This window comes from Hyaena hyaena, unplaced genomic scaffold (assembly GCF_003009895.1).
Source record: "Hyaena hyaena isolate Hyena2069 unplaced genomic scaffold, ASM300989v1 scaffold_137, whole genome shotgun sequence".
Taxonomy (NCBI): Eukaryota; Metazoa; Chordata; class Mammalia; order Carnivora; family Hyaenidae; genus Hyaena; species Hyaena hyaena.
The window spans coordinates 2,590,229-2,651,207 of record NW_024080769.1 but is presented as its reverse complement, the minus strand read 5'-3'; the positions used below and the strand labels follow the sequence as shown (position 1 = coordinate 2,651,207).

The following is a 60,979-nucleotide window of genomic DNA, read 5'->3' as shown; positions in this document are numbered from 1 at the left end:
TCCGGTTCCCGGGTGCTGTGGCCAGTGCAGGAGCTACACAGCCGGAGGGAGGCTCATCTCATTCACTGGGACAGGCAGCTGGGGCTCTGACCCCGTCCCTGCCAGCAGGACCGGAAAGCCAGGGAGTTCTGACTGTAGTGTGTCTCGTGTCTGCCCCCAGGCCAGGGCGGGAGCCTCCTCACCCCCCTACCCGTTCCCTCCGCACATTGAGAAGCTCGTTTTTCTAAGACCGGACCGTTCTCCCATGACATCCGAATACCTGCTTTGTGCCAAGACTGGGGTGCAGCAGTGAGCAAAACAGACCTTGTAGAGTTTCCAGATGGGAAGACAATCAGACAACTACAAACTGATAATATGCTATGGGAAAAGCATGTATAACACAGGAGTCAGATCTTGTCTGTAGGTCATAGAGGGCTTCCCGAAAGAGGCAGCATGTAAGCTGAGATCAGAAGGATGATCAGGAGTGGGGGGTGGGCAGCAGCATTCCAGGAAGAGATGCCCGGACAGGAGGTAGGACAGCTTGTTCCGAGCTCTCTGGAAAGATGGTGAAGATGGGCGGTGAGCCTTGAGGTGGAGAGGGACGCAGGAGCGAGGGTTTGGCTTTTATCGCACCGAGAGCCACGGGGAGCCTGTGACAGCTCTGAGCTACTGGTGAAGTTCCGGGGAGCACAGTGAGGACTGATCAACGTAGGAGAGGATGGTGGGAGTGGAAGGCCTCCAGAGGGATGTGAGGTAAAGCTGAGTGAACTTGCCAATGGATTCATAATGTAGGTGAAGGAGGGAGCGGGGCCACTGCGACCCCTGGTCAGCAGGATGGCTGGGGGTGCACCAGGAGACTCCCGTTCTGAAGGAAACATCGTGAGTTCTGTGAAGGACACGCTGTTTCAGGTGTGCCTTTGAACTGCCAAGAGGCCATGAGCAGGTTGTTGGAACCCAGAGGCTGGAGCGGGGAGTCAGAGTTACCAGCGTGGGGCTTGGATCTAAAGCCATGGACAAGGAGGAGGTCACTTTGGGAGGATGTGCAGAAGAGGAGATGTCCCAGGACCATGTCTGGGGGTGCTCTGAACATTCAAAGGCCTAGGAGAGGAGGCTGACGAGGCAAGATAGAGAGAGGGAGGCAGCAGAGTGCCCTGTGACAGGCGAGGGACAAGCCAGCAGGTCCCCTCTTCCCAGAAGACCACACGGAGCCTGCTGCTGGTGTTGGCCACGAGGAGGTCGCTGGTGGCTTTAGCAAAACCTGGGTTTGCAGGGGTGCAGATTCGAGGCCTGGCTAGAGGAGGGTGCGAGCCAAGTGGGAAGGTCGCCAGTCTTGGGAGATCCAGCCGTAAGAAGAGGAAAGTGGATGAGGTAGAAGATTGGAAGGAGGCAGAGGCGTGGGCCGGTCTGATGCCAGAGGGAATGACACTTGCCTTCTGGCCGTGCCTACTTGCTGAGCGAACAGAAAAGAAAGGTGCAGGAATGGTAGTGACCGAAGGGGGAGCCTTCCTGAGAGCACAAGGGCGTGGCCTGTGACGGGAGCCCACGTCCTGATGAAGGGCAGAGGGAGCCATGGGCGATGCCCCGGTGGCGGGGCAGGGAGCACTGGTTTAGAGTTTGCTGATGCCCATGGTATGCTCTCGCCACAGCCCATGTCAAGCTCCCAACCTGACCTCACTGAAGGCACATCTGACCATTGGCTCACGTTCAGAAATCTGCATTGGGTCAGGAGCAGGATGCAGGAAGGGGCAGGAAAGGGCAGTGTCCAGCGAATAACGGGCTGCGGGAATGCAGGCCCAGGTAGCCCGGTGCTCCCAGGCTTTCCGCCTGGTGCTGTGTGAGTCCTCCCCATCCCTTCCTGACTTCCTTTCTCTCACTTGGTTTGTGGCTCTCTTGTTCCCTCCTTTCTTTTCTCCCATCCTTGTCTTCTGCTCTATGCTGGCTGCTGGCGTATCACAGAGGGCAAAATGGAGTTCTTCCCCTCAAGGAGCTGGTGACTAATAGGGATCCCACTCAGGCTCAACTTGGTGCCCAGAAATCTGGTGAGGTGGAAGAGGCAGGAGGCGCGAGGTGGCTTCTCCGACACGTGGACATCAGGCAGGGACAGAGAATGAGGTGTTTCCGGCAAAGGAAGGGCACTGCCTGGGCGCAGTGCTGAGGTGCCCTGGCTGGATGACGTGCTGAAGCGCAGCTGGGCCCAAGGAGCCAATCAGGGTCTTTTGGGAGGAAGTAAGGCTGGAGAGAACGCAGGGCCCAGACCCCGCTGGCTTTGCAGGCCCTGTGAATTTAACTTCATACAAAGATGGCCAGGAGCGCCTGTGTTGAGGCACAAGCAAGGAGTGGTGTGGTCCGATCTGCATTTTAGAAAAATAATTCTGGTTATAATCTGGCCCTGGGGGGTGGGAGTGTCCAGAGTGGGGTCAGCGAGACAGAGAGGAGGCTATGGTCACCCAGGCAGGAGGTGACTGGTGGTGGCCCGGACTGGGGAACCCATAGGAGGCAGAGAGGAAGGTGAACACAGCTGACGTTGTACTGAGCTGAGGGCTCACTGCCTGCCAGGCCTTACTGTCTATGCACACTGCATGTGTCATCTCATGTCCCCCTCCTATCAACTTCTGGGGATATATGCCATTATTACCCCATTGTAAAGATAAAGAAAAGGCTTGGGGATCAGAGGATCAGGTAAGGTAACATAAGAGTAGCAAGAACAACTTGAAGAGCTCGCTCCGGCTTGACAAAGTGGGGGTTGCCATCCATGAGACCCTAGCCCTGGACCAGGAGGGGCCGGAGCCTGGAGACCGTGAGTCTCTTTTGGACACGTTGTCTGGGGGCCTTTGTGACATCCAAGCAGAGATGTCCCCTTAAGAGTTAGACACTCATCCAGGCCCGCAGCTCTGGGACAAGCCAGGTTGACTATAAGAGGTTTGGGGTTCATGAGCATAGCAAGAGCGCTAAAAGCCACGGACGTGGGCGAACTTGGCCAGGAACCAAGCGGAAAGTGAAGAGAGGCACAAACACGGGAGCCCCAGTGTGAGGGGCCAGGAAGGAAGGGCAGCAGCAAAGGGGCAGCTAAGGGGGGCTGTCAGGGGCAGGGGAGTCCTGCGGGGAGCGAGGAAGCTTCTCAGAGCATAGGGGAGGGGAGACGAGGAAGTGGCTGTTCACACCATTCCACACTACAGAGACAAGTTGAGTGTCCATTAGAAGCACAGAACAGGGGTCACCGTCAGGCCTGGGCTGGAGCAAGAAGGACGGAGTGGCAGGCGAGGGAGCAGGGCCAGACCCGGGCCCTCCTTTCCACCGCATGGCCGTGGAGGTGAGGGGCCAGCCAGTGGAGGCGGCTGAGGGCTTACTTACTGTTGAGAAATGAAAGTTTTATTTTCGCATGTCCTAAAATTTTCCATGTACCTCCTTGATTTTAATTAATTCGTAGAGCTTCAGGCACAGAACCCTACCGGGAACTTGCAAAGCACAGTAAAACTTCAGCCAGCCGGAATCCTGAGTGAACGAGCCACTCTGGAAAATGAACATTTATCGGAGTGAAAATACGTGGAAGAGAGGCTTTCTTTTTAAAAACATTTTCAGTATGGAAATAATCATACAAAATATGCAGTAGGGAGAAGACTATAATGAACCCCCACAGCCTCCCAATCCCACATGAACAGCCGCTCCAGGCCAGTCCTGTGCCCTCCACACCCCGCCTCCCCCAAACTCTGAGACGCTTGGAAGCAAATCCTAGACATGTTATCAGTTCACTTGTACAGCTTTGGTACGCTTCTCTAAAAGGCAAAATGCTTTTTTAAAAAAATGTAACCACAATACCATTATTACTCCTAAAACCTTTAAACAATAATTCCTTAATTTAATCAAGCATTCATTGTTCAGATTTCCCTAACAGTCTCATTCCACCCTCCCCTCCAAGTTGGTGGGTTAAAATTAGGCTCCAAACAAGTTTGCACAATTGCACGTATTTGCTCTGTCAAAACCCCCCTTTCTTTCCCGTTTCTTTTTTTTTTTTTTAATTTTAATGTTCATTTATTTTCAAGAGAGAGAGACAAAGTGCAAGCAGGGGAGGGACAGAGAGAGAGGGAAACACAATCCGAAGCAGGCTCCAGGCTCTGAGCTGCCGGCAGGGTCCGATGTGGGGCTCAGAGTCACGAACCACAAGATCATGACCTGAGCCGAAGTGGGACGCCCAACCGACTGAGCCACCCAGGTGCTCCTCCCTTTTTTTTTTTCTTCATGTAATTTATGTGTCAAGGAAACCAGGCTGCCTGGAGGTATGTGGGTTTGGGTACGTGGGGCAGAGCTGGGCACCACAGCGGCGCGAGCAGGACAGGAAGTCCGGGGTCGGCAGGACGATGGCCAAACGGTCGGGACTTCCATCTGCGGGCAGGAGGCAGGATGTGGAGGCCCATCCTGAGCAAGGGGAGAGGCCAGGGCTGCTGAGGGCTGGGGCCCGTCCTCATGATCCCTGAGGCCATTCGGCTGCCGGAGCTGAGAAAGGGTAGAAAGACGGCCAGGGCCCAGGAATGGGGCAGAGCCAGGTGGGCGACAGGTCAGGGGTCAGGCTGGAGATGACGAAGGGGCTGGGCTTGAGGTCAGGCCTAGAAGGAACAGGGTGTCTGTGTCGGGGATGAAGGGAGAGGAGAGTGCCAGAAACCAGCTCCTCCCCACCGGGCCCAGTCCCCGGGGCCCCTCCCCTGGCCTCCCAGCTGCAGCTCCACCCTGGGGCCCAGACACCAGTTCCCTCCACAATGCTGGTGGTCAGTGGCCCTGACGCCTTGTTCTGCCTTCTCCTCCTGCTGCTCCTGGGCTCCCACAATCCTGTGGGGGCCAGTCCTCCCCAGAGAAGGTTTGAGTACAAGCTCAGCTTCAAAGGACCAAGACTGGCGTTGCCTGGGGCTGGAATACCCTTCTGGAGTCACCATGGAGGTGAGGGGCGGGGTAGGGACCAGCCATGCCCAGGTCCCCGCATAGGGCTGGAGGGGCTGACCAGCTCTGGGCGGCTGTGCCTGCCGGTACCAGCCTCTGCCCAAGACAGGACCCCAGGACCCCTCCCAGGCTTGTTTCCTGTTCCACCCACCACAATCCCACCCCGTCCGCTAGTCTCCATTTCTCCTCTCCGCCTCTCTCCTCTGCCCTAGGATTTTCCTCTTTTCCTTTTGCTTCTCCTCGGACCCCCTCTTCTTCCTCTGCCTCTTGGGCCCCTAAACACACGCATGCTCACGTCCTGAGTCCCAGACACACAGACACAGGGCAGCCGGGACCAGCACCAACCTCCCTTCTCTCTGCTCCTTGCTGCCGAGCCTGTGGCTGTCCGTGAGGATGGGGGGACTGCCCGAAGGGAGGCACCCTCGTGGCCAGCTGCTTTGCCAGAGAGGACGCCAGGTCTGCCCTGTGTGTGTGTTGGTTGGAAGCAGGCATGAGAGCATCTTAACTTCAGGAACTTCCAAACCCAGACCCTACAAAGAGTCTGTCTTCTCGATCTTGTTCATAGAGGATTTGTGGGGACTTACAAGGACCTACGCAGTAGCAGGAGCTTAAGTCAGGAAGGAGCAAGAAGAATGAGACTTGGTTAGGGCCAAGGCATGAAATGAATCCAGGGACATGGCTGGTTGCCAAAATACGCTGTGAGGTCTGCCCACCCTTCAGAGTTGGGCCATAGATCTGGTTCAGAGGCACCTAGCAGGCAAAGCGAAAAGAGAAAGCAGATCCATTATGTATGTCTGTGTCTATGAGATGTAAGTTCTGAGAAATGGCATGATTCCTGATGGAGAACAGAACAGGGGGACGACAGGCCCTTTCAGGAGAGTCTTGGCCCAATCTTCCCTCACAGAGGCATGGGAGGTAAACAAAGGAAAGGGCTGATTCCCACAGCAACAAGCCAGGCCCTGCCTCAAGCCTGGGATGGCAGGGCCTGTAGGGCACTCACTGCCTGCCAGGCGCCTTGTCAAGTCAGGAGTGTCACAGACGGCAGCGGGGAGCAGAGGCGCATCCTCCAAGATCACGCAGTGATATGCTCACTGTCCATTCATTCATTCCCTCACTCACTCATCCTTATTGTTAGTCTTCCGCCACCATGCCCCTCTGTGCCCAGGCCAGAGACACAGGGCAGAGTCAGACTCGGGGAGCCCACACTTTGGGCAGTCCTTGCCTCCTACAAGTCACTTCAGGGGAGGCGGTGGCTTCGAAGGCCCCCGGGACTTCTGGCCTTGCAGCCTCCCAGCATCCCTGCCCCCAGCCCTGGCCTTTGCTGAGCAAACAGCCTGGATTAGCAGCCTCCGGAAAGTCCTGGCAAGGACTGGGCCTTGGGCCAGGTTCCAGGCTGGCAGGCCAGAGGGGTGGGGAGCCAGCTGGGGTGAGGCCTCTGAGCTCCCTTCCTCTGATTCTTGCCAAGCCTGCCTCAGTTTCTCTGCCCTTTCCTTCCTCTTACCAGATAGGCCTCCCCCGCCCCGGCCGCTGTGAATTCTCTCCCACACGCTCCCTTTCCTCACAGCCCTGCCAGCCACTCCTCACCCTTGCTCTCAGGCTCTCCTCACCTTGCAATGTCCCCTGGGGACCTGCACCAGGAACCTGCCCCACGCCCTGCCCCTCCCCTGCCTCAGTGGGCCACCCTGGAGTGTCTCATGTTCTCACCGCCTGGAGTCCTAAACCCCAACATGACTGTTTGCACAAACTACTCTCCTGTGTCTGGTGGCTCCGGGCATGTCCTTTCCTTCACGGGGCCTGTTTTCTCGCCTGAGAAACAGAAAGGGGTGGACGCAAATCTCTCTTGTCGGAAAAACTTGTAAAGGTGTCACTGGAACATGGCAGGGGTCAGGGGCGCCGACCCCACACACAGCGGAAAATTCGAGTATAACCTGACTCCCCCAAAGCTTAACTGCTAATAGCTTTACCAATAACATAGACAGTCGAGTAACACATATTTTGTGTGTTGTGTGCATTATATACTGTGTAAGGTAAGCCGGAGAAGAGAAGAAAATGTTATTAAGAAAATCATAAGAAAGAGAAAATACATTTACAGTATCGTGCTGCATTTATCAAAAAAACTCCACATCTAAGTGGACCGTGCAGTTCAAAGCTATGGACTCAGGGGGAGCGGGGTTCCAATCCATTTAGTTCCTTAACTTCTCTGAGCCTCATGTGTCAAGTGGGTTTTATAAAAGCAGGCGGCATAGATGTGTGGTGAGGCTTACGTGGCAAGGGCCCACCCGCTCTGCTGGGCTCCTTGCCCCACTTCTTCAATGGGCTCCCGTGTCCGACAGCCGGCCTGTCATTTAATGGCAGGCCTTGACGTTACTCCCTTCCTCCCTCGAAGCCCAGCCCAGGCCAGTGAGGGAGCGTGATGGGGGAGTAGGGGACGGCGGGGACCCCGCCCTGAGCTGCCCTGGTCACACAGACGCCATCCCGGGCCTGGAAGCGGTGCGGCTGGCCCCATCCATGCAGAACCGCAGTGGCGCCGTGTGGAGCAGGGACCCTGTCCTCTTCTCCGCCTGGGAGGTGGACATGCAGATGAGGGTGACTGGGCCAGGGCGGCGGGGAGCCAAGGGCATGGTGAGTGGCCCCAACCGAGGCCCGGAGGAGGGGGTGAGTCAGGGAGGGGGGTGGTGAGCCCAAGCTTCCAGTGTCCCGCAGGGTCCCCTGGGCTGAGCAGCTGGGGCCCCGCAGGCCATGTGGTACACCCGGGGCAGGGGCCAAGTAGGCTCTGTCCTGGAGGGGCCGGCCTCGTGGGATGGCATCGGGATCCTCTTCGACTCCTCCAGCGAGGACACCCAGGTGAGTAGTGATCTCCTGCCCCACCCCCATCCCCTTCCTCCCCCTCCCCCAACCTGGTACCCATGGCTCAGGCTGCCTGTCATCTCCCATGCAGAACAGCCCCACCATCCGTGTGCTGGCCAGTGATGGGCACATTCACTACGAGCCACGTGGGTAAGGGCCTGTCCGGACTGACCCATACCTCGTTCCTGGGCCCCGGGGGCCTCAGCGGCTACCCACACTGTGTACGCCAGGCCCTGCTCAGCTCAGCTGATGGCTGCTGCCCTGGAACTCCCTCTGCCTTGTTAGCTCATAACAATTAGAGTAATTGCTAGCATTTATGGAGCGGGCTTACCTGTCTGCAGGGCACAGCGCCAAGCACTTCACATTCATTGTCTTAGCGAACCCTCATAACAATGTTATGAGGTAGTTCCAATTATTATCCTCATTTTAAAGATGGGGGAACTCGGTTTGGAAAGATGTGGTCATTTGCCCAAGGTCACACAGCTAGAGTGCACATCACAGAGCTGGCTTCTCCCTGCTCTGGCAGGCCTCCCTCTTGGCCTGAGGCGGAAGTGCCTTCTGTGTGTCTGTCTGTGCGCCCAGAGAAACCTGGCACCTCTCAGGCCTGCAGAACTTGGCTCTTGTTGTCTGTCCTGAGTCTGTCCTGCTGCAGATCAAGCCCAGCAGAAAGGAGAGGAAAGGGGAGCCCTCCCCAGAGGCGCAGGGGGACTTGGAGTCTAGGGGAGAGACAGTCGGTGGTGGGGTAGCGGGGAGCAGGGGGGGGAGGGGGGTAGAGCTCCACTGTTGCTCCAGGCTCTGTCCCCGAGGGAAGAGTCACAGGAAGGCCTTGGCGTCTCCTGCCACTCCCGCTAAAGAAGCAAGGAAGACTCACGCTGGACAGCAGGGACACGTTCCATCCCGGGTGACCCGTGAGGGGGGGGGTGGTGCTGTAGGCCTGGGCAGAATGGCCCCCGGGACCACCCCCACTGGCCAGGCCTTGGGTCCCGTGCGGCCCAGCTAGACTCCAAGTGCCCACAGGGATGGAGCCAGCAGGGTGCTGGGCTCCTGCCACCGAGACTTCCGCAACCTGCCGACCCCCCTCAGAGTGCGGATCACCTACTGGGGTCAGAGGCTGCGCGTGAGTAGCCCTCCCTGCTTTTGCAGACTCTCCGGGTAGGGAGTGCAGACTAGAGGACTCGGAGCTGCGGAGTTGCAATGGGAGCGCCCCGGGTCTCAACGGACTCGGGCCTGGGACACCACACAGGGGTCCTGGCACATACAGGTGGCACCCACAGGGGACCCACCTCCCCGCGCAGACTCCTAACTCCCAGAGCACATACTTCCGAGGGCTGGCGTGGGACCCCGCAAGCATGCCCCTGCACGCCACGCCGACACCAAGCTGGGCGGCTGCCCGCCCAACCTTAGAACCAGGGAACCCGATGAATCAGAGGTGGGGGGTGATAACCCGCTGCTGGGGTCAGGGGAGGGGCGGGGGTTCCATCCGCCAGGGGCTCACTCCTCTGCGCCCCGCAGGTGTCCTTGAACCGTGGCCTCACTCCCGACAACTTAGATGAGGTCTGTGTCGACGTGGGTCCCCTGCTTTTGGCTCCTGGAGGTTTCTTTGGGGTCTCGGCAGCCACTGGCACCCTGGCAGGTGAGGGCCTTCTGGGCAGGTAAGAGCGGAGGAGTGGTACCGAATGAAACATCCCAGCACACCTTCTAAAGAGCTCTGGGTATAGGGCCAGCCCCTTCCTCTCTGCGTGGTTTGGGCAAGTCATGCGCCCTCTCTGGGCCTCTGTTACCATCGGGGCAAGGTCATGTCTGCCTTGCAGAGTCGCCGAAAGTCTCAAATAGGATAGAGCACAAGAAGCTCTTACTCCAGAGGCACCTGGGTGGCTCAGTTCGTTAAGTGTCTGACTTTGGCTCCGGTCATGATCTCACGGTTCTTGGGTTCGAGCCCTGCAACAGGCTCTGTGCTCAGAACCTGGAGTCTGCTTCAGATTCTGTGTCTCCCTCTCTCTCTGCCCCTCCCATGCTCACAGTCTCTCTCTGTTTCTCAAAAAAAAAAAAGAAGCAGCAGCAGCTTTTACTCCAGGGATGGCCCTCTGAGTGGCCCAAGCTGGGAACAAGTGGAAGAGGGACGCCGTGAGGACACTGAGGAAACTAAAAGGGTGTAACACAGGAAGGGTCCAGGGAGGGACCCGCAGCTGGAAAGCAGGGTGCAGTCTGAGAGTGGGCATTCTTGAAGGCCTGGACTTCAGTCTTTAGATCCTGAGCACTAGGGAGCCACGGAAGTTTCTGAGGAGGAGAGTGGCATGGTCTCAGAGCCATGCTGAGGAGGTGGCCATCGTGTGTTGCTTCTGCCACCCTGGGGCCTGAGGGTGTCACGCAGTCTGTTGCCGTGGCTCTAACCCCAGACTGTCCAGTTTTCCCACTCACTGTGGGCCCACCCAGGCTCTGCGTGTCCACCCAGCTGCTTGTCTGCCCCTCACACCTTTCCTGTGAAGAGAGCAAGACGAGGGTCAGAGCTGCCCAGAGTCACCCAGATTTCCTGCCTGCCTGGAATATAATGGAGGCTGGGGGGTGAGGGGGAGGGCTGAGTAAGTGGGCTCCTGGGTGAGGCGGGGGTCTTACCTTCCTTTCTCTACCCCCTCCCCCCCCCCCAGATGACCATGACATCCTGTCTTTCCTGACCTTCAGTCTGAATGAGCCGGATCCAAAGGTGATGCCAGCCCTGGGCCAGCCTTCAGGGATTGCTGGGGGAGAGACAGTCCAGGGGCCCCGCCCCAGATGTTTCTGCCTGTGTCATGGTGCAGCCAGCCCTGTCATTCCAGCTGATATCTCTACTGATCTCTCTCTTTCTCCCTCTCTCTCTCTCTCTCTGTGAGCTGCTCAGACCAGGCCTTGTCCAGAGTAGTGCTGGGGGCCGCATGTGACCTAGAGCTAGGCCCTGTCCCCAACCACTCCCAGGCTGGCTGAGAGCTGTGGGAACATAGAGGACAGGTCCTGACCAGCTGAGGGAGCAGGGAAGGCCACCCAGAAGGAAGGCGTGAGCTTGAAAGGGCAGAGAGAGTAGCTAAGTGGAGGAGCAGCACAGACAAAGGTCTGAGTCCTGAGAGCGTGGGGATCGGCAGCAGCGGAGCCTGAAACCGCAGGGCCTGGTGGGCGGTGTGCTTCTTCCCTGGGTGGGATGAGTGTTGGGTCTGGGGGCGGGACTGGACTGGTGGAGGCCCCGCGGGAAGGCTCCCCCCACCCGCAGCTCTCCCATGGGGCTCAGGCCTGAGTTTTGGATTCTCCTTCCAGCCTTCCCCACCGCCCTTTCTGGAGATGGAGCAGCTCCGGCTGCTGAAGCAGCTGGAAGGGCTTCGGGCAAGGCTGGCCCTAGGCACCAGGGAGGATGTGATTCCAAAGCTGAGCTCCGAGGTCCAGGAAGAGGGTAGGGACCCAGGGAGCAGGCAGGTGAAGTAGGGGCCCATTTGAGCGTCACAGGATCCTCTTCCCTTGGGATCAGGAGGGCTTTAACCAATCGGGAGATGAAGGCCCGAGGAGGCCACGTCTAGCAGACCCTGAGGCCCAGGCTCTGTCCCGTCCCCACCCCACCCCCCAGACATCTTTCCAGGGGAGAGTTGGAGGCCAAGGCATGCTTTTCTGCCCCTCCTCTCCAAGAAGCCCCCAAAGCTAGGATCTGCTACCCCAGTGCAGCGGGCTGCCTATCCCAGCTGTGCCCTAATCTCCAGGGGAAAGGATCCTTGGCCTGGAAGAGACGCTGGGCAGATACAACCAGATCCTGCAGGCTCTCCAGGGTCTCTCCAGACAGTTGACCCAGGCTGAGAAGCAATGGAGGAAGCACCTGGGGGTCCCCGGTCACACCAGACCTGAGGGAGACTGGGTGAGTGGCCCCTTGGGCACCCAAGGCCCTGCCTGCAGGCCTGGAAAAGCAAGCTCCCCAGGCACTGGGTCCCTGGTACCAGTGGGCTCCCTCAGTCCAGAAAGAGGAGCAAGCACTATACTTCAGAACTAGTCTCCCCCCAAGGTCTGGAGGGAAAGGTGGGCAGGGGTGCAGTGCTGCAGGCTGCAGGGTGGGGTGGACCTGCCAGGAGGGCGGGTGGGTAGCCCTGCATGAGCAAATGCCCATGGATCCAACCGGCCGGGGCTGCAGAGAGGCGATGCCAGGTATTTGGACACGGGTCCAGACAAGTGCCAGAAATAGACTGGGTGCTAATTTGCATGTAGTTCCGCATGTGATTTGGTTCCCATACGGCTTGCTTAATGCTCAGACGCACCAGAATCCTCGTTTTTATCTCCACTGCCATTCTGGCTTCTCCTCCAAAGAGTCATGCCCCACGGCAGGCCCAGCCTGGGGCCCGAGAGCTGAATTCAGTCAAGCTGTTGGATGCTGGGCAGAAGAGGCCAAGGGCCTCCTGTGGGCTTTGCTGGGCTCTGGCAGCTCAGGGTTTACATCTTATGTCCGCAGGCCAGAGCAGCTGAGGCTGGGCAGCTGGAGTGGGGAAGTGGGGATGGGGCCACACTCCAAGGCTAGGCCTCTGTGACCCTACTTCCAGGCCCAGAACTCCTCCTGCCAGATTCTATCCACCCCAGAGAGGGGCGGCCACTTCTCCAGTCCACTCACCAAGACAGAGGCCCAAGCACTGAGATCTGCTCCCCACCAGCCCCATCCTGAACTTGCCCTGTGGTTGGGGTGGGGTGGGAGGGGTGGGAGGTAGAAGACTGGACTGGGCCTCTGACTCCTTTAAAGACAGAACCACTTCTGGAAAGGGGAGAAAGCCCGTGACCCTCGGGGCAACGGGGAGAATTTGAGAGGAGGGGGAATCCAGAAGCCCAGATGGACAGGGATAACTCAATGTGTCAGATAATGTCCAAACTGAAGAGGGGCCAGGTGAGCTGCAAGGCCTTCCAGAAGGAAGGCGGCTACAGTGTCTTTCGGGAAGGTAGACCCTGAGAAGAGAGGGGCTGTGCCCTGGGCCCTAGAGAACAGGCTGGAACTACTGCAGGACTCTGCCAAGGTCAGCGCCCTGCTCCGTGGACAGAGGACTCTGCTCCAGGACCTGCAAGAGATGAGGTAAGGGCACCTGCAAGGAGGGGTGTGGGGGAGGGGCAGAGAAGTCCTGCTCCACCCACTTGCTCAGCCTCAAGCTCCTCCGTGGGCCCCCTAGTCCTTTCCTCACTTCCTGAGCATCCAGCACAAAGCCTGGCACATCGGGAGGGGCCGGGGCAGAGTTAGGTCTGTCCAGATGACCTGGATTTAATTGAATCAAGTTAAAATTGTTGTTTTTTTAAGAATTTTTCAACTTCTTGGGGCACCTGGGTGGCTTAGTCGGTTAAGCATCCGACTTTCCCTTAGGTCATGATCTCGCAGTTCGTGGGTTCGAGCCCCGCGTCGGGCTCTGTGCTGACTGCCAGCTCAGAGCCTGGAGCCTGTTTCAGTCTGTGACTCCCTCTCTCTCTGACCCTCCCCTGCTCACGCTGTCTCTCTCTCTCTCTCCTAAAAATAAATAAAACATTAAAAAAAAATTAAAAAAAAAAAAGAATTTTTCAACTTCTTTAAAAAAATTTTTTACTGTTTATTTTTGAGAGAGAGAGACAGAGAGACAGAGTACGAGCAGGGGAGGGGCAGAGAGAAAGGTAGGTACAGAATCTGAAGCAGGCTTCAGGCTCTGATCTGTCAGCACAGAGCCCAACATGGGGCTCAAACTCATGAACCATGAGATCATGACCTGAGTTGAAGTCGAACGCTAGCCACCCAGGTGCCCCAAGCTTAAAGTTTTGAACATCCTAATTTAAAAGTAACTCTCCCAGGGAGGGTTGGTAAATCGGAGCCTTCCCCCAATGAGGGGATGTTTTGATGGTGATCTTGGAGGAACCATGACTAAGATCATGCCCAGCTGAAGGGGGCAGTCCCCGACTTCTTTTTGTCTCCCTATAGCCTCTCAGCACCCCACTCTAGGCCAAGCCCAGGGAGCTACCCATGGAGTTCTGGGTGGTCACCTCGATGCTATGGAGCAGGGAAGCTTCAGGCTGGATGCTGGATTCTGAGTCCCTCATCCACATCTAGATGCTTGGGGATGGGAAGATGGGAAGAGGGAGAGGAACTAAATCCCCTGGGACCTGGGGATGGGAAACAAAGCCCAGGGAGCCTGGAGTTGAAACAGACAACTTTAGGGAGACCCTTCTCTGAGCTAAAGCTGTCTGAAGATATAGGAAGAAGGTTTGGATGGTACCTGTTTCCCACCAGGTGCTGCAGTTAGGGATTGTGAGAAATGGTTAGGAGGCTTGGGTGCAACCAGAAGAGATAATGAGTCATCTCCCTTGGTTTCCACCCCCCACCAGGGATGCAGCTGCCCACGTGGTCTCCAAAGCCCAGCTCTTCTATCTGCCTGTAGGCACCCAGCATCATTTCTTAGAGCTGGCCCAGATCCTCAGCCTCCTGCAGAGGGACCTTCGGGCCCCATTGGTGAGAGGGAAGGAAGGGTACCATGGGGGCCCCATCCTTGAAGTCCTGGCTCAGCCCCCTTCTTCCAGCACTTCTGCATCCCCAGACCCCTTGTGCCCTTGCGCTCCCCTCCCAGAACTGCTGGCAGGCAGCACCTGTATCTGTGCCTGTGTCTGTGATGCAGCTCTCATCTTCTCTCTGCCCTCTCTGCATTCTGGAGAGTCCCACAGACTCTCAATGGCAGCAAGGCCTTGGAGACCATTCGGTTCAACCCCCTCCTCAGTGACCAGATGGGAAACGGCAGTACTAGAGCTCAATGGTGGAACCCTCTCCTCCCTGTGTCCCTGGCCCATCTTGCTCTTACCTTTGCCCTCTCCATCACCTTGTCTTTCACTCTCTACTTCTTTCTCATCTCTAGAGCCTTCAGACCCCTGCTGATCCCTGCCCCCAAGCCTTCCCAGCTGTTCCCACAGATGAGCCACGGGAACTAGGGTTGGGGAAGTAGCTTCCTCTCCTCGGGTGAGAACCAGGGTGCCCCAAGCCTAGGGGAGGGAAATAGAGCCCATGCATGGCCCAGATTCCAGGTCCCCTTTTTCCTTCTGGGTAAGAGGCTGATCCAGGATCTTCAATGTCCCCTTTCAGAAAGCAGCAGCCAAGAACCCTCGCCCATCTGGCCAACCCCCAAGGGCCTCCTCATGCCTACGGCCCGCCATCTTCTTGTTCTTCCTCCTCATTCAGACTATAGGCTTCTTCTGTTACTTGAACTTTGGGTAGGTCTTCCCATGAGTGAGACATGCTATACCACTAGACATCTCTTGATTCTGGGTCATAGCCATTCAATTTGAGAGATGAGGCCCTGAGGCCCAAGGGGAACATGGCTGGTCTACCAGCTGGCAAGGAGCAGCACCCAGGCTAGGACCCATGTTTCAACAAGCTCTACTGACCACCTGCTCAATAGCTGGTCCCACCTAAGTCCTGCCCTCACAGATCTCACTTGCTAATGTGAGAAACTGATGAGTAACTGAAAGTCACACCCTATCTGGTCAGTGCCACGATGGCAGGGAGCTCAGGGGCTATAACACTATGGGAAAAAAAGCACTTGACCCAGCTTAGGGAGATCAAGGAATTGACCTGGAAGGGACTCTGGATATGGGTCAAGATAACTAGGAGTTTTCTAGCCTTACAAGCTAAGTAAAGGCACCAGTACAGAGGAACAGGATGAGAAAAGGCATGGAAGCATGAAAAAAAAAAAAAAAAAAAAAGCACAATATTCTGGAGGAAACATGTCAAGTTCAGTGTCAAAGCAAAGGGTAGAATTAGTTTGTGAAACTGGGCAAAGAGAATTTAAAGGGTGGAGGAGGTCACTAAGTCTGCTTGGCGGGTGTTTGTTGAATGAATGAAACATTTAGAGATGGTGAGTGTGCTAAGGTGCTCAGAAATGGGATTGGCCGTCCATACTGGTGGAATTTCAAGACAAGAAGAATCAGTGCAATCTGGGATGCTCCTGGAGGAGTGAAGTGTGCTGAGCTTTTTTTTTTTTTTTAATGTTTTATTTATTTCTAGGAGAGAGAGAGAGAGACAGCGTGAGCAGGGGAGGGTCAGAGAGAGAGGGAGACACAGAATCCGAAGCAGGCTCCAGGCTCTGAGCTGGCAGTCAGCACAGAGCCCGACGCGGGGCTCAAACCCACGAACCGTGAGATCATGACCTAAGGGAAAGTCGGACGCTTAACCAACTAAGCCACCCAGGTGCCCCAAAGTGTGCTGAGCTTTAAAAGCAGAGTAGGAGAGGGGACAGCCTCCAGGTAAAAATAGCAAAGATAAGAAGTGGAAATGATGACAAGCCTATGCATTATGTGAGAGTTCAATGGTGCCCATAAGGCTGGAGCCACCTAGACAGACCTTGAATGCCAAGGAAAAAGTGTGGTCCTGATGGGGCAGGCCAAGAGAGCCATGGAAGGTCCTAGAATAAGGGAGGCTGTGATGGAGGAATGGTAGAGAGGTGAGTGTAGAAGCTTGGTTTCAAGAGCCCTGAAGGGAGAGATCCAAGTAACCTTCTTCTCCTTTCCCTGGCAGTAGGCAGGAGCTGGGCAAGAGCCTTCAGGACTGTTTGTCCACAGGCAGCTCTCCTCTGCGTCCTGCACCACGCATTCCTGGGGCCCTGGGGATTCTGAGGAGGCAGACTCTCTCCTCCAGCATACGCGCATGACTCACCTCAAAGCCCTGAAGGAATGTCACCAGGAGGTGGATAGTGTTCAGGGGCTGAGGGTTTGGCTGGTACCTTCTCCCTCTGGGTGCCCAGCTCCTGCCCACACTTAGTTTGGAGGTAGTTCCAATCTTATTAAAGGCAATCTACATCTCCCCATGCTCTGTTTGATACGCTCATTTACCTTCTGGCTTCATCTTAATTTCTCTGAAGGCTTTCACCTTCTCTGGATAGGTAGCTGGGAGTGGGCTCCAAGCAGGCAAGGACATCAGGGACTGGCTTGATTGCCAAAAGACCAGACACAAGCCTTGAGCCCTGGACTGTGGATCGAGAGGGAGTCACAACTGTGATAATTCTGTCCCCAGAGCAAAGAGTGGAATCTCCAGGTGCCCAGCCCAGACAGCATCACCATGAACAAGTCTCTCCCTCCCCACTTCCTGCAGCCCTAGGGGTCAGCAGAGCTGGCATGTGAGGGAGAACTCTGAGGCAACCCACGCAGACATAACTGGGATTCCCCTCTTTCTGGTCTCCCTCCCTTTCCCAGCGTCCAGCTCTTTGGGCAGCTGCTGGGGCAGCGGAGTGGGGAGGATGGTGTAGGGGCCAGGACTGGATCTTTGCCCCTTGCTGCCACTTGGATCTGCCAGCTGAAATCCTGGCCATCAGCGACCTGGGAAAGGAGGAAATGGGGGGAGAGTAGGAAACAGGGTTCTGGACGCGCATCAGTGCAGCCCCTCTCCCTGGGGAGCGACCCCACCCCGCGCAAGCCCTAATCCGTTGTCAGCAATGCCCAGGCGGAGCTTGGCGTTGAAGGAGGCACGTGGGGGAGGCGGGAGTGCGGAGCGGGCACGTGGTCCAGCCTCCTCAGCCCCGTGCATGCCCCCCGCCCCCCGTGAGGAGGGGTTTGGGGAGGTGGGGGCGGGACTGGGCGGGGGCGGGCAGCGGGAGGCTCAGAGCGTGGGGCGCGGGCCGGCGGCAGGAGCCGTCCGAGAGACCCAGTGCTGAAGTAGGTGCGGACGTGCCTGGCGCCCGCCGCCCGGTGCCAGGGCCAGCGAAGACCATGGCGTTCATGGTGAAGACTATGGTAGGCGGCCAGCTGAAGAACCTCACCGGGAGCCTGGGGGGCGGCGAGGACAAGGGGGACGGGGACAAATCGGCGGCCGAAGCGCAGGGCATGAGCCGAGAGGAGTACGAGGAGTATCAGAAGCAACTGGTGGAAGAGAAGTGAGTGGGATCCCTTCCTGGCTCCAACGACCTCCCCCTCCCAACCCCCTCCAGCCACCTTGCCCACCTCTAGGGCGGTTTCAGACCCTGAGCCCTCTCACACTACTTTTCTAGATGCGGTAAGAGGCTGGGTTGTGGTTTCTAGGCTGCCCCCAGAGCCACCCCTTCTCAGACCCAGGACCCGACCCCAGCTTCCTACTCTGGGCCCAGAGGGAGTGGGGGCAGGGGCAATAAGGACCTGGGATCGGGTGGGGGCACGTGCATTCTGATGAAACAAGTAATCTCTTAATCCGATCCGGCGCTAGCCGGCTGCATCTTCCAACTGGAGCTCTTCTAAGCCTGAGGCTCTGAGAAAAGTGATGAATCTGAGGGGCGCAGAATCTTGAGATGGGGCACTCAGAGATATTGAACCTCAATGTCTTCTTGTGTGCCAGGCAGTGCTGAGACAGAGAGGCAGCTGGGGCGGGATGGAGGGCTGGACCCCAGAGGTAGGCTGCTTAGGTTCAGATCCAGGTTTTGTATCTTTTTAGCTGGATGACTTTAAGCCAGTTACTTAAACCTTTCTGTGCCTCAATTTCCTCTTCTGTAAAGTGGTGATGGTAATCATAAAGCATGCCTTATATATTTCAAAAGATTAAATTATTTAACACATGTAAACTTCATAACACAGTGCCTGGCACATAATAAATCATTAAATATTAGCTCTTATTTTGCATAATCCTGAAAACAGTTCTGTGAGTTGCAAAAGAGGAAAATAAATGACTTATCCAAAGACATACCGAAAGTGGTAGTGCAGCCAGGACGTAAGCCCAAGTCTGTCCCGAATACTTACTCTCACAGGACACAATCTGTCAGGGAGGGAAAAGATAGGTGGAGCTGGAGGCCCAAAGAGACACATATTAGGGTCTGCAGAGTGAGCCAGACTGGCTGGCTCTCCAGCCCTAATAGTCCAGTGGCCGGTTCAGAGACACAAAGGACAGCTACGATGGGGGGAGAGGCAGCAAAGACTGGCCGAGGCCGGCCAGGTCAGAGCGCCCTCCCGACACACAGGCCAGCTGGCTGGAGCAAAACAGTCCGCACTGGGACACGAGGACCCCTCCGGCCCTTTCCTCTCCGGCCCTTTCCTCGCAGACCTCGCCCATTCTCTCAGCCCTTGAGATGACTTGGCCCCGGTGCCCCCTCCCCCCCCCCCCAGGATGGAGCGGGACGCGCAGTTCACGCAGAGGAAGGCAGAGCGGGCCACGCTGCGGAGCCACTTCCGAGATAAATACCGGCTGCCTAAGGTAAGCTTAGGAGCCTGGTCTGGCAGGCACATCTGGGACCCTGAGCTTGGGGCTCCTCGCTCTTTCTCCTGACTCTGGGCACCACAACTTTCAGCTCCTAAAACTCATGGAAAACTCATGGAGTTCTTGGTTGGATCCTTCGTTCTCTGACTCAAAGGCCTGGAAGCCCAGTCTTCCCAAGACTGATAGGTTTTTGTTTCTAGAGCCAATTGAGGCCCCTTCTCCCCCCCAACCCCACCATCCTTCCAACCCCCAGTCAGGCCCAAGCAGATGAAGAAGCAGAAGTCAGTAGATTTTACCCAAGGGTTGGGTACACTCGGAGCTCCTGAACACCCATGGAGGTTAAGGTGGGGAAAAGAATGCAGCACCCTCTATGTGCCAGGCACTTGACCTTCATGCCCTTATGTAACCCTTCAATAACGCTTCCAGGTAGCTATCATGCACACTCCAAATAAGGAAACTGAGGCTCAGAGAGGTTGAAGGACTTGTCAAGGCCACACAGCCAGCTAGTGGTGGAGCTGGGGTCAGAGCTCAAGGCTGTGAATACTGGACTCCTGGCTGGCTTCCAGGGTATGAAGTCTGTCTGCAGAGAGCAAAATACCTCTTGGTTGGCCAAGTGACCAGGAAGACATCCCCCATAGGCACTGCAGCAGTAGAGGGCATGTAAGTGTTTCCCAAGGAGGGAACTGAGGCACAAGCTACTCCCAGTGCCTAGAATCTTCCTCTTGAATTGAAAAATCAATGTGAACATTACATTCACTCATTCAACAAATGTTTACTGATCCCCTGGCTGCCTCTGATGTTCCACAGGGCACCAGTCTTCTGGAAGTCTCTCAGAGGGAAAAGCAGTCCAGAAAGCCTGGAAAGCTACTGAGTTAAACCCAGCTAAGAATGAAGTCATAAAAAAAAAAAAAAAAAAAAAAAAGAACCTACCAGGAATGGAGTCATTCCTCAAATGCTTGCACGAGCCTTATTATGAGACACAACTCCTGCCACATCAGGAAACTCTGAGTCTAGTAGAGGAGGGAGGACCTGGCTGTAACTGCATAGGACACAAAGTGGAAAGCCCCAGGGTCCCCACAGGGAAAGAGAAGTGCAATGGCAGTCAGTAGGTGTTGTATAAAGAGAACACAGATGTCAGAATCCATGATGTAGATGTAAAACGAACGTCCGTGCTTCCTCGTTGTGTGACCTTGCACAAGTTACTAACTTAAATTGAGTAATTTACTTAAACTGAGCCTCAATTCCTTGCTTGTAAAATACAGATAACAATACCCATCTCAAAGGGTTATTTTGGATGTCAGCCATACAGTAGGCATTTGATAAATTGTACCCATGACTATTATCAGTAACGTCCTCCAGTGTAATTAACGATAGTCAGCATGTGACTTGGCTGATTAGAACAGTTTGACTCCTAAGCATTTTCATTCTGTTTTATTCACGATGCCAGTGTCTTCAGTATCTCAGAGTGAAGTAAGGTGGTATAAAAGTGCATGGTCTCCATGTCCAAGTTGTCAAAACTTTGATCCTCGGGTTGGGGGTTGGGGGGCACTGAACTCACATGAACATTCAGCTTGAAAAATCTAGGGGCTGTTAGCCCAGTCCAGACCTCTTCCCTCTTCCCTGTCCCTTCGACTCTGGGTCTTCACAGACCTCCAACCGCACTCCACCCTCCCCTCTTCCCTTCAGAACGAGACAGATGAGAGCCAGATTCAGATGGCAGGTGGAGACGTGGAGCTGCCCCGGGAGCTGGCCAAGATGATTGAGGAGGACACAGAGGAGGAGGAGGAGAGGGCCTCCGTCCTCGGGCAGTTGGCCAGTCTCCCTGGCCTAGACCTCGGCTCACTCAAGGACAAGGCCCAGGCCACACTGGGGGACCTCAAGCAATCAGCTGAGAAGTGCTGCATCATGTGACTACTTCCTCTGGGGCTGCCCACTGGGGTGACCAGAGGGCTGAGCCCAAATGAGGGCTAAGAGCATGTCCCAATGTCCAGGGACCCCTACCCCATCTTAGTTTTGTTTCCCCTGTCCCACGCTAGCTCAGGACCCTTCCCATCTGTGGCCCAAGTCTGCCTTCTGGTCCCTCTGTCTCCACCAGGAACAAAGTCCCCATTCCCCACCTTTCTCCTCAGGACCCACCCTGTCTACTCAGCCCTGATAGGAATAGGCCCGTCCCTCTCTGGCCATCGCCCCAAGTTCCTGCACACAGGATCACACATACAATCACAGCTGCATCCTGGCACACGTGCACACACACACATGCGCACACACACACTCACACACTCACACAGGGTCTGTGGGCAGACACCCTCAGGAGACAAGAGCCCCAAGGTTGAGCCTCCACGTTCACTCTCCCTGAGAAAGCCACTGCTCTTCTTGGGTCTCATTTCATCACCTCTCAAATGGGGATGGACTGGGGAGTTTCTAACACTTTCTGGCTTGGCCTCCCTGGCCTTTGAAGCCAACCCCACACTACTCCTTGGGCAGGACAGCAGCTGTAGCCATAGCCTCAAGTGGCTGCCATTGTACTGTGAGCTCTGGCTCTCAGGAGCTGAGCGATGCTGTGTGAGGGGCTGAGCGCCAAGGATGAAGCTGGCACTGAACGGTAGCCCAGGCGGCTCTAGGCCATTTCTGGACCCAGGCCCAGGCAATTTCTGTTCTGTCCCTATAGAACTCTCTCCGGATTCCATAGCTGGATCTCCTCTCTCAGCTCAGCAAAAAATAAAAATTTGAAATGATGTACCTAACTTCTCACTTCTTATGGACCTCTAGGAGTCTTGGGGTTCATCTTGGGGTTCACAGCCCCACGACCCTCCTCAACCGTAGCTTCATAGGAATGCCAGAAAGCTCTACCCTCTGGGGTCCCTGGGCAAGGGCGGGGTCCCCACACTGACCAAGCACCAGGTCCAGCCTGGGGCCGGATGGACTAGGTCTGGGCTCTGAGGAGGATGTGGCAGCCAGCTGGATGGGGACGCAGCTGGGGAAGGCCAGGCCTCTGGGTCACTACTTGGAACTGCAGGAGGGGCTGTGGCTCAATCACAGCTGACTCTGGCAACTGCGCCTGTACCCCCTTCTCACCTTGGAGATGGAAGGTGTAACAAAAAGAAGACGGGGCAACCGCTTTCCAGTCCTGGCATTGCTGCGTGACTTAGAGCAGGACCCTTTCCCTCTCGGAGCCTGTTGTCCCTGCTGTGACATGAAGAACCACCCCCTCCCTAAATAATAATAATTTGTGTTTAAAAATTTTTTAATGTTTTATTTATTTCTGAGAGAGAGACAGCATGAGCAAGGAGGGTCAGAGAGAGAGGGAGACACAGAATCTGAAACAGGCTCCAGGCTCTGAGCTAGCTGTCAGCACAGAGCCCAGTGCGGGGCTTGAACCCACGAACCGTGAGATCATGAGCTGAGCTGAAGTCGGACGCATAACTGACTGAGCCACCCAGGCGCCCCAATAATTCGTGTTTTAAAGCTTTCTGGAAAGCCTTTGGCACAGGGTAGCCCATCAATAAATGACAACTCATTCCTTAACAAAAGAATGAGGAGCCCAGATCTCATCCTCCTTACCTGCGGGGGACCCAGGAAACCAACCAGGAGGCTCCACAACCAGGCCACCCAAGGGCCCTGAGCCCCAAGGTGCTACAGGCTAACCCCAAGTGTCCCTGCTTAGCACCAGCCTGTGGGGAAGCTAGCCAAGATTTCTAGACGGAACAGCCGTGTGAGGTTTGGTTTCAAGGGCAAAGCTTCTATTAGGTCTCCTTTGTAAAATAAGGACAAGAAATACAAAACCTGTTCAGTAGGTAATGCGGGGAGAAGCAGGTGGGAGAGAGAGAAGAAAGGGAGGATGAGGAATCAGGAGGGTGCGGATGGGGCGGGAGAGACACAGGTCCAGGACGGGGAGGCTCAGACTGTGACGCTGGGCCTTCTCTCCTGAGCATCTCTGGACCTGGGTCCCTGGGCAGACTCTAGATAAAAACCCATCCTGACCTTCTGGGAGCTGGAGGAGACCCAAGCTGGGGCCCCAGGCTGGGTGTGGAAGGGAGGGGTGCGTGGGCCTCCTCAGCAGCGTCAGCGGCAAGCCCCACGTCAGCACTCCACCCTCCAGGGGCCTTCTGCCTAATGGGATTGGACAGACCCCTTTTCCCTCAGTGGTTTGCAGGACCTGGAATGAAAGAGGCAGGGAGGCAGGCCATGCAGAGGCGGGCGGTTAGCACTCACTGAACCCTCACAAAATGAGCTGGTTGGGGCCTGGGGTCAGGGGGCAGGAGGGAGCTGAGCCCTCACATTGGTTTCTTCCTCATGCCTGGGAACCCCAGGAAGGCCCGAGTTGTGTGTCACTGGAATGGGGGGAGGTTCTGGGGCTCAAGGAGTGAGCTCTGGGGCTCAGGCAGAGATGGACGAGGAGGACAGGCTAAGGGGTCCCCAGGCGCTGCTGGCCTCTCCCTGCCTCCCCGTTTCCTTCCCCTGCTCTCAGGGTTTCTCTGTCAGTTCCACGTCCTCTTCATTTCTGTCTTCCCCGCCTTCTGCCTCATTCCTGGCTCATACCTGCCTCTACTCGTGCCCTCGGCTGGGGGCTGACGGCGACGCTGGGGCCTCCTCTGTACCGGCCCGCACTCTCAAGCCCTCGGCGTCTGTCTACATGACTGCTCTCTTCCCAGCCTGGTTCTGCTTCCGCCTGTCCAGAGGGTCACTCTGTCTGTGACTGGTCCGCCCACCTGGTGTGATGTGAGGGCCACAGAGAAAGCCACTTGCCCCAAAACTTCCCTGTTCGTAGCAATCAAAACCCTGTCATTAGGGCACCGTCGTTTAGAGTAAGCCATTTACCTCTCTGGGACTTTCCCTTTCTCTTGTTTTCCTTCCCTCCTTCTATCCTCTCATGCTTGCAGGCAGTCTGAGGATACAGGAGATGTTGAAAGGGGACGCACAGCCTCTGCGCGCCCCCCCCCCCCAGCTTTCAGGAAGAAAGCAATGGCAAAGATGGCCGGCCTGCTCCCCTCACTGATTCTCTGGCCCCATAATACTGGGGATTTCAGGAAGATTGGTGACCCCTGCCCAACTGCAGTCCCCTTCTTCAGCCTTCTACACACCCAGACGGCTCAGGCCTAGCTCTCAGAAGGAGTGGTACAGAGGGAAGCAGTGACTTTCAGAGGCCAGCTGGTCCCCAGGGAGAAGTTGGGAGGGTGAGGGGATTTGGAGGGGGCTTGGAGTTCAGAGGACCTCCCCTTCCCCCATTGGCCAGATGGTACCTCTTCAGACATGGAGGCCCCTGGCACGCACTGGGGACATTTGGGGGAATGTTCACTTGCTGAGCCTGAGATGCTGGCAGTGCCTATTGACCCAGCTGATGCCTGAGGCTGGGTTGGGGTGGGGAGTTGTGCGAGGGGAGCAGGAGGGAGCCACAGAGCCTGCTCCCCTCCCTCTAACCCTGTGCCTGCCAGGCCTAGCTGTTCCCAGAATCCTATGGGGTGAGACTCAGGGAGAGCAAGGGGGCCAGGATGGGCTGATCTGGGGGCCAGTGGCACTGAGGCTGCCTCAGCCTTACTCAGCAGGAACTATGCCTCTGTGTGTGTGATCATGAGCATAAATCCACGTGGGGTCTGCATGGTTCTGTGAACCTGAACATGGCTTTCTTGTTTTGGTTTATCTGCTGCCTGTGGCCTGTGTCTGTGTGTTTGTGTGTCTGTGAGATTTCAAGTGTGGATATGAGTTACTCTAGAGAAAGTGATACGCCCCTCCCCTCATGTCGCACCCTCACAGTTGGGCTATCTCCAATGGGTGAGGGCTGGGACAGCAGCTGGTTTCTGGGGACAAGAGCTCTTCTGGATGACCTTGTGCAAGGACCAACTTTCGATGTCCTGTCCTATGTCCCCACTTAGCAAAAGAAAGAGCAGGCACAGGGACACAGGGGTCCCTCAGTCTACTCCAGTGGTCCATTTGCTTCTCCCAGGGCTGGCTCCTTGGGAGAGGGGTCCAGGCTCAGGTGGTCCCCCAGCTTAGCCCGGTGCTGGCTCTGGGCTTGGAGGACTGAATAAAGGTGGAGGACAGGGCAGAGTGTGGGACACAGACACTGGGGCATATCTGCCCTGCTCTGCACACTTTCAAAGTGATAAAGGTGAGAGGTGGAAACTTCCTAGGAGGACTATATATATATATATATATATATATATATATATATATATAGCATATTTCCCATAGGTCTCTGCCATTCAAAGAGAACACTAGAGAGCGAGCCCCACCTCCTCTGGCTGGGCTGCCTCCCTTCTTAGCAGGTGGCTTAGACACAGGACAGCCGAGAGGTCATCTGCAGGTTTTGCTCAGGAAGGGCCCTTCCTCAGGGCCTCCTCCACTGGCCTCAGCCTCCCAGGCCTTTCCTATACCCAAGGTGAGGCCGCTCCTCTCCACACCCACATGTAACAGTTTCGGGCTCTTGTTCTTACACAGCCAATGCAGGTATCACAGTGGGGTCTCTGGGCCAACCTTCTAGCCCATCATCCTTCTGTTCGACTGATCTTTCAGTCCTGCCCTTCCTCATTCCCACTCTCTCTCTCCCATCCAGTCTTCTCCATTCACCTGCCCACTGGGTCCGACCATTCTTCTCCTTCCTTCCCCTCATTTTTCTCACTGAAGCTTTCTTGTGCAGCTCGTCCCCAGAAATATCCCACATTCCTCTCCCTAAATCTAAAAATTAACATTATTGAACTCGTACCATGTGTCAGGCTCACAATAACTCAGTCCTTACAAACTGCCATGAGGCGCTCATCTTCATCTTTTTTTTTTTTTTAATTTTTTTATTTATTTCTAGGAGAGAGAGAGAGACAGCGTGAGCAGGGGAGGGTCAGAGAGAGAAGGAGTCACAGACTCTGAAACAGCCTCCAGGTTCTGAGCTGGCAGTCAGCACAGAGCCCGACGCGGGGCTCGAACCCACGAACCGCGAGATCATGACCCAAGCGAAAGTCGGACGCTCAACCGACTAAGCCACCCAGGCGCCCCAATTCATCTTCATTTTACCAAGAAATTGGCTCATCTACGAGTCCCAACCTTCAGGGCCAAATGGCAGAGCCAAGGTCTTAACCAAGCCTTCTGCCCTCTGAGCCACTGCTCCACACTGCCCCCCAACGGCCAGGCCAAGGGCTTTGGGGAAATCAGGTCCCTCTGAGCCCTTCCAGTATGGAAAGTTGAGCATCTTGGTGGTATCTGAGAAGTCCAGGCAACTGCTGCCTTGGTTGCTGCCCCAGGGGATGGGCTTTAAGTCCCCAAAGATGCTCCTGAGACCTGGTAGGGGGAGAGTGCGGGGCCCCAGGGAGCTGGGTACGAGCACAAGATATCCTAGAAGACGCCCTTTGCCCCAGTCCGGCTCACTGCTCACTCACCGGTTCAGGGAAAGCGGGGAGAGGGAGGCCAGGGGTCCCGTCTGGGGCCTTCCCCCGCCCTTCCTCAGGTCTCCCAGCTTTTCCTGGGGCCTCTCCAGCCCCAGCCTGAGAACAGACGCTACCTCTCTTGTTTTTCCCCCAGCAAGAAGGGAGGCACAAGTTTAGAAAATAATTTAATAGAGAAACCATGAATTACATTCTTTACACCTAGCCTCCTGCAAGGAAGACAGACTCCTCTTGCTCCAAGGAGGCACTGAAGGGCACAAAGGTTAGAGATCATCAACATCCTTGTGGACTTTTTAAAAAGAACTCCCAAGTAACTCCACGTGGGTGCATTCTCCTCCAGATTAAAGTCACTACGCCCACATGGGGAGCTGAGGAGGTATTAACAGCGCCATTAGAGAGATAGGGAGACCCAAGCCCAGAAAAAGGAAGGGAGGCACCCAGGGCCACACACTGGGATAGCAGCGACATCAGACCTCCTGGACTGCCGGGTCCTCGGCAGCCTGATGGGTCAGGCGGCCCCCATGCCTGCCCCTTCCAGGCCAGAACCAGCTCTGTGGCAAATAGGGGCAAAGGATGAAGGCTGAGGACGCCTCCCCTTGTGCCCGAGCAGGAACAAGGCATGGCTTTCTTAACTTTGCCCACCCATACGAAGTACATTATTTTCACGTCTGAAGGATTATCTTACAATATTGAGAAGGTGGGCAGGAAGACTGGTGAGCTCTGTGGAGTGCATACCGTGGGGTGGGTGGTCCCTGAGGGGTCTTGGAGAGCCCCATTCCAGTGCAAGGAGGGAAGTGAGTTGCAATAATGGCTCCCTGGAAGGGCAGGGGTGGGTGCAGGCAGAGCTGCCTGCTGACGAGGAGGGGGCAAGGGCAGAAGTGCCCTGCAGAGGGCTCCCTGTCCTGTTCCCAGAGCAAAAACAGAAGCCTGATGCCCCCAAATTGACAGGCTCAGGGTCCAGCAACCACCAAATAACAAGTCATAGAAAGGAAACTTCTCCCAGAGTCCTGCTCCCCTTCCCCCAGGGGCCAAGGCCCAGTGTTCTCAAAACAAACATAGGCAATGAGGGTCTGGGAAGCACAGAGTACCCTGAGGGAGGAAGAGGGGGATCCCAGGATGGGGGGGTGTCTCAGAATTGCCCATCCAGGAAGGCTGCTCCACAGCACTGCAAAGGGCCACAGAATTCTGGGCGTCAGTCTAGGTGAGGGTGTCCCCAATTTCAGGTGGCTTGTGCCGTCCAGTCATCGTTCTGGGGTCACTGCAGCGTGCAAGCTGTGGAGGGGAAAAGGAAAAATTCAGTCTCACGTGTGTGGCAAAGAGGCAGAACCCAGGGCTGCCCGCAGCCCTCACCCCTCGTTGGTAGAGGGTCAGACCCCAGGGCAGGACTCACAGCTACGGACAGATTCCGACAGCCCCTCTTTGTCCAGGCTCTCGGCCGCCCAGCGGGACTCCCTCATCTGTGGAACAGAAAGGCAGCATGGGGGTGAGAGGCAGCCAGAGGCAGCACGGGAGCCACCAAGCAGTCACCGAGCCACTGAGCACGCGAGTGCCAAGAGCAGAGATGGCAATGGGGAGACCTTCAGAAAGAGACTAGACGGGGGGACACACAAAGGGGCGCAGGGGACAGCCGGCCGGGAGCAGAGCTCATCCGGCCCACGTGCTCACCTTGACCTGCTCCTTCAGGTATTCAGCTCGGGCCATGAGGTTCTGAACCTGCCAAAGGAAGACACGCCCATGGGGTGCAGGGTCACAGGGGCCTTCAAACTGCTTTCCTCTTCACTCCTGACGCTCGCACAGCCCTCTCCCCCATCAGAACACCTTACCCAGGGGCCTCGTTATCCCTCCCTTCTCCAGAAAGCCTTTCCAACTGAGGCAGCCCAGCCCACTTCCTGCTGCTGGGTTCCCAGATCCTGTCTGTCCCAGTGCCCTGACCCCCAGCTCCTGTGCGCTCCATAGGGCCACCAATTTACCAAGACTGTGAGGACTGACTCCTAGACTCGGAATACCCCAAGGGAAGCTGAGGCAGTCCCCCATGCGGGAGCAGGGTAAAAAGGTGAGAGGAAGCCCCCCAGTGCTCCCAACCCCAGTGGGCACCTCAGTGTGAAGCAGTTCCCGCCTCCGGCCTGGGGGCTCCGCTACAAAGAGAGGGAGGGCATGTGGTGAGGGCCGGGCGCCCAGGGCCTGGGGGAGCGTGGAGATCGGGGGGCCTCACCTGCCAGCAGCACCAGCAGCTCCCCCAGGCCGTGCTGGTACAGGTCCAGGGCATCCTGCTCCCCGCCAGCTTCCTCTTCCTGCAGCCACAGGGACACAGGTCATTTTGGGTCATGGCCCGGACTCTCCCTGCCCTACCAGGACCCCTCGCACTAGGCACAAACCTTGGCCATGGCAGCCGAAGCCACTTCCAGGGCAGCGAGGAGGCGAGGTTTGTCCCGGGCCATCTCTGGGATGAGGGCAAGGGCTCGGGGTGAGGGGAGCAGCCTGGGTTCGTCTCAGGGACAACCCCCCATGCTGCCTCCCCCTCAGGCCGGCGGGACGCTGCTGGCCAGGAGCCAGGCCTACCTCTGAGCAGGTCTCGGGCAGAGGTCCCCTGCCTCAGCAGGGCCTGATTGGAGGAGGACACGATAGCTTTGAGCTCCTCAGCCCGGGACACGTACTGCCCCACCTGCAGAAGGCAAGGGGCTGAGGAGGGGCCGTCCCAGCCCCCCTCCCTCACCAGCACCCACCTCCAAGTTCTCCCTCTGGGTACTCAGAGACTACTCCAAGCTGTCATGTCAGGGGGTCGACTGAGGCTCAACTAGGAGAGAAAGTTCTGGTTCTAGGCTCTAAGGAACCTGTCTGCAGAGGCCCCCGGATCCCTCACCTGCTTCCTTCAGGAGACTCCCTCACCCACCTTGGCCTTAATTGCCTCCTTCCGCTGGGCATCCACTTCATCTGTAGAAAGCAGGGGTTCGTATGAGGAGTCTGCCCCGCATCAAACTCTTTGGAATCCTCAGAAGGACCAAGTTCCAGATTTACCCTCTGCTTTGTCTCCCACAAAATTCTGGGTGGGGAGCTGCTTCTGGAATCCATCCACTGCAGCTGCGGCCACCCCACCCCTGCTGCACCCAGGGGCTCCGGGCACTCACAGTGCAGGGCGGGCACGAAGAAGTCCAGAGCTTTGCAGTAGAGAGACAGAGCGGCCGCGGCGTCCCCGTCCTGGTCCTTCTCCACCGCCTGCACCACCAGGGCAGTCTGGGGGACAGATCGGCAGTCATGCCCGCCGCCCCCCATCCCCCACGCCGTGCTCTCCACAAACAGAGAAGGGCAGATCCCCTGTTCACCACCGAATGGGGTAGATGGGTCAGCCCCCCAACCTGCCCTCACCCCACTCACTGCTCGTGCTAGGCTCTCCCCACTGGGCATATGCTCCAGGTCCACCCAGGGGTGGGCGAAGAAGTCCTGGAAGGAGATGCGACGGTTGGGGTCCCGCTCCAGGAGCCGCTGCAGCAGGTCCCGGCAGCCTCGGGAGAGCGGAGGCCGCGGGGGGAGCTGTGGGGAGGACGGAGGACAGACTACATGGGCCTCCAGCACTTCCACCCTGCCTGTGCCTGTCAGGACCGTGGGGGTGCCAAGCTGGGCCTGGGCCTGCTTGGCTTTTCTCCCAGAGGGGCGTGCACAACGATCCGCGAGCCAGCCCTTTGCTGCCTGCTATGAGCTGATCTGCGCTCCCGGAACCATACGGAACCCCTCTAGAGGATGCCCCCGCACTGCAAGCTGGCCCAGAGCCCACAATCTGTGCAGCTGGTGGTGAGGTCTCCAAACTCAGGGCCCTGAATCCCTCTGCCCACCAGAGGGCCAAGGCCCTTCGAGACCTACCTCAATAACCCGGTTGCTCCGGATCTTTTCTTCCACCTCTGTGAACGACCTGGAGGCAAAGGGGGGCTTGCCGAAGAGGGCTTCTGTGGAAGGGAGGCAGAGCGCAGGCTGGGAAGGGGCAGGGTCAAGCCTGATCTGGCCCACCTTTGGAAGATACCCCCAGCGCCAGGTCCCCGGGGCCCGCCGAGTCACATTCATTAGGCCCCTCGGGAGTGGCCCACTGAGGCCTGGAGCAAGGACACAGGGTGCAGGCTGCAGGCCCCGGGGTAGGGCGGGGGACAGAGCTCTCACCGTACAGGATGACCCCCACGGACCAGAGGTCCACGCGGGCGTCGTACTGCCGCTGACACACCATCTCAGGGGCCATGTAGAGAGGGGAGCCACGCAGTACATGCTTCTCATCCCAGGGGGACATGTGCTGTGCGAAGCCAAAGTCTGTGGGCAAGAGGCCAGGCTGCAGAGCTCCACTGGTAGCTGCTTCTCCTCCAGACTTTTAAAGCCTCACCCTGGGTTCCAGGGCAGGGCTCAGCCCACACTCCAGGCCCACCAGGATCAATCCTACCCTGCAGCCTCTGCTCACAGCCCGTCACTCCAGATCAGCCTAGAACACCCTCCTACATCTTCCTCTAGGAGCCAGAATAAATCCCACCTACCTGCACAGCCTCCTCAGGCACCCTTTTCCAGGAAGCCCACCTTGACTGCATCAGCTACGAGGCTAAGGGACCACTAGGGGTTAGTTTGTTACACCTGGCTTTCTGGCCTCCAGCCTCAAGTCCATTCTTTTCCAAATTCTATCAGGGGCCACAGCCACCTCCTGCCGCCCTTCCCCGCAACACTGCCACACTCGGGAGTTATAGGCTGAACCCCAATCCCCAATCCTGGTGAAAGACCAAGTTCTGACCCTGCTCACACACTGAGCCCTTCCCCTCATCACACGCTGAGTTTCGATCCTGCCCCTACACAGAGCCCTGCCCCCATCCAGTCCACTTCTGGAGTCGAGTGTGGGAAGCTCAAGAAAAGTCCTGTGTTTTGGCAGTGGGGCTACACTTCTCAGCCCGTCACAGTGTGATGATGCAATGGAGGGCGCATGAAAACCCGGGCTGCTGCGTGAGCCCAGGCCACGGTAGGCCCCTGTGCACCCACCCTCCAACCTTCATCCCAGCTCTTCCAGACACACCTGCCAGTTTGAGGTGGGGCTTCTCCAAGGAGCTCAGCAGGATGTTCTGCGGCTTCAGGTCCAGGTGAGAGATATTCCGTTCATGCAGGAACTGCAAGGCGCTAGCTGGGGAGTTAAGACTCATGTGGGGTAACAGGTCAAAGAAGTCCATGTCCCACCTGTCTGTCGCCTCCCCATCTGACTCTTCAAGCCTGCACAACCTCAGTTCCACTCTGGCTGGTCTACTGAATGCTTTAATACTTAAGTATCAGGCTCCTGCCACTTCTAAGAATTTGCCCCCTACCCCCTGGGACCTCTTCACAAGCTCCCCCTCCCGGAAGCCTCCCCAACACTTAGGGTCTTGTTCTTTTCTTTGACAAAGCACTTGGGTCCTACCCATGGGCCCTGGAACATTCTATGAGTCCCTTATATTATGTTCTATGTGTGGAAACCTGGACTCCCCCCCACATGGGGACTCCTCTGTTTCTCATGGCATCCTTAAGCCAGGGACAGGCACACGGGAAAGATGGGGCCCTAAAAACCCAAGCTGGGACAGAGGCAACTGCTAAGAAGGGCTCTAAGCCTGGGGTGGGGGGCTGAGAGGGGCAGAGACCATGGGATGGGTGGATGTCAGGCTGGGGCCAGAGGCTTTTACCCAACTGCTGCATGAAGACGCGAGCCACCTTCTCAGGCAGAATCCTGCGAGTATGGATGAAGCGAGACAGGTCACCCCCTGCGCAGAACTCCATGATGAGGTAGATGTTGTCACTGTCCCACTGTGGTTATACAAGCAGACAAAGAGCTTGAAGAGAATGTCCTTTCTCCAGCTCCCTTGGGGGGGGGGAGGGGGCCCACCCCAGGCCCGCACCTGGAAGTCTTTCAGCTGTACAATGTGGGGGTGTTGAATGCCCTTGAGGATCTCAATCTCGGTCAATAGATTCTCCATGGATGCCTTGTTCAGACTCTTCTTGGGCACGCACTTTATGGCTACCACCTCACGAGTGTCCTTCTATGGGGACAGGAGATTTGACAGTTCTGCCCTGAGGGAGCCAGAGAGCTCTGGTTCCCTCTGCACCTCTTCCCCCAAACACTGGGCATCCCCAGTCAGACCGGGGCTCCAGGCTTCCCAGCCTCCCCTTCTCAGGATAGGAAGGCACCCGGATTCTGGAATCTCCCTCCCCTCCCCCTCCGTCCCTCCTCCCCACCCAGTCTGCTGTTCTCCAACCCTATTCCAGAATCTGTTCCATTGTATTCTAGAGTGCCCCCACTAAGGCATGTCATTCAGTGTTCTAGACCAGCGCACTCCGCTTCCTAACTGGGTCCAGCTTTCTACAACCCTGTCGCAGACTCTTTCCCAGCCCACCAAGTATCCTCCCTGTTTTGTGCCTGTTCTTCAGCCAGTGACACCCGGGCTCCACCGAGTTGTCCACCGGCCTCGCCAGACACAACAAGGCTGCGTGGGCGTGTGTTTGTGTCTAACACCTAAGGGTGGCAGTCGAGTCTCTGCTCCCACCGCATCCACTGCAAGACACACGGACGCTGCCGGCCGCGGTCCACTCCCGCTCGCACGCCGCGTGTCACCGTCTCACCTCTCGGACGGACGCCCAGCTTGACTAGCTCGGGGTCCAGCGGGCACCGGAGCCCGGCCCTCGTCGGTTCCCCGGCCCCGGGGATGCACCACCCCGCACCCACCTTGGCGTAGGCTTTGTACACTGTGGCGTACGTGCCACTGCCCAGGCGCTCGGTGAGGATGAAGCCGTCCAGCCGCGGGGGGGCCCAGCCGGGCCCGGCCATCCCGGCCGCCCCGCTCCTGCCGCTTCCTGCTTTCAGACTCGGGGTTCCGGCGCGCAGCCCAGCAGGCACATCGCGCGGCCGCCGGGGACGGGGCGGGGGGGGGCGGGAGACTCCACGCTGCCCCCAGCGCCGCCCTCCGGGACTGCAGCGCGGCGGGCGGGGCACAGGCCTCGCACCGCCCCGGGCCCCGCCTCCCCCAGGTTCTCCAGGTGCAGCTTCCGGACGCCTTGTGATTGCGTACTCCGCCAGTGCCCGCAAGGGCCATTTGGGAATACTGAGGTCCTTGCGGGTCAAGGCAAGCAGACAAGGTCACCAGGAGGAAAAGTCAAAGAGGCTCCCGAGGGTCTCCCTCCGACTTAGATCAGCATCTCTAAAGTAGAGATTGAAGGTGCCTTTGGGAAAGGCCAAGTAGGCACAGGAAGGGGCATCGGAGGAGCTCCGTTCAGGCTCCATAGGCCACCCCCATTCTCCTGAGTCCACCAAACATTAGAACCAGTGTTGTTTGAAAATGTTTTTATTTAAAGCACAAAAATTGAGACATTACATATACATTTATACATGAAGAAAAAACACCAGAAAGTTTACAAAACCTTGGTCACTGCCACTATCATTCAGTGGCTCTGGGGCTGGTGGGCTGACAGTCTGTAGGCTGCCTCGGGGTGGGGCCCGGGATCCCAGAGGCAGGCAATTGGCCAGCATTTTGAGAAGTCTCCTCAGTCCACACACCCACTCCTCTAGCCTTTGGAGGGCAGGGTGCGGGTTTTACCTGTGGACTCCCAGGTGCCCATCGCACTGACACACCTGAGGCATCCCCAGGAACACTGAAAGGTGACCTAGGTTCTACTTGGGGTATGGAGCCCAGAGCCCTCAGAAAAATGGCTCATTAGTCCAGCCTGGAAGATGCAGTTCTGGACTGATTCTTCCTGCCTCTCTAAGAGTCATACAAACGCGATATTGCTAATACGAGAAGGCAGAGTGGGGTAGGATCTGAGGCCACGGTAAAGGACTGCTGTCCCTTAGGAGAAGAGGAAAGAAAAACAAACAGGGCCAAACCACACCAAGACAATCAGACTCCACCCTCCCAGAAAACCGCCAAAGGCTGGGCAAGACAACTTGGGGTCAATGTCTTCTATCCCTCCCCGCTGCCCCAAATCCCAACAATCCCATTGCACATTCAGTAAGTCTAAAGAGGGAAGGGCTCAGAGAGGGCCCCAAGGGCACAGGTGCTGCCCATACCAGGATGGTGCAGGGGGCACTAAAGGTCTACGAATCTGTTAGAAACTTTAAGGCAGGGAAGAGCCTGGGGCGACCACGCCAGAGGCTCTGGAAGCCCAGAGACCACCCTAGAGTGATCTGGGGAACATAGCCTGCCTGCCATCCAAAGGACTGCAGTTCACCTAAACGGCAGCCCTTGGGAGGCTACCCCAGCCTGGGAGCGAAGGAAAGGAAGGACTGTGGAAGCCACAGGCTTGGTCTGAGATTTGCGCCAGGCCTGCTGGGGGAGGAGTGGAGTCCCAGGACCCTGGCAGAAGCAAAACTCCAGCTGGGATGGGCCCGGGTCAGCTGATGATCCCAAGTACGTACACGTGTGTGCCTGTGCACGTGGGTACGGGGAAGCGAATTTAGCCCCAGCGCTCCGAATCCCACCAAACCACCACCAGAGAAGGAAAGATGGCTTTTTTTTTTCTTTTCTCTTATGTAAAAAATAAGTCCCAATCCCTCCCCCCCTTCCCTCGGGCAGAAGGGAGAGCTGGTTGCCTGAGGAAGGAGGAAGCACCCGGCAAGCCCCTCCCCCGGTCTGTGCTGGGCATAACCACTGTTTAAGGCACCCACGGAAAGTGCAGCTAAAAGGCAGGCAAAGAGGAAAGGCTGGGGCAGAGGAAGGACGGTCGGGAGCCTAGTTCCCCTGGAAGGCTCCTCGGGCTGCACTGGAGGCAGCGCTGCGGAAGGTCCTGTTGCTGAAGATGCCCTGGGAAAACTCCTCCTGGGCCTGCTGGAAGCTGGCCCCGGTCCGGCGGTACAGGGAGTGCACCTGAGGAAAGAGGCCGGCATGAGAAGGCCGCCCTGGGGGCCCGCTGACCTCCCATCCAGAGCCTTGATGACACCCGCTGGACCTTTGGGACCTGGGGAGCCCAAGTGCTCTAGTGATGAGCTCGAGGCAAAGGCAGGGGAGAGGTGCCGCCTTCCTCGGGTTGCTATTGGGCCGGCACCCACACTCACCCGCTTCAGAAGGAAGAGGGAGAGCACGGCGCACAGGGTGAAGAAGCCAGCCACCACCATCATGATGATCGACACAGCCAAGTGGTCTTCCTTCAGTGTGGACAGGGCTGCAATCCAACCACTGCAAAGGGAGGCGGCCAGAGGGGACACAGTGGGAGCGGGCCCCGCAGGTCCCTGTGAGATGCTCTTCCCTAGGTGGCTGCTGTATGCTGACCAGCCACCACCTAGGCACCTCCCTGCAGCACAGAGCCAGGGGGCCACAAGCCCTTGGCCTGTGAGACCAGGTCTCTGTGAAGGCCAAAGGGAAGGGCCCCATGCAGCCCTCACAGCCAGGAGTAGCATGGGGGAGGGCCTTTCCCGGCTGTTCTAGAGGACATGGAAAGCCTCGCTGCTCACTCCCGAGGGGCCCCCCCTCTGGAAGGAGGATCACTGGCCAAGCCATCGCATTCATCCTGTCTCCTCAGCTCCTCCTGCTGGGGCCCTGGGCAGCCCCTCTGCCTCCAGTGTCACCTTCCTGGCCCCAGTGTCTTTATCTATAAAAGGGGATAGCCTCACACTGCCTGATTTAAACACTTACCACAAAGCCACAGTTCTGAAAATAGGGCAATACTGGTATAAGGACAGACATACAGATCAATGGAATCGAACTGAGAGTCCAGAAACAAATAGATAATCTCTCATCAACTGATTTTTGACAGGGATGCCAAGACCACTAAATGGGGAAAGAATCCACATGGAAAACAATGAAGCTGGACCTTCACTTCAAACACACACAAAACTTAAGATGGTTAAGAGACATGGGGTGCCTGGGAGGCTCACTCAGTTAAGCAGCTGACTCTTGGTTTCGACTCAGATCATGATCTGATGGTTCAGGAGTTCAAGCCCTGCATTGGGCACTGTGCTGGTGGTGCAGAGCCTGCTTGGGATTCTGTCTCTCCCTCTCTCTGCCCCTCCCCACCTCTCTCTCTAAAAATAAACTTTAAAAAACAAACAAAAAACTTTTTGTGTCAAAGGACACTATCACAAGAATGAGAAAAATAATACACAGGAGGAGGAAAATATGTTCATTATATATCTCATTGGGAGTTGGTACCTAGAATATGTAAAGAACTCAACAACAAAAAGACAACCCAATTACTAGAGAAAGACTTGAATAGACATTTCCCCAAAGATACACAAATGGCCAACATCATTAGTCATTCAGGAAATGTCAAGCAATAAAACAGTGAGGGGGCGCCTGGGTGGCTCAGTCGGTTAAGCGTCCAACTTTGGCTCAGGTCATGATCTCATGGTTCGTGGGTTTGAGCCCCGCATCGGGCTCTGTGCTGACAGCTAGCTCAGAGCCTAGAGCCTGTCTTTGGATTCTGTGTCTCCTTCTCTCTCTGACCCTCCCCTGCTCATGCTGTCTCTCTCTCTCTTTCCCTCAGAAATAAATAAAACATTAAAAAAAAAAAAAAGCCAGTGACATATCACACCTCTAGGTTGGGGAAAAAACCAAACCAAACCTGAGTTGGTGAGAATGTGGGACAATGAGAGCCTTCACACACTGCCAATGGAATGGTGCAGACTTCCAGCAATTCCACTCCTAGGTACATACCCACAAGGACCGAAAATAGGTATTCAACCACTCGTTCAAAAATGTTCACAGCATCGCTATTCACAAGAGCAAAGAGGTGAAAAAAACCCCAGGGTCTATCAAGTGATCAGTGGATAAGCAGGTGGGTGGGATATTATTCAGCCATAAAAAGGGATGGAGTGCTAATCATGTGACAACCTGAGCCTTAGAAACATTATGCTGATTGAAAGAGGCCAGACACAAAAAGCCACCTACTATACGGTTCCACTTAAATGAAATGTCCAGAATAGGCTGACCCAGAGAGACAGACAGCAGCTTAACAGCTGCCAGGGGTTCGGGGAAGGATGAAAGAACTATAGAGTTTCCTGTTGGGGCGATACGAATGTCCTAGAGGTAGACAGTGGTGAGGGCCACATGACACTGTGGGTCTACTACACACCACTGAATGTTTTACTTCAAGATAGTTTAGGTAGTAAATAAAACGTATGTTATGGGTATGTCACAACCAGTAACAAGAAATGGGGGTTATATCCACCCAGCTGTGGGGGTTGGGAGGTGAGGTGAGGAAGGTGCTGCAGAGCTCATGAGGGAAGCCTGGCCAGGTAATCGGGGCAGGGGGGCCAGGGTGGGGGTTCCCAACCGGAACTCAAGCCTTCTGACTCCTGAGTCCAGAAGCAAACAGCAGTTAGGCCACAGCCTGTCTCCCAGGATCTCACTTAGAATGGTGAGTAATGAAACTAGGTCACCAATCAAAGAGAAAAGGACCAGATTAGAAACAGCAAGGTGAGGGGTGCCTGGTGGCTCAATTGGTTAAGCGTCCAACTTGGGCTCAGGTCATGATCTCGACATTCTTGAGTTTGAGCCCCGCGTCGGACTCTATGCTGGCAGCTCAGAGCCTGGAGCCTGCTTCGGGTTCTGTGACTCCTTCTCTCTCTGCCCCTGCCCCGCTCATGCTCTGTCTCTGTCTCTTAAAAAATAAATAAACATTAAAAAAAATAAAAATAAGAAAGAAAGAAAGAAGGAAAGGAAAGGAAAGGAAAGGAAAGGGAAGGGAAGGGAAGGGAAGGGAAGGGAAGGGAAGGGAAGGGAAGGGAAGGGAAGGGAAGGGAAGGGAAGGAAGGAAGGAAGGAAGGAAGGAAGGAAGGAAGGAAGGAAGGAACAGCAAGGTGAGCAGAAAGAGGGGCGGCGGCAGGGCAGTTGCGCACAGGCTCAGAGTGCAAGGTGAGTCAGCCCTTCCCTCCTCTCTGGATCAGCTGCACTGGAAGGAGGGGACCAAAATAGTGCAGCCCTTCCAGGCTCAGGCTTTCAGCCAAGTGTCAGCCTGATCATTCTGCAATGTTCTCTGTGCACTGGGGTGGAACGGAAAACATCAGCCATCAGCTGAGCCCAGGACTACAGCGGTGCCCAGGAAACTCAAGCCAGTTAGATGCTCAAAGCAAGAAGGAGCCAATCCAGGAGAGGCTAGGGCTCCATCTCCTGACATTACAGGGCCTCTGGGAAAAGTCACAGCAGAGTGTGCAAAGGCCAGGGCATCTGTCAGCAGCTGCCCAAACCCAACGGCTCGTCTGGGGCTGGACAAGGAGCCTCTGCCTGAGGGGGGGGGGGCGGCCAAGAGAAAAGGATAGGATGCAGTCCTCCACAGGACAGAGCCCTGGTAGCCTGGACAACGTAAGGCAGTGAGTAGGTGAGCAGTGAAGAACTGGGGAGAGGGGTGCACACAGGCAGATCCAAGCCAGTCCACCCACCCCTCTCCCAACCCGGGTAGAAGATGGGTCATCTGCATGGACCCTCTGGGAGGGAGGACAGAGGGCGAGAGAGGTCAAGCCACTTCTAAAGCGTAATTCCATCTTGCTGCCCCAGGTCTCACCTGTCCCCCAGGCCAGGGATGCCAACCAACTGGATGATGTAGATCCCTATTTGACAAAAAAATACGAAGAAGAATACAAAGAAGCTGAAAGAATTGTCGGACCTGTGGAGAGAGGGGGAAATCCAGTCACAAGAGGGCTGGGGCTCGTGCCTCACCATTCCTCACTTGGCATGGCATCTGTCCTCATTAGGAGGCAGGATGAGAGCACAGACAGGTCCAGGGGACCCGCCACACTGTCCATAAGGACACAGACACCCACAACCATAATCAAAAAGGGCTCGCCACTCATTGCCTTCCAGTTTAAGGGGTTAATGCTTAACCCCTTACTCAAAGAGCTAATGAAGTGGCTCACCCAAAGGACAATATAAAGAGCCTAACAGTCCATTTCCAGGTGTATGTGTTTGCATTCCATATAAAGCAAGGAAAACGAAGCCAAAGGTATAAGTATCTAATAATAAAACTGTAGGCCTGGGTGGAAGAAAAAGTATTTGGGGAGCACAGAACTCTAGACCAGACCTCCAGCTCCATGTCCCTGAGGACTGGAATAGAGTGAGGCCACAGGGAGGCTGAGTGCAGGGGAGGGTTCAGCCACTGCCCTCCCCCCACCCCCACCTTCCTGGGGCCTGCAAGGCTACCAGGCCTGAAAGCTTCGACTCTGAGGCATAGTTCCACAAGCCCTAGGGATCTGTGAGGTGGCTCCACTCAGGTCCACGGTATCTATCCTAGGTCAACTGCTTTGGCACTCAGCAGGCTCAAGAGAGCCTGGAGTGATAAACCATGGCGAGCTTATCAAAGCCAGACTCTCTGAGAGGGGCTACAGCTTCAGAAGGAAGCTCTCTCCCTGGGTAGAGGGAGGGAGCTCAGCCTCCCTCTACCCAGTGGCTAAAATCCTAATGCACCAGACAGAATGGGAGCAGTGGGAACACAGGGAAGGGCTATAGACTCTTCCCTAGATCTCCCACGCTTAACCTAAGGACAGTGTCCAGAGCAGACCCCATGCACAATGACTCAGGAAAATGGCTCCTGACCCCTGTCTGTTCTCACCACGGGTGGGAACGGGAAAGTGAATTTCCCCACCAACCTATTCTGCTCTAAGACTAGGATGGCGCCCCCGGCTTAAGGCCCTTAGCCTGCCACCTGGGATGCCAGCCATGCACTGACCCCTTGTCCAACCCCACTCACCGGAAGGCTTTATAGATGGGCCGGTACCAACACAAGAAGGCACAGGGGGTGAAGATGATAAACCACAGGATCGACAGGCCAAAGTTCACTCCGTTGCTGCTGTCGACTAAGAACCAGGCCAGGCAGGCAAGCAGGTTCAGAAACAGAGTCACCGAGTGCACTGGGGAGGGGTAGGAGAGAGAGAGAGAGGCTCGTGCCATGGAGACTGAGGGCTCCCAGGCATAGCGAACCACCCCCTGGGGAGGACATGAGGTCCACAGAGTGAGGGGAGCTGCAGAAATACCATAGGACCTTTCGTCTGCTCCCAGGCGCAGTGAGCTCCCAGATGCTGATTTTCCGGGGCAGAAAAACCAGGGACCAAACCAAGTTCCTAAGAGGTGAAGGGACACCCCAGATATATGATGGGGTGGGGGGGTGGCAGTGAAGGGAGAATGTAGACTCAAAGGCTGATGCTTGGGGGAAGGAAGCCCTTGGAGACTCCTGTCCCTGCCCCTAGATGGCCCACCCACACTGAGCTACAGGGAGTCTATTATGCGCCCACACCCCTCAGAGCCCAGGGGCCTGTGGGGAGTAGGGCCTCCACCTAAGGGGGGCCTTTCAACACAAGGTGCCCCACAGGAACTCTGAAGCCTCTCACAAGTCTCGCTCTGTGTGATCCGTGGTGTGAGCTGGCCCCCCAAGGGAGGTTCCCACACAGGGTAGACTGTGGAGGGCCAAGCAGGTGGGCCGCAGGTACCCTCCACCCCCGCCCAGCATGAGGAAGGCTGGAGTCTGCGGGGAGGAGCAGCCAGAGCCCAGAAAGGGCTCTGGAGTCACACCCCATTTCAACGTAAGCTCAAGAAGGCAGGCGCGGGACTCACGCATCCAGAGATAGTAGAGCATCTTGCATATCCGCTGGTAGTCAGCAGGGATCTCTACCGAGAAATCCTGATAGAAGCAGGGCTTGACAGGGCACCAGAAGGGCAGGGGCGGCCAGTTGTTCTCTCTCACTGTATGGAGAGAGGTGACGAGGTGAGGCCCAGCCTCCACAGCAGCATGGCAGGGTACAGGCTCCCGCAGTTTACGGGCCAAACCAGGGCTCCAGAGGGGCACCAGAAAGTGGGGCTCAGGGTCTCCATGGGTAGGGGGTGGGGTGGGAAAAGAGTGATGGGGCACGAACGCACACGAGCCTGCTCCAAGATAACGGATCCCAAATGCACTGGGAAACAGAGCAAAATGGCCTATGGGATTATTTTTATGAACAGCCAGCCCATAAGTACAAGGGGTCATCATCATGATGAGGGGGAATCGCACGACCCGTGTCCCTACCCCAGCAAAAATTTCAGGGCTGGGAAGGAGTGTGGAAATAACCTGCACCCGTCAGGTCCACACTGCAGGTCTCCTGGCCTCCACCTCCCTGCCCTTCCTGGCACTGGCACCAGGGCTGCTCTAAGAAAGTCAAGAGCCCAACAGGGGTCCAGGGTCGCCCCGGGACAAGCAAGCTCAAGGAATGCTCCAGTGCCAGGCCTGGCGACCCAGGACCCAGCGGACTCCCCTACCATGTAGGCTGGCCACGGTGTTCTGCAGCTCCCGTTCCTTGCGCTCCAGCTCGGCTGCTTTCCTGTCCAGTTCTTCCTGCTGCCGGAGCAGGCTTGCCTGGGCTGCGGAGGCCACGGCCTGGGGGGCACGGAAGTGGGACAGCCGGACACAGAGACAGAGGGACAACATCAGTCGTCAGTGAGAGCAGAAAGTCAGAAGGGCCTTGCCCCATGTAGGCAGAGCCAGTCCCAGCCCTGGGTGGGCTTGGGTACCAGAGACCACCACAGAGAGGCCAAGGTGACCCGTCTGCTACTGCCTCAACACCACCTCTGTCCCCTTAGCCATTAACCAGCCCTACCCAGGGCTCCGGGATGAAGGGAAGACCCCTGAACTTGAGATGAGAGACCTCTCTCCCATTCTGGAGTCCAGGCAAAGTTCAGTTACAGTGACATCTGGGGTAACAGCAAAGGGAAAATGGCCTCACAAGAGACTAACCTGTCGCCAGAAACCCAGAGAGTCACACCTCATCTGAAGAGCCCGGAGGGGGTGCGTGTGAAGGGGAAACAGTGCAAAGCTGCTAGCAGTGAGTGTGGAAAGGACACCTGAGGTCAGATCATGGGCATCTGGAGCCTCAGGGATCCGTAGTTAAGTACCACCCCGCCCCACCCCCAGGAGCTGCCCCCTTGAAGTCCAGCTTAAAATGTGACCGGCTATACCCCGGCAAAGCCCCCTAGGCTTGCCAGGCTTTGATGACATGTGAAGTCCAAGCTTCCTCCCCTGTCCAGGAAGAGCCTCTGAGTGAGGCATCTAGGGACCGTGAGGTGGAGCAGAGGTGTCCCTGGTGTTCCAGCCCAGGGCCCCACTCCCGCCAGGGGCTACAGCTGTCGGGACCTGGTTCCTCCCCAAGTCTACAATCGTTTTCGGAAGCAGATACCAGACCAGTCACCTTGTAGGACGGCAAGCCAGGCATATGTGTACATACGTGTGTGTATGCGCTCATGTATGTGCTCACATGCGCGCGCACACACTCACTCACTCTCTCTCTCCCCGAAAGGAGTTTTCCAAAGAGCCAAGGTGGAGTTTAGGAGGTAAATTTCAGGCACTGGGGGCAAAAGCAGGACCAAAATGGCCCAAGCTGAAGGTCTCAGCCTTCCCTCCCAAGTCTGGTCAGAAGGCGAGAGCCGCCTGGGGCCCACGAGAGTCCAAAGCCTGGCTTGGGCCTCGCCCTCATGCTCATCTACACTTCGCCTACCTTCGGAAGCTTTTGCACGGAGCTGTCTCTGAGAATACTATCTCCTCCTGGTAGCATCTGCCTCTCTGAGAGCTCACTCACTGCCAGGACTCTGCTAGGCAGGGACTTGCTGGCCTGTCTACGGCAGCAGCTGCAACATACAACTCCACTGTGGGTCACGCTCACCGGGGTAGTGAGGAACACAGGGCAGGCCAGTGAGGTGATGGAGGCGAGTGTCAGGCACAAAAAAGACAAGGTTCACAGTATTTGGCAAAGGGACAAAGGAAAATAGGAAGGCAGGCAGAAATAAAAGAGGTTAAAAAAAAAGAGAGAGAGAGAGAGACAAAAGGAGTGAGGGGGGATGGATAGATAGACAGACAGACAGATATATTCTGGGCCCCGAGTAAGAGAGGGCAAACCAAAGGCCCCGCGAGGATCTGGAATGGCACAACAGGGGCAAATGCTCTCCCTGAAGACACCAAGGACCCCAGCCTGGCAAGCAGAGCTTATTTTGGGGCGGTGGTAGTGGGGGGGTGGGGGTGAGGATATAGGCTGGCGGAGTAGACGCTCCATGTGCAAGTGACCAGCTCTGAAGAGAGCATCACGAGGGCCCTTAAAGGGCTGCCAGGAATTAAGGCCCTCTGTCCACCTCCTCCCCCATTTCAGGGCTCAGCTACTGGCGCTACCCTCTCTGGAAAGGAGAGGCAAAAGGGACTTTCGTCAACAGTACCTGGGGGGTTGGCTGGGTTGGCTCCACTGAGGGCTGGAGAACCGCCGGCTGCGAGGGCGCAGGGAGCTGTGTGACAGGAACTGTCGTGGCTGCATTTGTCTGCGTGGGACACACCAACGGGGGCGGGTGAGTAGGGCTCCACTGAGTTGGCCACACGGGGGCAGACCCACAGCAGGGTGAGTGCCGTGCCCTGGCTGTGAGGGGCATTCCCTCTGGGACAGGCCTGGGCCGGACTCAGGCTCTAGGCCACGTGATGCTGCACCTGCCACCCCTGGCCTCCCTGCCACCGGCCTCCCCTCTTCAGTGAGAGCCCCGATGACATGACAGACCCCAAGGATAGAAGTGCTGGTTTCTTCATCCTTACCCCTACCCCAAGTTCACATTAGGACTGCGGCTTCTCAGAGCTGTCTCTGCCTCTGCCCCGTCTTGGTCCAGAAGCCTGGCACCACCCAGGGGACCCAGGGACTCAGAAAGAGGGCACGTTCACCAACCTCTGAGAAGGGGTTGAATTCAGCCAGGCCACCTTGTGGGGCATTGGTCAGCTGGGTCACAGAGGGGTCCTGTGAAGGTAAAAAATAGAACAAACAAAAATGGCCATGAGCCGCTGGGGAGAGAGGACCCTGATGAAGGGGAGGGACATCACCATGTTCTGGGCTCTCCCAGGCCTGCAGGCACTCCCAGGGATACGTGGCCGAGGTGAGGCTGCTGAGGCCCTTCCTGGTGCCCTGAAAGGCCTCTCCAGAAAGGCTCCTCTGCCTGGCCCCTGCCACACTGGAGCCGCAATCTCTCCTCCCTTTCTGGGAAAGGAGTTCAGCCCCGATGACTCCCCGGAAGAGTCCCAGAGCAAGCTTTACACTCTGAGACCTCGTAATAGACACCTAGTAAGGGTCCTTGTTAGTGCCCTTAACAGATTCAAAAGGGTTTACAGCATTTACCTCCAGGGACTGGGTGGGTTGGGGGGGGGGGGGGAGTGCATGGTAGGAACAGAGACTCATTTTTTAATTTATGACCTTTCTGTACTGTTTTATTATTTTACAGAAAGCATTTATTCCTCTTATTTATTTTAAAAAGCTTATTCATTTTGAGAGACAGAGAGAGTGTCCAAGTGGAGAAGGAGAAGAGAGAGAGAGGGAGAGAGAGAATCCCAAGCAAGCTCTGCACCACCAGTACAGAGCCTGATGAGGGGCTGGAACTTGCACACTGCAGTATCATGACCTGAGCCAAAGTTGGACACTTAACTGACTGAGCCACTCAGGCACTCCCCCGCCCTTTTTTTTAAGCTTATTTATTTTGAGAGGGAGGGACAGAGAGCAGGCTTGTGCCCATACATACAGGGAGGGGCAGAAAGAGAGGGAGAGAGAATCCTAAGCAGGCTCTGCACTGTCAGCGCAGAGTCCAACTCAGAGCTCCATCTTGTGAACCTTGAGATCATGACCTGAGCTGCAATCAAGAGTTGGCCACTCAAAGGGCACCTGGGTGGCTCAGTTGGTTAAGACTCCAACTTGGCTAGGGTCATGATCTCATGGTTCATGGGTTCAAGCCCTGCCTGGGGCTCTGTGCTGACAGCTCAAAGCCTGGAGCCTGCTTCAGATTCTGTGTCTTCCTCACTCTGCCCCTCTCCTGCTCTAGCCACCCAAGTGCTCCTCTTATTTTTTATTTTAATTTTTTAATGTTTAGTTATTTTGAGAGAGAGCGCGCGCAAGCCAGGGGAGGGGCAGAGAGAGGGATAGAGAGAGAGAATCCCAAGCAAGTTATGTGCCGTTAGCACAGAGCCTCATGTGGGGCTCGAACTCACAAACCATGAGATCATGACCTAAACTGAAACCAACAGTCAGATGCTTTTTTTTTTTTTTTTTAAATGTTTTATTTATTTCTAGGAGAGAGAGAGACAGCGTGAACAGGGGAGGGTCAGAGAGAGAGGGAATCACAGACCGAAACAGGCTCCAGGCTCCGAGCTGGCAGTCAGCACAGAGCCCGACGCGGGGCTCGAACCCACGAACCGCGAGATCATGACCTAAGCGAAAGTCGGACGCTCAACCGACTAAGCCACCCAGGCGCCCCCAACAGTCAGATGCTTAACTGACTGAGCCACCCAGGCACCTGCTCCTCTTACTTTTTTAAAGGACAGTTTAAGGTTCTGGAATAAAAACCCACTGCTGGCTGCCAGTACTGATTTTGTTAAATCAGACACACTTGCTAGGAACAGAGGCATGAAGCACTCAGATGAAAAGCAGAGAGAATGTTTTGTTGTTGTTGTTTTAAATGCAAAAATGTCCTGGGGCGCCTGGGTGGCTTAGTTGGTTAAGTGTCCGACTTTCGCTTAGGTCATGATCTCGCGGTTCGTGGGTTCGAGCCCCGCGTCGGGCTCTGTGCTGGCTGCCAGCTCAGAGCCTGGAGCCTGTTTCAGTCTGTGACTCCCTCTCTCTCTGACCCTCCCCTGCTCACGCTGTCTCTCTCTCTCTCCTAGAAATAAATAAAAACATTAAAAAAAAAAAATTAAAAAAAAAATGCAAAAATGTCCTTTAGAACCTTCTCCATCTGACCTCTGCCAAGGCCAGCCCTCCAGCCTAGGGCCTGCACGGCACTCCCTGTCATCTCCTTCACTAAGCAGCCTCCCTGCTGGCCTGGGGCCAGTGGGCCTCATCCCGCTCCCTCCCAGCACGCAGTCATCCTTTCCCCGGCCCGAACATAATAGGTATGGGGCTCAGGTCCAGCTCGACAGCGATGCCTGGGCTCTGGGAACAGCTGTACCACCGTGGACAGTGCCAGGACCCAGGTTACAAGGCCTCGCCTTGGCCCCACTGTGTACCTAACCCCCATCCCTCACTTCAGGTCCACACGCTCCCGTCCTGCTCTCTTGGCCACACCTCCACCAAGAATCCACAGACTGGATTCTCAGGCACAATATTAACATTAGACAGACCCTCAGGGAACACTCCCCTCAATTCTCAGACGTGGAAACAGACCCTACTGTGGTGCCGCACGTCCTAGGTCTCAAGATGGCTAGCTTCCTACTCCGTACATTCACAGAATGTCAGCCATGCGCGTGTTCTCTGCTGTTTTTCACACATACTAACTCTCATCTTCTCACCTGGGTCTCTGGTTCCTGAACAGTGAGACTGTGTCTGGCTGGTCCCTGGGCCCAGCCCAGAGCTGGGCACACAGCCTCAACTCACTTCTCTCTAGACAAACCTCCTCCCTGGACCCCTGCCAAATTTCCTCTGCAAGGAGGCAACGTGGATCTGTCCATTCTGCTGGACACCATCCCTGCCTGGTGGCCCCCACAATTTGGGCAAAGGGACAAGGTGAGGCTCAGAAGGCCACCTGAGCTGGAGGGACTGGCCTTGAGGTTGTTGGCTGGGTGACTAGTAGATTTCTCCCAGAATTACTGGGCTGGCTTTCTGCAAGAAAGATTTGGAGCTCCGGCTCTCTTCCCCTTTCCGACTCAGCAAACACCAAGCCACAGCACGGTGAGTGAGCTGAAGTCACTGAAATCAGACCCACCTTGCAAGGAACTGGTTACTTGAGTGTGTGTCACAGGACAGAAGACAGAAGGACAGCTCTGGTAGCAGTTTCGGGTGCCGGCCCACGTGTCTGGCTGAGGTGCATGGGTTTAATAGGCAACCTCCAGACGCATGCAGAGATGTCATTTTCTTTACCACGGTCAACCAGAAGAGGATTCTGGGGGTGGGCAAGCTGACTACTCTGTCCATGGTGATTTCTCCTCCTTTTTCGAAAGTCTTAAAGACTTGGTCCTTTACCCCTCACCAGATTCGCCATAAACAATTTCTGTCTCCACCAGCATGCTGTGACCTCCGCAGCCAGATGCTTCAGTATCAAGTTCATACTTCTGGCTCCTAGTGCTTGGGGAAGAGTCGATGCAGGGTAGAAGGTAAATGATGTTCGAGAGCACCCGCTGCATGCTCTGCTCTACTTTCTCTGGGAGGTGCTGCCCCAAAGCTGGAGGGTACCTGCATCACTGAGGCAGCCCCAGGGCCCACAAGCACCCTGCCTCAGAAGATGGGCCTGGAACATTCTGGGACACCTGGGTGCTTTCTCAAAGATGAGAAGCTCGGGCCTGGTGAAAGAGGAAGGGAGCTGACATTAACTGAGTGTCTACTATTTGCCAGGCTTACACAATACACAATGTGTATTCACATATTGTGAAGTTCTAGTCACCCCAGAACTGGCCACTGTGTCAAGCTGTCAGAAAAGAAGCTTCTACCAGCCTTCCTCAACCTGATTCTTTTTTTTTAATTTAATTTAACTTTTTAAATATTTTTATTTATTTCTAGGAGAGAGAGAGAGACAGCGTGAGCAGGGGAGGGTCAGAGAGAGAGGGAGACACAGACTCCAAAATAGGCTCCAGGCTCTGAGCTGGCAGTTAGCACAGAGCCCGACATGGGGCTCAAACCCACGAACCGCGAGATCATGACCTAAGCAAAAATCGGACGCTTAACCGACTAAGCCACCCAGGCGCCCCATCAACCTGATTCTTTAAAAGAATTAAGGCCCAACGCCCTAAGGCATCCATTGTCTGCAATAACTTGACTTCTGTGCATCTAGAATAGTCCTGGTTCTATTCCATCCCTGTGAGAATGGAGATCATCGTCACTTCAACCAGCTTCTGAACCCTGTGGCTCAGCTGAGGTATCCCCTCATTCAACCTCATGACCACCCTGAGAGCAATTAGTCTTTTTAGTTTGCAGCTGAAGAAAGTCCCCTCTCAGAGGGGGGAAGTGGTTCGTCTAAGATCCCAGGGGTAGTGGCTGAGCCAGATTCTGAATTCAAGTTATCTGTATCCAGGGACACGAGTGGTAAACCTGAGAGGGCAAGGTGTGGGTCTACCTTGTTCAGCGGTGTACCCCCAAAGCCTGGTGCACTTGACAAACAGAAGGGGCTCAGTGTATGGCTGAATGAATGAACCCCACTCCTGAGGAACACTGACGGGGCACCAGGAGTGACCAGGACAACTGCTTCTTGCTCATGTTTTTATTCCTGGACATCAGGAAAGCCCTTGGGGCACACCCGTGTTAGGAGACATGCAGCGAACCTTGCACTAAGGACCACGCTGACTGGTTTGAATATGACCCTCAGCTTCCACTCGACTCACAAATAACAAGCCAACGGCAGAAGCTTCTTTCCCACTAACGAAGCATCAGCTGGCTCGGAAGTGGGTCAAGTAGTTAATTCAAAGCATGGCGAGAGCTAAGTTCCACCTACAGAGAGGTAACCTAAAACCCCTTGGGACCCAAAGGGCCGAGCCTGGCTAATGCCCTTTACTGAATATCTAACAAAGAAAACGATCCCGCACTCAGTTCTTTTCATTCTAGGAAGAGTCACGAACAGTGTGAGTGACACACCGAGACCAACAGGATGCAGCTCTTGACCTTCTGGAGCGGATGACTGTGGCAGAGACATGTGCGCATAGCACAAGAGCCTAGGGCAGAGGGGGAAAGGGAGGGGAAGGGGGGACAGGGGAAGGGCGGAGAGGCTCACCACCTCTGGGGTGGGGAAGCCCTTCGGGTAGCTGGGGCGTAAGGGCCCAGAGGAAAAGGGGCAGGCGCAGGAGCTCTGCCGGGAAGGGCCTAGAAAAACACACTTGTTTCCAGGTTGGCAATCACTTTCCATGTCACAGGGGCCGGCTGTGCTTGAGCGGTGACGCTTCCTTGCTTTCCCCTCCTACACTCCACCCAAGCGCCCCGTGTGGGGTTTATTTCAGGCTCCAAATAAACACATCATTTAATGCCTCATGAGCTAAAAAGACTCGGCCACTCTCTCTGGAAGGCAGAGCTACCAATACTTTGGAACTCTTGGGAAGTCCTGTTTGCTTTGGAGACAAGGCTGTGTGTCATAGGACAAAAAAGGGGCAATCATCCGCAAACTGGGTGGCTGGGTGCCAAGTAAAAAGAGCCACGGTTCTGGGGCGCCTGGGTGGCTCAGTCGGTTAAGCGTCCGACTTCGGCTCAGGTCATGATCTCACGGTTCGTGGGTTCGAGCCCCGCGTCGGGCTCTGTGCTGACAGCTAGCTCAGAGCCTGGAGTCTGTTTCGGATTCTGTAACTCCCTCTCTCTCTGACCCTCCCCTGCTCACGCTGTCTCTATCTCTCTCTCAAAAATAAAAACATTAAAAATTAAAAAAAGAAAAAAAAAAGAGCCACGGTTCACCTTAGAATCCATCCTAAAGAAATACGACACAAATACATGAAAATCTGAACCTGCAAAGATAGTTATGGCACCAGTATTTATAATAGGAGGAAAAAACATCAGGAAATGACTTAAATGTCCAACGACAGTGAGCACAAGAATGTTTTGGAACACGTCCCCTCAATGGCCTACACAGCCATTAAGAGATCACAGCTACGGAGCACCTGCATGGCTCAGTTGGTTAAGTGTCCAACTCTTGGTTTCGGCTCAGGTCACAATCTCTCAGTTTGTGAGTTCGAGCCCCGCGTCGGTCTCTGTGCTGACGGTATGGGCTTGCTTGGGATTCTCTCTCTGCCCCTACCACCCCTCTCAAAATAAATAAATAAACTTTATTTGTAAAATAAATAAACAACCACAGCTATAAACACAGGGCAGCATTACGGAAAAGGCTTTGTATGAATACCACATAACAATTTTTGTCAAAAGCATTCATGTGAAAAGAGACTGGCAGGAAAACACATCAGAACAACAATGGCTGCAAAAGACTGGCAGACAGAAAAATGATCTATTTTGTCTTACGAATGTTCCATAATGTGATGTTATTTTTACCTTGAAAGCACACATGCCCACACGTTTTTAAAAAGAGCGTGAGGACCCATCAAATGGGCAAGGTGCACGTGGGCCTCTCTCCTTGCCCCAGCAGTGATGGACCCAGCGGCCCAGAAAAGTGAGGCTGACCCACCCGGCCTGGCACCAGAGGCCCCCCAGGACCTGGTGCCTGCACCCCTGGTGGCAGTCTGTCCTTGGTCAAAGCGAGGCACCTGCCATCTCCTTCCACCTTTGTGTACTCCCTACGCAAACCGTCCCACGCCAAGTTCAGGGCTAGGACATGGAGAAAAAAGCCTTGATTCTCGCCCTCAAGTGACGGACGGTACAGAGAATGAGAAGCCAGGGCAGGAGGTGACAGCATGGGACCTGTGCAGGGCAAGGGCTGATGGGAGGGCTTCACAGAGGAGGGAGGGACTAAGCTGTCTGCGGTTCGGGGCAGGCTTCAAGGATATGACACTTGGGTCGGATCTTGAGAGAGGACACAAGTTCAGCAAGAACTAAGGAGGGAGGCAAGGGCAGCATGCAGGGTGCCGGCTGGCTCAGTCAGTTAAGCACCCGACCCTTGAACTAGGCTCAGATCATCATCTTACAGTTTGTGGGTTCGAGCCCCACAGTGGGCTCTGCACTGATGACACAGAACCTGCCCGAGACTCTGGCTCTCCTCTCTGCCCCTCACCTGCTTGTGCTCTCTCTCAAAATAAATAAATAAACATTTTTAAAAAATTAGAAAGCAACATTTGCAAAGGCCCAGCATCTCTGTGTGTTCAGGGCACAGGATGTGAGGCGACCCAATAGGGTGGAGGCTGGAATTCCCCCAAGACAGGAGGACAAAGGACACAGAAGTTTACTGAAAACCCTGCAAGGGACCAGCAGGCAGGACAGCACAGGAGAGACTGTCTGCCATGAGGTAGTGCTGGGGGGCTGGAGTCATGGGGGGAGGTGAGGAGGTATGGGAATGCACAGAATGTTCCTTTTTAGTACCTGTAGCCAGCTGTAAGTAGTCCACTGGTCAGCCAGAACTAACGGCTATTCTGAGGTGGGTCGCCTAATGAGCCTGTTTGCATACAGCCCAGCAGTCACTCTGGGCCCTTCTACCTCACTCAGGTTTCCACCGCTCGAGCCTGTTGCTGAAAAGTAGCCTCTATCCAGAAGGTTCTGGGGACTGTGGAGTGACTTGAGGAGCGACAGAAGCCAGGAGTGCCAAGGAGCCAGCCTGCAGAAAGGGTGGAGCCAGACTGCAGGACTTTGGCCTCCGCCCATGAGCAGTGGAGGACAACTGTCGTCTCTGTGCCGTGAGGAGAGCACAGCGGGTGGGGAGGGAGGATTGACCGAGTTGGGGGGGGGGGGGCCGGACAGTGAGGACTGAACTATGGCATGATAGCCAGGGGTGGAAAAGAGGTGACAGACTCCAGAGGCCCCACCCAGGTAGATGCCACAGGCTCGGCCACTCTCTAGGGCAAGGAAAGGGGAGGGGAAGGGAAGTTGAGGAACTGAGTGGCTAGTGTGGATGACCTGGGAACAGTGAACAAGATGAGCGATCGCGGGAGATGAACAGGGTTTTCAGGAGGGGGTGTGTGAAAGCAGGCGGCCCACGTTTGTCTTTTTTTTTTTTTAATGTTTTTTATTTATTTATGAGAGAGAGAGACAGAGTGAGCAGGGGAGGGTCAGAGAGAGAAGGAGACACAGAATCCGAAGGAGGCTCCAGGCTCTGAGCTGGCTGTCAGCATAGAGCCCAACGCTGGGCTCGAACCCACGAACCGTAAGATCATGACCTGAGCCGAAGTTGGACGCTTACCCAACCGACTGAGCCACCCAGGTGCCCCATACGTTTGTCTTTTTAAAGTAGGCCCGAGGCCCAATGTGGGGCTTTAACTCACGACCCTGAGGGCAAGAGTTTCAAGGCACCTGGTGGCTTCGTTGTTTCAGCATCGGACTCTTGATCTCAGCTCAGGTCATGATCTCACAGTTTTGGAGATCGAGCCCCAAGTCAGGCTCTGCGCTGACAGCGAGGAGCCTGCTTGAGATTCTCTCTCTCCCTCTCTCTTTGCCCCTCCCCTGTTCATGCTTGCTCGCTCCTGTGTGTACTCTCTCTCTTTCTCAAAATAAATAAACTTAAAAAAAAAAAAAAAGAATTGCATCTTCTTTGAAAAAAGAGAGAGAATTGCAAGCTCTACTGACTGAGCTCCTAGCGCAGCTCTCAACCTGGGATCACTGTGATGTGGAAGCTATCCTGGAGCCTCAGTGAAAGACGACTTCAGTCGCCTCCATTGTGACCTCACACTTTCTAATTGAGTTCTCCTTTCCAGCTGGGCTCTGGGCTCAGGCCGAAGACCCTAAGGGCAGAGCGTCCCCAGAGGAGAACCGGGAACTGAAACTACCCCCTCAAGCAACAAGGACTGCCCTGAGCCAGCAAGACCCCACACTTGATGGACTCTAAGACTATGCTTGACTTGACCTTCAGCGCGTACCCACTTGCACGTACCCACCCATGAACCTACCCACCACTGTCCACGTTTTCCTTATAGAAGCCGGGAAGTGTTTTCGGCATTTTGGAGACCGTGTGAGCCGCTGGTCTGCCAGCTCCCCGGGGCTGGCCTCACGGAAATAAACTCCTTTCTTGTTCCACCACCACTCGTCTCCCTGCCTCTGGATTTTGTCAGCGGCCAGTGGCCGAACCTGGTCTGTGTGGGACCCCTCGAGCCAGGTGCCCCCTTGCTCCTCGGCTGTAATGTAAATGGAAGACCTTAGAATGAAGTCAAAGGACAGAACTCCAGCCTTCACAGCCTCGAAGTGGGTGGAAGGAGGGGAGAGTCCCAGCGTTAAAGGAGCCGAGGGCAGAGAGAAGTACAGGAGAGACTGTCAGGCGAGCGAGTGTGCCGGGCCCGTGGCAGGAGAGGGGGCAGGCTGTAAGAGGGAGGCGGTGCCTGGGGCTGCGGGGCGACAGCATGCACACCCGCCTTTTGGTTCTTGGTGCTCTGTCCCCTGAAATATGGAATGCCCTCTCTCCCCCTGAGCCCTTCTAGCAAGGACTCTGTCCTTCCTCCTCAGATCCCTCACGCTTCCTTCTGCCAGGTTTTGACTGCCTTCATCCTACCCACAGTGCTGTCACAGAAGAGCTAGCATTTCTTTGGCTCTCCTGCCAGATCAGAAGCCCATTCACCGCCACCTCCCGCACAGGCCCTCGGAGCAGCAGGAGCTCAGCGATGCACATAAACGTGTCAGCACCTCAAAGGAGCACTGCTGGGCGGGCCACACCTTGCTCATGTGCACTGGCACTCTTCTCCGAAAGGGTGGCAAGGACCCCTTGTTTGTCCTGGTTAAATATTACCATTTTTCTAAACCCAGGATTATCCTACACCAAGTAGCTCCAAGGAAAACTTAACAGAAGCGCAGGGTTAAAGTTCAGCTGTGTCTCTGGCCAAGTGCTTCTGATCACCCGGCCTGGCTTCAGGTGCGGGGAGAGGACTCCCACCCCCTTCACCTCCACCCCCCACCCCCCGGATCTGGCAGCTGTCTGGGCTCAAACTATATGAACTTTACCATTTTCAAATTTCTTAAGACAATGCTCCCGTTCCACAGGAAAGTTCTCACAGGCCCATCTGGTGGTTTTAAGAATCCCCAAAGTTACAGTCAAGCTGGAGCCCACCCTCTCCAGGAAGCGTCTATGCGGGGAACTCTGTTCACACCCAAATCACGTTCCTGCCACCACTTTCCTCCTCCCACAGGAGAGAAAAGTTTTAAATCCTTGGGAAGCAGCCACACCACCGAGATTATCTTTTAACTGCAAGGAGGCAACGTGTGAAAGTGATATGGTGTGATCTGGCAACTCAAGACACTGAAAGGCCTTCTCTGTTCAGCACCACCAGCTAGCTGACTCCCCGCTCCTCGAGATCGATGCCGCCTGCCTGGGGCAGCCTGGCAGAAATGCCCAAGAGGGAAGTAGCCCTGGCATTGGCCTGGGTGACCTGTTGGTTAGCTGAGCGCTGAAAACGCAAAATGGGCGCGCCGATGCCCACCTTTAGCCCTCTACGTCTTCACCGTCTGACAAGATGCCTGAAAAACTTCTGGGAGCAGACATGCTGGAATCGGTCCACAGCAGGACCCGCAGACCCAGAGGGCACCAAGCAGATGTACCCAATTAATTAACACAGGAATGAGGGAGTGCCAGGGGGGAGGTGGTGAAACCGGCAGTACTTGGCTTGCAGTTTCCTGCTTCCGCCTGGAAGTTTGGTAAAACCTCGGCTGCACTCGTGACAACTTTGCATTCACAGCTCTTGCTTGGCAGGAAGTTTGCTAAGAATCCCAAGTATAACTCCACGCAAAGAGGTCCTAAAAGCCCACGCCCACACTGCAGGGCGGGGAGGTGGGCGGAAGTAGGAGGTGGATAAAAAACAAGGGTAAAGGAGTCGTGTAAAAGGCACACCAGAAGTGGCAGGGCATTATCACCGGAGTTAGCAGGAAAAGGACTCCACGGCTGGATAACCTCGAGAAATGCTGGGTCAGATGAAGTTGAGCAAATGTCTACTGTAGGACTGCTCAGGGCCTCTAACAAACAAGCCTTGTTGATTTTTAAGAAAAAATAGTGATTCCCAAACTTACTTGACCACATAGCCCTGAGCACCTTTCAGGACTGGTATTCCTCAGAACATAACTGCTATAAAGCGCTGTCTGGGGGGGCCTGGGTGGCTCAGTCAATTAGACGTCTGACTCTTGGTTGCAGCTCAGGTCATGGTCGCATGGTCCTTGGGATTGAGACTCACTTGGGATTCTCTCTCTATGCCCCTCCCCTGCTTGCACACACAAGCATGCGTGCTCTCTCTAACAAACTTGTAAAAAATAAATAAATAAAGTACTACCTTAAAAAGCACAGTATAAGCTGCATTATCCCAGCCCGACACACTGGGCAAAGAAAACTTGCATAGCTAATACTAATTAGCGAATAATAATTAGCCAGTATTTAGCTAGTAGTAAACACGCCTACCGGTACTCTCAAGAATGGGGACAGTGATGACGGTACACTCTTTCCTTAGCTGGCCTACATAACCCCAACGCAGTTTAAGACCAGTATCGGAATCAAAAACCTTTAGAACAGCAATATCCTGAGAGTGAGGCCCAGATCTGGGCCCCCGCCCGCTGCAAGTCAGCTGGTGGCTCTGGCACATACCACCCTCACTGGATTCCTGGTTTCCTCCTCTCTAAATTGAAGGGTGAGGGGCACCTGGATGGCTCAGTCGGTTAAGCGTCCGACATCCGCTCAAGTCATGATCTCACGGTTTGTGGGTTCGAGCCCCGCGTCAGGCTCTGTGCTGAAGGCTAGCTCAGAGCCTGGAGACTGTTTCGGATTCTGTGTCTCCCTCTCTCTCTGACCCTCCCCTGCTCACACTGCCTCTCTCTCTCTCTCTCAGAAATAAATAAAAGCATTCAAAAAAAATTTTTTTAAATAAACTGAAGGGTGAGAACAGATTCCTGAGGATGTTCCCAGCTCTAATATTCCACCATGGACTCTGAACGCTACAGTTTCAGGACCCACCACGGAGCAGGAGTGACGGAAGCATGACTCTGCTCTGAAAGCCGGCTAGGTGTGACAGTTTCTGAGCCTATCGCCTCTCCCCTTGTTCTCTCCTGAGCTCTGTGCTAACACCCTGGGTAAATGAAGCTGGGCTCACACCCAGTCACCCAAGGGCTGCACCCTTCCCATGTCCCAGCTCTGGTGGTCAGGAAAGCAGCCACTAGCACCACAAGAAAAGGGAGGGCAGCTCTCCAGGAGAAAGAGCTTGGGGGAGTGGGGGTGGGGGACCACGTCCAAAGCTCCTTCTCCCCGCAGAACTGTGTGCCATGGGGAAAAACACAGCCCAGGGTATGGAGGAGCAGAGTCCCAGCCCAGCCAACTCTCTCCCATCTTCCCACACAGGATTCCCCCCACCAGATGTTGCTCTCTACAGGCCCACAGCTGCTTCCTGTCCTGCTATATCCTGGGGCCGACTGACGGACAGACTGTCTCGCTTGAATGCAGAAGTTACTGCTATCACCGTTTGCACAATCATTCCTGGGACTGGAGATGTGGTTTAAGACTAAGACTTTCAAGCTGCTATTAATCCAGGGCCGCACTCGGGCCAACTATCTCTCGCCCACTGCTAGCTCTGGAGACAAGCTCTCGGCGTCTCTGGAAGGCTGACCGCCTCTGGCAGACAGCAGCAGACATTTTATTTCCAATTCTGACAGGAGAGGGGGGGAAAAAAGAAGCAAACGATTACACAGAACACACTCCAAAACACTACTAGAGCCTTCCTGAAACTCAAAGTCCAGCATCACACAGCAGTTCTGTAATTAAACCAAACTGTAACCAGATGACGCTGGCAGGGGAAAAAAATGCAGATTTTTTTTTCTTTACTCAACTAATAGAGATGACTGCATTACATAAGAGACAAAAGTCCTTGCAAAGGTCTGTCAAGAAGCATTAAATTGCAAGAGGGTGTTCAGGATGTTACAAAGACCAAGCTACCAAAATCTCCCTTGAGGGCTCCCTTTGACTAAGTACCTTGAGACCAAGAAAGAAGCATAAAATCTTCACTCTCGTGACAGCGTACAATTATTCCCTTCTAGTCGTCCTTGTCTTTGCTCTGACCTTGAAGGAATTCAAGGCGAAAAAGCTCATGCTGTGAGTTGCAGGAAGGATCCCTCAAAGTTCCTCCCCCAACACCTGCAGGAAACACTGTCGCTGCCAGTGACCAGAATAAAGCACAAGCAGGATGAGTTAATGCGCCCAGTGACATCCTGACAGAGCAGAAACCTCGGGGCTCATAAATCACCAGTCAGCACAATTAAGCTTCCCCAGAACTGGTTTTGAGCAGACACGAAACCAGAGGCATAGAAGATCTGGAGTTAGCAGGGGGCCCAGCCTTTCACTCTGCAAAAAGAATATCCCTGTATCCCAGCTCAGAGGCAGAAAGGTTTCCACTTTAAGTAGGAAGACCTCTTCAGTTATCCTATGTTCAAAAGGTCAGGCCAGCTCAACTACCCTGCCAACACACACTTCCATCAGACCAACATTCCTTGGGTTTCAAAACCCTCAGAGCCCCTTCACGTTCCCTCCCTCCCTAACCTGGGCCCTCTCTCCAATCTAGCCACATCCCAGTCCAAACTAGACCCATGGCCAAAATGAGGAATTATTTTCAAGTCTATACTTCAGCGTGCGCTGGTTACCTCCACACCCTCTCCCAAACTTCCTTTCCTAGCAAATCTCCGTGGATCTCCTATACCCTGTAGGATAGTTTGGCTGTGCCGGAGGTTCGGGGTAGAGTGGAACTTGGAATCTTCCCACATTTCTCTGTCCCCTTAGAAACTTCCACCTCTTCACTATGTTGTTGTCAACCCTCTCTCCTAATGTGACTCAAAGCAGGTGTCTCCCCCAAAACTGCGGAATGTGGTAGCCACACCTCTCACAGAGGTGAAGTCGCTTCTCTCCCCGACCGCATCTACTTCAGTCCCCCTTTCCAGCAGTGTCCAGCCAAAGGGGCTAGCTTACACCCAGGGAGCTACAGGGTCCTACCACCTCTCGCCAGGCTACAGCGCCCCGCCCCCTCTGCTGGTCCACCTGCTGCAAGTCCCGCCCCCCAGACCCGACGAAAGGCCAGCCCTCAGAGCCCATTCTCCCATTGGGCAGAGGGGCCGTCTCTCCTACGCCACGTCTCTTGGCTCCAGCGAAAGAGGCCCGGGCGGTGGCCTTTGGCACTGGAGAGAACTGACTCGCGGGCTCTACCTGGAAGGGGTTTACGTCCATTGGGTCTGCGAAGGGATTGGTGTCGAAGGACGACATGGCGGTCGGGGCCTGAGTGGCGAGCTCCGCGAGCGCTTCTGCCTCCGGGCACCCAGACCCAGCGGCTCTCTCCGTACCAACCCTCCACTTCCGGGAGCGAAGCAGCAGTACTAGCGCAGGCGCAGCACCCTCCCAGAGGGGCGTGGTCCTGACGTCACAGAGGCCCGCCCCGCCCTCCTGCCGAGCCCACTGTAGAGCAGCGAGTGGGCATTCCGTTTCCAGGCGCTCCTTTCGTAACCTGTGCTTCGAAGGTCGCGGTGGCTCAGAGGCACGAGGGAGCGGGAGGCGGGGCCGGAACCGTTCTCAGTAGCCTGTTCTCAGCAGCTTCTGGGTCTGATTGCTTCTAACTTTGTGTTGGAAAATTCCCGAGTGAATTCTGTTAAGTGGAGCCGGAAACTTAACCCCTTCATTTCCCCAGAGGGCAAGTTTGAGAAGTCGAACTTCTCAGGAAAAGTTCTCAGAATGCAGTGTGGGCCTAGTTTGGCGGGAGGGGGAAATCGAATTTCTGTCCTGAGAGGACCTAGTCGAGCTAGGAAAGGAGTTCTGGTGGTAGGACCCAGCAGGGGGTTCTTTTCGGAAGAACTGCCCGTGCAACTGTCCCACAAGATGGGTTTTGGGGTGATGGGTTCAGAGCTGACGGCCAAGAAAGAATTCTTGAAGATATCTTTGGTGGAAAAAGGTGATTTTATTAATGCACGGGGGCAAGACCTGGGGACAGAGAGAGCTGCACTCTGGTGGTGCCGGATAACTGATTATATACCTTCAGGTTGGGAGGGACCTGGGGATAAAGTCTCTAAGGCATTTTGGAAGCAAGGCTTCCATGACCTTGAGGGGCCAGTTGCTGTTAGGAAAACGCTATTTATTACCGTTTGGTAAAACCCCAGTCATGAGACCCTTCTGATGTGTATCATGGGGCCATAAGCTTGGAGTATGATTGCCAGCATATATCCTGGGGGAGTTGAGAAAGGAAGTTTCCAAAGGAATTTTTATATGCTAACGTAGACTTATAGGCCCTTTTGCCCCTAGCAAAGTGTCATCATCAGGGCAGCTGAGCTCCTAGAGGGAGGACATTCTGCCAGCTTCAAGGACTTGTCAATGGGCTGTGGACAGTAAGGAAATTTAATTTCTCATGTGCCCCACATCACCGTGGCAAGTACTTAAATCCCTTACCTTTGTTCTTGGGTAGCCAGGAGTCTCCAAGGAATATCACACAGGTCCTACCTTAGGAGAGGGGTTGCTGTTAGCCTATAGTGTGCCCTCAACTTGGCATAAGCTCCCTCGTCACCGCACATGTGCTGAGTCTTGGCTGTTTTTAGGTCTTGCCCCCTGTTGTCAAGTTTTAGCATTTTGGGGTTGAGGATCCCAGACAGGTTTAGGACCTGAGCTGGTATTTGAATCAGGGCATCAAGCATTTGTTAGTGAATGAGAAATTTCAACAATAGAGCCATCAGCTATGGGGGAGGTGGCTGATTCACTTCCCACTGCCCTTATTTCTTCATGCTTTGTTCATCTGGGCTGCCACCAAATCCAGCCACTCTCATTCCAGGGAGGCAGGGCTGCTAATTGGTCTACTGTTGTTCTTGTTGTAACCGGAGATCTCTTTAAAGGGGGCAAAATAGGGGCGCCTGGGTGGCTCCGTTGGTTAAGTGTCAGACTTCACTTCAGGTCATGATCTCGAAGTTCATAAGTTCAGTCGGGCTCTGTGCTGACAGCTCAAAGCCTGGAACCTGCTTTGGATTCTGGGTCTCCCTCATTTCTCTGCCCTTCCTCCCCACTCATGCTCTGTCTCTCTCTCTCAAAAAATAAAATAAAATAGACATTAAAAAAATAAAGGGGACAAGATATTATTATAAAATATTATAAATAATATTGTTTATTTAAAATATTATACAAATATTCCTCTAAAATAATACATTATTATTAACCTTCCTGCTTAAAGTCATTCACTTATTTTCCATAAAGGCCCAAATTCTTGGTGAGGCCTCTAGGTCCTGTAGGATCTGCCCCCACCTGTCTATTCTTCCCACTCCTTCCTGTCCCCACCCTCATAGATTCCAGCCCTCCTTGTGGCTTTTCAGTTCCTTAAACATTCCTTGTTTCCCCTTGCCTGGGGGCCTCTGCCCTTAATGTTCCTTCTTCCTGGTTGCTCTAGTCCATGCCTTCATCATCCCTAATTAACCCCAATTTATCCTTTTATCCAAGCTCAGATGCCTCTTCTTCAGGAGCAGCTTCACTACTCAATAAATAGGTTAGATCACCTCCTTCCCTCACAACAAATGCTTTTATAACCCTATAGTTTTGTTTCACAGTACATATTGCAGATTTTAAGTATACTCTTGTATAGGTGGTTATTTGTTTATGTCTCGCCCTCCCACTAGACTGTAAGCTCTAGAAGGGCAGGAGTAGGGTCTGTTTGCTCACTATTGTAGTTCTGGTAATAGCAGTGTACCAAGCACATAATAGGCATTTTAGTAAATATTTATTCCTACCATCATTCACTTGTCTTACCTTCCGCTTTCCTGTCTAAATTCCAATTATCCTTTAAGGCCCCCTTCAACTTTTCTCCGGGGAAATTTCCTCAAGCGAGAGAAAGCAAAAGAACCCATGTTTGTGTGCCTTTAGAAACTATCTACCCCTAACCCCCCACAACCACCCCTCTGAGGGCAGTATAGAGGAAAACTCTTTGGTTTCTCCTTTAATATTCACATAGAACACTTCTGTAACCAGACATATAGGTTTCCTTTTCCCCACATTAACCAATTCTCCGGCACTAGCTCGGTAGCATTCATTTCAGTTTGGACGCCGTCTACCTGGAGTTAACATCAGAACCCACAGGTTAAATAAGGGCTCAGTCCCCCAAGATTGCCCCCACTTCAGAGGCCAATCCCAAGCCCCAGGTTGTCACCTGTGCTTCTAAAAATGCAGGGTTCCCATGACCCCTTCCTTAGGTTCAATAATTTGCTAGAATGGCTTCCAGAACTCAGGGAACACTTACTGGATTGTTATATGATAAA

The 60,979-nt window shown here is 55.0% G+C and overlaps 4 protein-coding genes across 7 annotated transcripts; 2 read left to right on the top strand and 2 right to left on the bottom strand.

Annotated features, from left to right (window-relative positions):
* Nucleotides 1-4,730: 4,730 nt before the first annotated feature.
* LMAN1L (lectin, mannose binding 1 like) lies at nt 4,731-16,523 on the top strand. Its single transcript, XM_039238216.1, has 13 exons — nt 4,731-4,908; nt 7,376-7,530; nt 7,645-7,752; nt 7,847-7,905; nt 8,773-8,872; nt 9,268-9,388; nt 10,401-10,456; nt 11,038-11,170; nt 11,472-11,623; nt 12,747-12,814; nt 14,083-14,206; nt 14,828-14,955; nt 16,259-16,523. Exons 1-13 carry the CDS (start codon nt 4,731-4,733, stop codon nt 16,389-16,391), a joined length of 1,515 nt encoding a protein of 504 aa, XP_039094147.1. The 3' UTR covers nt 16,392-16,523.
* An 829-nt stretch (nt 16,524-17,352) lies between these two features.
* CPLX3 (complexin 3) lies at nt 17,353-22,095 on the top strand. Its single transcript, XM_039238219.1, has 3 exons — nt 17,353-17,609; nt 18,805-18,892; nt 20,582-22,095. Exons 1-3 carry the CDS (start codon nt 17,446-17,448, stop codon nt 20,804-20,806), a joined length of 477 nt encoding a protein of 158 aa, XP_039094150.1. The 5' UTR covers nt 17,353-17,445; the 3' UTR covers nt 20,807-22,095.
* A 4,327-nt stretch (nt 22,096-26,422) lies between these two features.
* Nucleotides 26,423-33,153, bottom strand: ULK3 (unc-51 like kinase 3). Of its 4 annotated transcripts, none has more exons than XM_039238248.1 (16): nt 32,969-33,153; nt 32,145-32,285; nt 31,932-32,052; nt 31,298-31,402; nt 30,412-30,555; nt 30,121-30,203; nt 29,638-29,793; nt 29,391-29,496; nt 29,156-29,196; nt 28,825-28,927; nt 28,641-28,705; nt 28,478-28,556; nt 28,360-28,400; nt 27,931-27,978; nt 27,656-27,722; nt 26,423-27,537 (listed from the first exon to the last, which is right to left on the bottom strand). In XM_039238248.1, the coding sequence occupies exons 1-16, from the start codon at nt 33,068-33,070 to the stop codon at nt 27,521-27,523; spliced, it is 1,419 nt and encodes a 472-aa protein (XP_039094179.1). In that variant the 5' UTR covers nt 33,071-33,153; the 3' UTR covers nt 26,423-27,520. The 4 variants fall into 4 exon arrangements, with proteins under 4 accessions (XP_039094179.1, XP_039094180.1, XP_039094182.1 ...); XM_039238249.1 differs by having other exon boundaries at nt 29,638-29,703; XM_039238251.1 differs by lacking the exon at nt 32,969-33,153 and adding an exon at nt 32,866-32,938.
* Nucleotides 33,154-33,566: 413 nt separating this feature from the next.
* SCAMP2 (secretory carrier membrane protein 2) lies at nt 33,567-58,078 on the bottom strand. The gene is made up of 9 exons (XM_039238167.1): nt 57,909-58,078; nt 43,886-43,954; nt 43,395-43,493; nt 41,454-41,571; nt 40,776-40,904; nt 39,916-40,075; nt 38,734-38,835; nt 35,291-35,411; nt 33,567-35,102 (listed from the first exon to the last, which is right to left on the bottom strand). Exons 1-9 carry the CDS (start codon nt 57,963-57,965, stop codon nt 34,968-34,970), a joined length of 990 nt encoding a protein of 329 aa, XP_039094098.1. The 5' UTR covers nt 57,966-58,078; the 3' UTR covers nt 33,567-34,967.
* Nucleotides 58,079-60,979: the final 2,901 nt, after the last annotated feature.

Excerpts from the sequence above, each read along its gene's own strand:
- LMAN1L (XM_039238216.1), top strand. The coding sequence starts at position 4,731 with ATGCTGGTGGTCAGTGGCCCTGACGCCTTGTTCTGCCTTCTCCTCCTG. Across the intron at positions 8,873-9,267 it reads ACTGGGGTCAGAGGCTGCGC|GTGTCCTTGAACCGTGGCCT; the intron begins GTGAGTAGCCCT and ends TGCGCCCCGCAG. Across the intron at positions 14,207-14,827 it reads GGGACCTTCGGGCCCCATTG|AAAGCAGCAGCCAAGAACCC; the intron begins GTGAGAGGGAAG and ends GTCCCCTTTCAG.
- CPLX3 (XM_039238219.1), top strand. The coding sequence starts at position 17,446 with ATGGCGTTCATGGTGAAGACTATGGTAGGCGGCCAGCTGAAGAACCTC. Across the intron at positions 17,610-18,804 it reads AAGCAACTGGTGGAAGAGAA|GATGGAGCGGGACGCGCAGT; the intron begins GTGAGTGGGATC and ends CCCCCCCCCCAG. Across the intron at positions 18,893-20,581 it reads ATAAATACCGGCTGCCTAAG|AACGAGACAGATGAGAGCCA; the intron begins GTAAGCTTAGGA and ends TCTTCCCTTCAG.
- ULK3 (XM_039238248.1), bottom strand. The coding sequence starts at position 33,070 with ATGGCCGGGCCCGGCTGGGCCCCCCCGCGGCTGGACGGCTTCATCCTC. Across the intron at positions 29,794-30,120 it reads GGAGCAACCGGGTTATTGAG|CTCCCCCCGCGGCCTCCGCT; the intron begins GTAGGTCTCGAA and ends TCCTCCCCACAG. Across the intron at positions 29,197-29,390 it reads CTTCGTGCCCGCCCTGCACT|ATGAAGTGGATGCCCAGCGG; the intron begins GTGAGTGCCCGG and ends TGCTTTCTACAG.
- SCAMP2 (XM_039238167.1), bottom strand. The coding sequence starts at position 57,965 with ATGTCGTCCTTCGACACCAATCCCTTCGCAGACCCAATGGACGTAAAC. Across the intron at positions 43,494-43,885 it reads AATTCAACCCCTTCTCAGAG|ACAAATGCAGCCACGACAGT; the intron begins GTTGGTGAACGT and ends TGTCCCACGCAG. Across the intron at positions 40,076-40,775 it reads GCTCTACTATCTCTGGATGC|TGCACTCGGTGACTCTGTTT; the intron begins GTGAGTCCCGCG and ends ACCCCTCCCCAG.